Here is a 72,089-nt window from a genome sequence, read left to right as displayed (position 1 = left end):
TATGATATATATAAAATGCTAGTACACTGTACATCAAATACTTGTAATTTTACCATAAAATTGAATATAAACATAATAACTAGAAATATGTCTGACATTAAGTGCTCGCTAAATACTTCCTATCCTTAATTTCCGCTATGAAATCATCCTCTGCAACAGGTGTACGTATCACTTTCGCTCATTATCCTTGGGAATATTGCAAGGAGATGGTTTACGCCCTTGGTGCATTGTAATAAATACTTTCCTTTACTTCATCAGAACTTTAAACGTGAAATTACTTTGAAGTTCTTTGTTCCATAAAAGTGTGTTTATTGTCATATTGATATTGATTGATACGACAAACTTGTTTCGTTGTTAAAAATAATTGTCCGCTAGAACAACGTCCAGTCTCTACACGCGGTGACTTACCTGTGTCATGCTTGAACGCCTTTCTGGGGTACATTAGATCTAGAGCTCAAATACTCAAACTGATATTTTATAATGTGTTTTTCATTCTGTTTCTCTTACGCAAAGCTGTGCAATTTTATAAATATTAATTAGAACTGCAGCAAATGCGGTCTATGGTCACAGGGTTTAGTAAGCGATAGTGCAACGTACACCTAGGACCTAGGATGATGTGAAATAAATTAAATATGTGGCTGGTACTAAAAGTTATCCGTTTCGTCACTTTCTTTTATTGACTATAGAAACCTGAATTGCATTGTATTGTTCCGGAAGTTTCCAAAGTCGATCAGATGCTTAGATTATCGTGACCGATGCAAGGGTTTGTATGATACGTCGTTTGAAGTTACACAAAACAAATGCGTTTAGCACTGTGAAATGTCACTGTTGTTAATTTATAGTAGATTATCGCTGACAAGTATATCTAAATATATGTTTTTGAAAGTTTGGTGTCACTAAATCATGGCGAAATCAATTAAACGCTATAAGACACTGACTATCGCGTGCGCAGTTGGAATCTGCGCATAGCGGATGTACACAGATTCTACACCCGACAAGAACAATAATAGTACGAGTACACTCGCGCTAATAATTAAATAATTTCTTATTTTTAAAATGCATATAGCAAAACAAACTTTACTAAATAAACTAGTGTAAATACAAAATGTAGAGTAATAAATCATATATATAGTTGTGTCCTCTATACAAGACTGCACACTTTGCATCTAAAAGGAACTCCTACAGCATTGGCCATCTGTTCTCTCACGCAGTGGTTCTTTTTGTGAAAGACTGGCACAGGTTTGGCATTGTAACTGAAAAGATAAAATTGAAATTAGATAAATAGATGAACCACTGATAAGCTCATATTTGTTTGCTTTTTTATTTAATGTAAAGATAATCTTTTGTTAACACAGGACTTAAGATTTACATTGTGACCTCATTATAAGAAGTGAGAAAAGTGTTAAAAATACTGCAAGATAAATACAAACGGAAAGTCATATCAAACAAAGAAAAGGACCTACAATATTGTTCTGGTCTTCATTGGTGGTTTCAAATCCGTAACAAGGACACTGCTTTTCAATGTATACTGCAAAATGTACAAAAGAATCAGTTACAAAATTGTAAACCATCAGTATTGCAATTGTGTCTCTTTATGGATATTTGAGTATCAAAGTACAGACAGTTTCTAAAATCGAGTACCGTTAATGCAATTGAGTAAAACATTTCTGAATAACTTAGAATTGAAAATTAACTTTTACACTACAATGTATGTTTTTTTTATCTTATCTTCATAAAGTAGGAATGTACGTGCAATCTCCCTTCTCTTCGATTCCACATCAGTCCTGGAGATACCCAACAATGTTTCTCCTGTCAGATGTCTTTCTGCAAACAGAAATTTAGTAAATAAAAAATAGCAATAAATGCAGTAGGACTTGATTTTTACATCAAGTGGAAGATAAATGTAAAAATTCCCCAAGTAGTTTGCAGAGCATGTTGCACTTCTGACATCAGAAGGCTTTAAGTTACCAAGATTGCATTGAACAATTGAATATTTAACGAATCATAATTGAATCACATTGAAATTTTTAAAATAGGGAAAAATAGATGGAAACATAAAAATTAAATAGGTCAATTTTTTTTCTCCATAATTCATCATGATTGAGACTTATTTAACCCTGACTTACCATCAAACAGTACACTCCACAGTTGCAGCTGTCTTGTTGTTGAGCGTGATCTTTGGTCTCTAAATGCCAGGATGTTTTATACATCAGAGTTTTATTGAGATAATGTTTGTAAATGATATGAAAAATTACACATGAATATACATTTATGTACATTTTTTTAGTAATTCATGTGTCAAAATATACTGCAACTATGATAAATATACTGCAACTATGATAAATTATCTCAATGAATAAAATTTATACACAGTTTTGATAGTTAAATGTAAAGGTATTTTTTCAATTAAAAAAACGAGATTCCATTGCTACCTTTCAATCTATCTCATTAGTTATTACTGGTACTTGACAGTTATAATCATAGTCTACTAATCTACTAATTCTTATTCTTCAACAATGACGGACATTATTGTTTTGAAAATGGGTTACCTCCAGCTGTTAATTGCCCTTCTTAGCTGACACGAAGTTTCCCCTAGTGGGTTTTAAAAGAACACAGCTCCTCGTTTTGGTTCCACAATCTGATAAACAAATAATCACCTATATATGACATATCCACGTACCAATATCGGATGAAATGGGAAAAGATATTATTTACTTGTGTGAACATTTCATTAACACACAATAAATGTGTTTGCCCAAAACATTGTAAGGTTGATATACTTAATTATACGATAACAGGGTGTAAAATAATTCACTTGAAATGCAATATCCTCTACTTATTCTTCACATAATTTTTTATCTGTTTTTGTGATTAGGAACTGATTGATATGTCATGTTACTGTGAGTGTTACGTCATATCATTCAGACGAAATGATGTAGTTTTTTTGCTCACAAAGAAATGATGTCACAATCAATAGAAAGACAACTCTGTAATATTCGAAGATGAAATATCTTTCCTTGGGTACAATTTTTGTTCTTCAATAATTATTTTATGAACTGCTCACCACTAAATCCCAGTGGCCTCCTCGTTGATGGTAAGCTTCTACTATAAAGTCATACTCCATGACGCGGTACTGAAGAAACAAATCATATATTTAACCATATTTTCAGTGAAATATACTTGTTTTGATCAACACCTTATAAATTTTAAGATTAAACACTACAAATTTGTATTACAGTTTTATATTAGAACAAGGAGGGGGTGACTTCCATGATGAAAGCATAACGTAACTACAAAAATCTGATTGATACCTTATTGTGAAATTGGCAACAGACTGAAATTATGATTTAAAAATATGTGCAGAATTTCACCCAACGAAAATTTATAATGACACCATACCTTTTTACCAGTATTCACAACATGGGTATCATTGATAATGTTGGTCATTGTTGATACTGCTTCATGTTTGACTTTTATTCCTTTGTCCAGTTCCTTTTGTGCTAAACAGGCAAGGTAACTATCCATGACCTATATTAATAACAAAGGTTTAAAAATATTAAAAAAAACAAAATCCAACCTAACCATATTTAAAGTAGTAATTCTATTGAAAAAGCTGATATCAAAGTACCAAAATCAATGCATGTATGTCATTGTCCTTATTTGATAAAATTTATAATAATAATCATATGTTTTTCAAATAATACATCTATCATTTATAACATTTTCATACTTACCTGATCAGTTAACCACTTTCCTCTTTTCAAAGATTTGATATCCAAATCAGTAATATTAAATCCATATACTTTTGTTAGTATATAATTGGACTCCTTAGATTGCTCCCAAATGCGATCAACATGATTCAGAGCTGAAAATATCAACACAATATCTAAATACAATGTATGGTGGAAAAAGAACTTATCAAAGTGTTCCATTAAGACCTAACTTCTCATGTGGTTTCATAAGTCATCATTTGAAGCATTTAGCAATTATTGGAAGGAACATGTGCGATCTGCATCTTGAATCAAGTTCTGCCATTCACCGTGTGACATTTCTTTTACCATTTCTAAAGATTCAAATTGAAAAGCCATGACTGCGATATTAAAAAGTAAAAAAAAAACAAAGGAGGCAACATATCATAAGGTTTCATCCTATAATATAGATATGTATATAACTTATTAAATAAAGTGTTGTCTATCTTGTAAACAGCCCCAGATTTACCCCTCTTTTTATTCTGATTTGTTTTATAGTATTAAGTTAATTTTACGACAGCCTAAATCAATATAAGTTGATACCTGTTATACCCTCTTGAAGTTGTTTGTTCTCGACAATGCCATCAACAATGATGGTTGATGATGCATCAATGGTATTCGAAATGGTATTGGACTACACAGGTTTTTTTCCTCAACGGTTTAGTTTCAGTCTGCTAGGTTTTTCATTTTTCTGTGCAGCCACCTTGTTTTTGTTGAGGTGGTGGTGCCTCCTCACACAGACCGTGATCTTTATATAAATTGTTATTGATCTTGATGATCTCAATATCAAGGACATCAATTAGTGCATTCAAAGCGTCTTCATGCTGACACAGGTATGTCGCATTCTGCAGGAGAGACAACTTTTCTCTACATGTGATGGTAAGTGCTTTAAGTTTTATTGATGTTTTCTTTGCTAGAGGCAAATCACCAACATCCGTTTCTTCCCCACTTGTTGCATTGGATACGATGTCTGGGTCCTCAAGCAATTATTCTGGGATTGAACCTGAAGTCACAGGAATCTTCACTACCACATCATCAATGTTGAAGAAGGGTGAACTCCTGTAATGTTCAGCTACATCCTCCCATGAATACTGGCTATGTGCGAAGACCCCAAACATGTGTTTACAAGGCAACAATGTCCAGCTCCAAATGTGGCAGTTGCAGCTTGGCAGTCCATTACCACAATCCAAGTTTACAATGTAAAACTGTTTTTCAACAGCTGACTGACTAGACACCTGAAAACTTTGGCATGATTATGTAAACTGTATTCAAACACTTAATTAGTAGATATCAGAAACATATTGCCTACCTTGCAAACTTTGGCAAAATGAAGGACTTCCCTGTTTATGTCTAATTCAAATCATGTAAAAATTTAATTTTAATCAATACAAACCTATGCCCTTTATGTCTAATTCAATCAATACAAACATATGCCCTTAATTTGTCAACATGCATAGATATACCTTGTAGGAAATATACATGACATTGCGAATTTTGAAAACATTTCTCAAGATAAAAGAATACGAAATATAACTCAAAATTCATTTTGGCTGTCGGATGGCCATTTTGTTATATTAATTTGACTTAAAACTATATATGGGCACAACTATTGACCATGGGGCAAACCATATTTATTTATGTAATAATGATTATTATAAAAAAAACATATTACCATTTGAAAACCAATGGTTAAGTTTCTCTGATAATGAAAGGCTGAAAACTCCCCTGAAATGACAAATCACCCACATGCTTTACATCGTTTTAGCTTATAGTTTCAGCAAGCTCTATTTTGCTCAAGCAAAGTTGTTGGCCCTGCAGGTAGGGCGTTAGAATCATTGTACCTGCTGCACCTTTTGCATGATTGTAAAAGGCGACTAAATTTAGGATCTAGTTTTTTCTCTTCTTCCGAACTGTTTATTTGTTTGATTAATTAACGTCCTATTTACAGCCAGGGTTATGTAAGGACGGCCTCCCATGTATGCGGTTTGTTGCGTGTATGTGTGCGAGGTGCGTGTTTTGGGAGACTGTGGTATATTCGTGTTGTGTCTTCTTGAATAATGGAACTGTTGCCCTTTTTATAGTGCTATATCAATGTAGTATGCCGCCGAAGACACCAAGCGACACACCCCACCCGGTCACATACAGACAACGGGCGAACCAGTCGTCCCACTCCCGTTATGCTGAGCGCTAAGCAGGAGTAGAAACAACCACTTTTATAGACGTTGGTGTGTCTCGGCCAGGGGACAGAACCCAGAGCCTTCCTCACAGGGGCGAACGTCCAACTTCAGGCCAAAAGTGAGGCGGTGACAAGGAAGGTATTAGGAAACAAAGTCAGTCTCCCAAAACACACACCTCGCACAACTTACACGCAGCACACCACATACATGAGAGGCCGTCCTTACATGACCATAGCTGTTAATAGAACGTTAATTAATCAAACAAACAAACAAACAAATTGATGAAGGTTGTCGGTCTGTTTCGGAGGTATAAAGGCAGCTCAGAATCATATGCTTAAGCAGACTGTTGCCATTGCATTGTCTCTGATGTACCTAATTGATGTAAAAATAACTGAGAAATAAAAAAAAAATCATTCAAATAACGTTTTCCCTACTTTGATATAAACATGATAAAAAGCGGCATGAAAACAAATGCTATACAAAAAGCTTCAAGGTACCAAAAACTTATCAAGGTACTTTTTTGTTTTCTTCCTTCAATATGATGCATGATCACCATGTTAGAAGTATTTTGACTTTTGGTATAATTAGCGCATACACATATTATATAAACATATGCCAGTAAATAAAAAACAAGAGGCTCAGAGGGCCTGTATCGCTCACCTGGTTTGTAATGCCTAGTAATGTTCTGAATACAGGTTCATTGTTTCTTTTCTGAAGGAATTTGAATATTTACCTCTAATTCCCCTATTGGGCCCCACTCTTTCTGCTCCAGGAGGTCAAAGCCAAAATTTATACAAATTCTGTTTACCCCAAGGATGTTTCTGGGCCAAATTTGGTTGAAATCCAAGCAGAACTATATGACTAGTAGCGATTTATAGGATTTACCTCTATGTCCCCTATTGGGCCCCGCCCCTTTTGGCCCCGGGGGATCAGAGCCAAAATTTATACAAACTCTGTTCCTCCTCCCCAAGGATGTCTTTGGCCAAATTTGGTTACAATCCATGCAGAACTCTAGGACAAGTAGCAATTTATAGGATTTACCTCTATGTCCCTTATTGGGCCCCGCCCCTCCTGCCCCGGGGGGTCAGAGCCAAAATTTATACAAGTTCTGTTCCCCTTCCCCCAAGGATGTTTGCTGCTAAATTTGGTTACAATCCATGCAGAACTCTAGGACAAGTAGCGATTTATAGGATTTACCTCTATTTCCCCTATTGGGCCCCGCCCCTCCTGCCCCCGGGGGGTCAGAGCCAAAATTTATACAAGTTCTGTTCCCCTTCCCCCAAGGATGTTTGTGGCCAAATTTGGTTACAATCCATGCACAACTCTATGACTAGTAGCGATTTAAAGGAAATGTTGACGAACGGACGATGGACACCGCGCCAGGACATAAGCATAAAACATAAAAATCTGTCTTACTGAATAAATTTCATAACATTTTCAAATGTAGGTTAAAAATGAGCGCATAGTTAAAGATGCTCCACCGCCGACAGAGCATAAATGATATTCATCATTTGAACAATAATTGATGTTTAATCGTGTATATATATGCCTAATTAACACAAAAAATAATATGAAATAATTTATTTCGCCTTTGGTGCATGCGCAATCATTACTTCATTCCATGTAAGATATAGTGCCACGGAATTTTTTCGGGATGCAATTAATTATTTTTCATAGTTTTAACTTGAAGTAAAATTAGAAGCTCAAACTTTTTAATGGTGGTAATGATGTAAAGTAAGTAACTTTTGTACCCGAAGAAAAATACTAAATCGTCTGCTCTTGTTTTTGATAGTGAAAAATACCAGTTGTCAGCGGTGGAGCATCTTTAAGATATACAACAATTAAAGCTAATATACTAAAATGTTATTCATTTTGGATTTGAAATTGTTATATGATAGGATGTAAGCACTAAGCATACTAAAGGCATACTAAAAAGATACTGTGGCAAACAAATATATCAGCTGCTGATGATAATACAAAGCTCCAATACAATAACTTCATACACTTACTCGTCGCATGCACTGTACAACTAAACAAAACAAGAGGCCCATGAGCCTTAGCGGTCACCTGAGTTCGGATACAGAATGAAACAATGACACAAAAACACTATATATTGGCCCATCAGCAATCTGATTAAAATACAGATCCTTATTATCACTACGTTTGATAAAAGGATCTGATAAAATCCCATTAGGGGTCATGTCCAGGTGACCTTTGGAAATGGCCAATCAAATTGCTACTTGCAAAATTTTGATAGTGAATTTCAGGGACGAAATAGCTGAAAAAAACTGTCAGAATTATTTTGGTTTACATAGTCATCTCGCCCAAAGAGCACAATAAAGCTAATTGTATATGTCTACTAGGACGAAATATCGTTTTCAATGGATGTGACAAGGTGTAGAAAATGTATCTTATATAAAGACCACGTGGTCTAAAGGTCATCTGGACTTGACCCCCTATGGGATATTGTCAGATCCTTTATATAACGGAGTGGTTATAAGGATCGGTATTTTAATCAGATTGGCCCATCAGGCCCTTGAAACCAGTCAGTAATTTTATAACTGACTTTTCAATCTATGAAGAGTATCTGGTTTTTCTTATTTTAATCATTTTGACCCCTTTTGGCCCCGCCCATCTACCCCTGGAGGTTGGCCAGGACCAATATGGATATGATGCTAAAATGCTATCACAGGGTAATAATTCTAACCAAGTTTGACCTATTGAAAATTAAGCAAATAATGCTCATAAATGTGTTTTTCCAATATCAATTAAAGTAGATTTGACCCCTAATCAGGGGAAAGTCTGAGATGCCAGGGCCATGAAATTCACAATTTTTGTAAAGGGCCTTAAAAAGACCTTCGAATCTATGAAGAGTATTTGGTTCCATCAAATTTGTAAATTCAGAAGGAGACTTTTGAAATTTTAGCCATTTTGACCAATTTTGGCCCCACCCTCTGGCCCCTGGGGGTCGGCCAGGACCAATATGGATATGATGTTAAAATACTATCTCAGGCTAATAATTCTATCAAAGTTTGACTCATTTTCTATTACACATGACCAAATAATGCTCAAAAATGAGTTTTCCCTATATAAACTATAGTAAATTTGACCCCCTCCCAAGGGGGAAACGTGATACCCCAGGGTCATATAATTCACAATTTTTGTAAAGGATCTCAAGACCTTTCAATCTATGAAGAGTATTTGATTCTGCCATTTCTGGAATTTCAGAAGAAGATTTTTGAAGTTTTAGCCTCTTTGACCCCTTTTGGCCCCACCCCTCAGGCCCCTGGGGGTCAGTCGTGGAAAAATTGTTAATAAGATTCAATGGCCATCTCATACTGATAATTCTGACAACATTTGACTTATATCCTATTACAAATGACCAAATAATGCTCAAAAATGTCTTTTCCCTATATAAACTATAGCAAACTGGGGGTCTGGGACCATATAATTCACAATTTTGGTTGACCTTTGGCTGTGGAAGGTTTCTGCAAAATTTCAACAAATTTGGTTCAGTAGTTTTGGAGAAGAAGTCGAAAAAGTAAATTGTTTATCGCCATACGACATTTTACATAGTCTAATTAAAATCCTTATTATCTTCATTTTCAATTTGTTTTCTATTGCAATAAAATTCTAAATTTTGGTTCCTTTAAAAAATATGCATTTAACGCTTGTACAAAAATTAAATATGTAAAATAAAAAAAATAAAAAAAATTGTAAACTTCAATACCGATTAAGATAATCATTATTGCGACTTACTTTAACATCAGGGTTGGTAAGTATTCCTGGAGAAGTGTTGAACTCATCCCCGACAGATTATGGTTCTTTCTTCTCCAGGAACTGATATTTGAAGACTTTGTTTTGTCTCTCTAGGACATTATTTGTATTTACCAAGAGGCCTTTTCTATATATGTTTGCCCATACCTATCTCTTTTAAAATTAAAATTACAGAATAATAGCATTGATAAACTAAATAAATCATTAAGAAGAAGGACACATTGTCATGTTCTTCCATTATGTGAGGCTATTTCTATCTAAATTAGGGTGACAATATGTATCTGCTATATCAGTTGATAACTATTTTATGTCAACTGAAATTAAAAGTTTGGTAATACTATCAGGTCATGTTCATTTTTCATTCTGTTGAGTGATTAGGATTGAGATGGTTTCTGAGGTATCCAACAAAATGACTGTTAGCAAAGAAATTCCTTGGGGTGGGGTTGTTACCCCTAATTAAGGATTCAGAAAAATCTTATAAAGTTAAGCTCAGGGATATCCATGTCATTAAACTTACCTTTGCTTCAGTCATCCAAGTCTTTGTGAACCAGTTTCGAAGGCGACTGTTGCTGGACCAGTAAGACGAATTTTGCAGTTTATGTAACGCATCTTCATATTCTGACGTGGTGCATGCATGGGCACATCTCCTAAGCATTGACAGTATGGTGTCAAGACACTGGCTAACACCATTATCTGTTTTGCTGACCCATCTTTTCCAACTTTGTTAAAATGAAATGCATTTAATTACAGTACACAAATAACGATGGTCTTAGGGCGTCTCCTTGCTGCTAATTTGTATGTCGGGTACAGACTATTTACATAAAATCCGATGGTCTTAGAACGTCACCCTGAGGAACTATTCGAAAAAGAGACTATTATTAATATAATCCAGTTGTGACGTAACCGAAGGACCAGATTATTAACAACCAATACCGTAAGGTCTCGTGTGTTTGTAGTGAATGGTGAGCTTACAATTGTGGAAGGCTCCGGATTTCCGTGTTGTGGTTCTTACTGTGTAGTAGAGGCGAGGTTTCTGGCGAATATGTGTCCCGTATATAGCGGGAATGGTCTCTGTACTTTGCGTTGTGTTATTCTGTAATCTCAGATACTCATTCCTCAAAATGCACCTTTCCACCATGTTTTTTTAGGCGGGAGATGAGAGAAATGAAACCAAAAGGCAGAGATAACAGTCCCAGTATTTCAATTATAATAGAATTCAACGTGAAACTAACCAATGAATATAGCAAAAATTTCTGCCATAGTCAGTATTGATAACACTTCTAAAGCTTAACAACAAACCTAACGACAATAAATGATACTGAGTATTCTGGATTATGGACAATATGCGGACGAATAGGAGAAATAGTTATTAACTGTAGCAAAAGAGTCACCAAGGAAATAAAAATCACAAGTCTTTTTTATATATTTTTATACATGCAAAATGACCAACTTACTCATTTCGTAAAAAAAATAGTCTTTTTGTTTGGAAATATTCCTATATTTCTCCTCTACGTTACATATCACTACCAACTCTAGCTAGCTAGGCCTAATACACAGCATACATGGGAGGCCGTCCTTACATAACTCTGAATGTTAATATGACGTTAATTGAATCCTACATCCTACAACTAACGTGGTATAATATGTATCGCCTAGGAGAAATATACGAACTGTACGCAGTCCTGGTCCTTCTCACTAACACTATATTATATATAGTTCAACTAAACTCAGCTGTTTGTCCGATTATATTTACGTCCTATTAACAGCCAGATATGTAAGGGCGGCCTCCCACGTATATATTGTGTGTGCGAAGTGCAAGGTGCGTGTTTTGAGAAACTGCGGTATGTTCGGATTGTGTCTTCTTGTATAGTGGTACTGTTGTCCTTTTTATAGTGCTATATCACTGAAACATGCCGCCGAAGAAACACCCCACCCGGTCACATTATACTGACAACTGGCGAACCAGTCGTCCCACTCCCGTTATGCTAAGCGCAAAGCAGGAGAAGAAATTACCATTTTCGAGCAAGGCGGTGCCAATGGAGGGATTAGGAAAGATAAAGTCAGGTAGGTAGAAGAGAAAATAGAACATCCTATATTCAGCCGCCTTTTACGATCATGCAATAGTACAATTCTGTCTTCTAGCCATTACCAGTATATAAACTTATAATCCTATTTGTGAACCAATACTGGTTCTATCGAGCCATACGGCCCTATATACAAAGTGGCAGTTAACCCATGCTTACCTGACACAGGTGTACCTCGCGAGCTGTCCAGCTCTCTGCCTAGCGCATATGATTACACGTAATTATATATGCCGCTTCTCATCTATTAGCTATTTGGACTGAAATATCTCGAGCTATAAGCCTACCCGTAAACAAAGATTGCCGTTCAGAAGCGAAAATACAATCTAATCAAATAACAAGCGCCATTTATTCCGTAAATAACCACAGGGATTGAAATTATTCCTCACTTTACTTAAAAAAATGTTGGGCCCTGCCGGGTAGGGCGTTAGAATTGTACCTGCTGCCCCTATTGCATGATCGTAAAAGACGACTTAATTTAGGATCTTATCTTTTCTCTTCGTCCTAACTGACTTTATCTTTCCTAATGCCTCCCTTGGCACCGCCTCACTTTTGGCCTTGAGTTGAGCGTTCGCCCCTTTGAGGAAGGCTCTGGGTTCTGTCCCCTGGCCGAGACACACCAAAGTCTATAAAAGTGGTAGTTTCTGCTCCTGCTTAGCGCTCAGCATACAGTGTGAGGGACGACTGGTTCGCACATTGTCGGTATAATGTGACCGGGTGGGGTGTGATGCTTGGTGTCTTCGGCGGCATGCTTCAGTTATATAGCACTATAAAAAAGGCAACAGTTTCAATATACGAACATACCGCAGTCTCCCAAAACACGCACATATCACGTCACCACGCTACACACTTTATAAATTGAAGGCCGTCCTTACATGACCCTGGCTGTCTATAGGAGGTTGAAATAATCAAACAAACAAACAAGTAAACCTTTTTGTACGTCTGTTGCTTCCCTCAAGAATAAAATATCCGCCTTCACCTCCACTGGGATAGCCACTAATAGAGAATGCGCCGTGTTGCTCCATGAAAAACTTAATTTGATTAGGTGAAAGAATCTTACGTTTCAGATCTAAGTTGTCTATATTTCCTGATAAGATGTCATATTCAAGCCGTAGAACAAAGCAAAAAACTTTGTTCTTGCTGCGATCATAACTTCACTGTTATTTCGGCGAAAAGCACTTCTGAAAAAAACCAACGCAAATACATAAGTGAAGATGGCAAATACATAAGTGAAGATGGCACCTATCATGATAAGAAACCTTGGATCTTTAATTTCTCTACAACATTAGTAAAAACCACTGAGTGTCGGTAGTTCATCCATTTCCATGCACAACTTGACATTTGGATATACGAGTTCATCAGTAGACCCGTAAAGGAAAATTGATAAAATCTGCCAATCTGGTCTGTGGCTTTCTGGCAACAAAGTTGACCTTTTATGAAGCTGAAACCTAACATTTTGCCTAAATCTGATAGAGCTACATCCCAAAAGAGTTTAAAACAAGCTTTTGTTATGTTAATACCATAGTGTCCAAATCCTGGTTGTAAAAGAATATTTCACAATTCATCATGTTTTTCTATAAGCCGTGATCCTACAAGAAATTGCAATCCATCGCATCCTAGGATCGTCCATTTTCTGTTGCTGTTTCCAAGATTTCAAGATTCAAGATTTTTTATTCACTCATGACATATGTACATATGCAACAAGAGGTCAAAAGGAACAAAATAATAAAATAAAAATAAACGGGGAAATCATAGATTATTTTTATTTTATTATGAAATCATAGATGGACACAGTCATCAATAGACAAATTTAGATACATTGAAACTATCAATTCTATATATTGCCTTATATACATGTAGTTTAAAGATACTCTCTGAATAAAACTACTTACTTTACTTAATAGAGCTGTATTAGGGCCACTATATAATTTAATTTATCTTGTACGTACAACTTAGTATCTTGCACGTACAAGATAGTATCTTGTACGTACAACTTAGTATCTTGTACGTACAACTTAGTACCTTGTACGTACAAGATAGTATCAACTTAGTTTCTTGTACGTACAAGTTACAAGATAGTATTTTGTACGCACAAGTTAGTATCTTGTACGGACAACTTAGTATCTTGTACGGACAACTTAGTATCTTGTACGTACAACATAGTATCTTGTACGTGCAAGTTAGTATCTTGTACGTACACGTTAGTATCTTGTACGTACACGTTAGTATCTTGTACGTACAAGATAGTATCTTATACTATCTTGTTCGAACAACTTAGTATCTTGTACGTACAAGTTACTATCCTGTACGTACAAGATACTATCTTGTACAAGGTAGTATAATGTTGAAACTCTCGGTATTAAAGGCTGTGGCTGGTTTACTGTCACAATGGCATCGCATGAAGCTATACATATATTACGTACCCTTTGTCCAAAGGAAAAAAAATACCTTGCGACATGTTGTGGAGTTGTAATGCTGTGATAAGTTTCCGAACATATATATGTAAATGTTTATAACAGAGTATTAACTATGATCATCATTTGGACAGTAATTGATGTGTGTATATATGTGTAATACACACAAAAACACATATGAAATAATTTGTTTTGCTTTTGTTGTCTGTGCAATCAGTAACTCATTCGAATTAGGGCATAATGCCAAGGATTTTTTTTCGGAGGCAGTTAATTATTTTCAATACTACTATTCTGAAGTAAATAAATGCTCAAACATCTCCAATAATGGCACCAGTGTGAAGTATTTAACTTTTAATACTGAAGAAAATTACGAATTTGTTTGCTCCTCTTTTTAATAGATAAAACTTATCATTCATCGGAGATGTATCTTATCCATTTTATCAGTAAATGTATCTTATCTATAAAACAAGCGAAAGAAACTATAGTGTCAGTTTCAAAATAATGCAAGTGACTATACAGTTCCAACTTTTAATCCGGCAATTTCAAATTACGATTGTGAAAAAGATATTGTCCTCATTAATATATATTTATATTTTCAATATTGTCAAATAAGTTAATAAACCTGTGATAGTGCTTGAAGCAATGCAAAGTAGACCGACTATCTTTAATTACGAAAAATATCAGGCGGGTGACTCAATTCTGCGGTGATGAACAGCAGTTCAACTTAACTTGTATGTACAAGATACTAAGTTGTATGTACAAGATAGTAACTTGTACGTACAAGATAACTTGTATGTACAAGATACTAACTTGTACGTACAAGATACTATCTTCTACGTACAAGATACTAACTTGTACGTACAAGATAAATTAAATTATATAGTGGCCCTAATACGCCGCCGTAGTTATCACAATAAAGGCAATTATTTATTTGATTATCTAATTATTTGAATTTACATTTTAATTAGTTTTAAACTACCTATACTAAATTTACTTTAATGTTACTAATTCTGAATAAAATAAAAAAAAATCCTACTTATGTTTATTTACAACGAATCAGTCTTTTTTGGTGTCATACCAAAGTTCCGGTATATCTATTACTGTTTTCTTTACAATATCCAACATTATACCGTGGGCATTACCGAATGCAATGCTAGCCATAACTGTGTCCTTAGTCCATACAGGTCGTTCTCCTGGAAACTGTAGCAAATAGGAAGTGTCCTTTCCATCAAATGAAGTTTCTAGAACCTTTGCGTTGTTCCGTCTGTATACCTGATTGTGCTCTCTATGATATTCACATGATTTGTGTGATATTCGCATGATCTGTGTGATATTCACATGATCTGTGTGATATTCACATGATTTGTGTGATATTCACATGATTTGATATTTGTCAACTTTGTTTGTTCCTGTGTGATGTACTCAAGCATCAGTGTAGTGTTTGTTCCTGTGTGATGTACTCAAGCATCAGTGTAGGTCTTATTCTTAAATGAGAATTATTATTGTGCATTTATTGGAATCCATGCAGATTCTTCCTCTGTATCTGTATACCTCACTTTGCAGTAGAATGTACGGTGCTGCCTGGAGTAAGCGATTCTGGTGATGCAGTTTGCTTGTCTACTTTCTGATTTAATACTGGTTCTATTCTTTAGATCACAAAAATACTTGTCCCGAGATGGACGATAATATCCGTGTATTGGCGCAACTACTGCATTCTTTTTGTCGTCATCCTGTTTGCTGAAGAATTTGTGTTTGTTCAGAGGCCGATTCCTTATTCTTTTGATCATGGAATCCTTTTCTTAGGTCTTCAGGCACCATACTCTGAAAGACCCATGCGTTAGGTATAGTCCTTCTTTGTATTGCGCGTAATAATACAGTGTGTCCTTGGTACGTTTTGCAAATGTATTTTGGCAATTAACTTCTTCTCCTTGTCACGTGCTTTACTTTGTATATCTTGGCTTATTTGTATGTTATCCTGAATCTGAGTTCCTCCTTGAGTTGTCTTTTGAGTTTGTAAAACATTGTCTTGTTGTGGAGATTTTGCCATATCATTAGTCTGTTGATGTAGCTGTTGTCTCGGTGGGTTGTTGACTGGTTGGGTTTCATTTTCTTGTGATTCATCCTGCTCAGTAAGTTCTTCAGCACTAAGTTTTGTTTCCTCTGTATCGTCCTCATACTGCTCCGGAGGATAAATTGGCCTTCTTTTAGGATCATAATACGTTTTCAGTCTAACAGCATGTATTAGAGAACAGACATCTTTGTTATCACTGCATCTTCTTGAGTTTAACCGTGTCTTTTGGTCCTTTACGTATGATGTTATAGGGTCCTACCCATTTTCTGTGTAGTTTTGGTGCTGTTCCCACAAGGAATTGTGTGCAATATAACCTCACTTTGTCTCCTTCCATAAACTCTGTAGGTTTGACATATTTGTTATATTGCTTTTTGTACATATCTTGTGCAATCTGTATGTTCTCTTTTGCCAATTTTCTAGCAATGCTTTTTCAGATGTTGTGACAGATGAACCCGAAATTTTTTGGGATGAGGTCTGAATCGATTGGCATCCGCATCTCCTGTCCAAATAGCACGTAGTATGATGAATGCAATGTGGACTGTGTAGCTGGTGTCATTCGATATGACATCATGATGGCTGGTAAAACATCTGGCCATGTATCTTGCTTATCGTTGGTTGCTGAGGTTTTGGGTATTTTCCCCATTTCTTTAGTTTGGAGGTCCATCAGGATATGGCTGTTCAGTTTCGGGGAATGAGCGTAGTATCGCATAAGCCACTCCCTTCTGAAACCTCCGTGTTGGTCAACCCACTTGGTGAACTGTTTATTTGTCGATGATTAATGAAACGCCATAGCATTCCTCTTCATAATTTGTCCGTTATTGTCATTCAAACACATATTACAACTGTTAGAACTGTTACAGTATAAATTGGGGTGCTGGCCCATACTGTATTTTGGTCTAATTGCCAAGGGTCCTCTCACGCCAGCACCTCCATTCACTCTCGGGTTCCACTCTATATCATTATCCCATATGCTAAAATTAATTACTAAAATACTAAGTTAGACTTTGATTGGCAATACAATTAATTAGTGGGCGGAGTTACCCTAAAAATCCTACATTACAGTGATAATCTAACATGCCCTAACAGTAAATGCCTATGGTCAACATTGTACAATAGTTTTACTTATTACAAATAAACCTGGCTGAGCAAGCTTAGGTGCTTGTCACCTGTCGAATCCCTTTATATGCCAAGACTGGTCACTGGTCAACTCGAACTAATGAACACAGACCCTGTAAATAATAGTTATGCAAACCGCACTAATGAGACTGCCGCTCAGAAATGTTCCATTAGCCAATCGTTTGACTATCGGGTAGGAGAATGGCCCGCGCTATTTTAAACATTTATATCATTCACACCATACCACCTATTCATACATATATATATCATACACGATCCATCCCTGTTTAAAGATGTTCCACCGCCGACAAAGCATAAATGATATTCATCAGTTGAACAATAATTAGTGTTTGATCATGTATATATATGTCTAATTAACACAAAATATAATATAAAATAATCTATTTCGCCTTTGGTGCATGCGCAATCAGTACTTCCTTCCATATAGGATATAGTGACACGGATTGTTTTCGGGATGCAATTAATTATTTTTCATATTTTTAACTTAAAGTAAAATTAGAAGCTCAAACTTTTCAGTGGTGGTAATGGCGTAAAGTAAGTAACTTTTGTAACTGAAGAAAAATACGAAATCGTCTGCTCCTGTTTTTGATAGTGAAAAAATACCAGTTATCAGCGGTGGAGCATCTTTAAAGAAAAATCCTTACGGACGAAATCTATAAGAAATAAAAACAATAATGACTGACTAGTGAGCGCTTTCGCCCCATTCACACGTTTTTTGTTACCGAAGGGTTGTCAAAATGGCCCTGATGTTCATGCCTCAAGCTAATAAGGAGTTTAGTAGCCTCTATAGTCCAATTGAATTTTTCTTAACTGATAGATAGAAAGAAACACTGTCAAATTGCACATAAAAATATATCACATTGTACATGTATAATATATTTACTGTCGAAGCGGGATTACTTCGAAAGGCAGCGGTGTATTACTTCCTCTTTAAGTAGATAGCCTAGCTACCTGTGTATTTGTGAGTAATGAAGCGGCTGATTTATTCTGGGAGTGTAGCGCTTGTTTTATTGGTCGACGCATTTGATCAACACGCCTATACTACTATGTCAGTTTTCCCGCGCATAGTTTACATATCACACATGGACGATTTCATTGAAAGTATTGATCCTTGCCTTTTAACTTATAAGGAGTTGTTAATGCGTTCCGTAACCAGTATGGAGACACTATAAGTACCTTCAACCACGGGAGATGAATGAAATGCAAATACCAGATGTATACAAACGGCTAATAACTGATAGAGTGATCAGTTTGCAATCGCCGGAAACCAGATCCGTCATGAAAAAATACCAGTCCTTTCTGTTCCACGGTCCGGTCATTTGAGAAAAGTAAGAAAGAAAACGTTTTTTCATCCCCTCTGACTTAAGCGACGACGTCAACGTCAATGATCACAGTGACTAGCCAGCCCCGAGGAAAGTTTTCAATTCGTCAAAATTAGGAAACGAGTCGGTGATGAACGCTGATACATATGTGCCGGAGAAAAATTTAGGATTTGTTGAACAAATGATCGGAAAGCTGACGGCGACACAGAAAACGCTTGCAATAGAACTCACGCAGAAAAGGGAGGAATCGGACATGAAATAGAAGCCATCTGTGTTAACTTGTGTTCGTCCGTTCCGCCAAGTCCCAGCGCCTACAGATCAATGTAGACACAGGTATTTTTGTGTGTGTGGGTTTTTTTTTTATTGAATAACGATATCTATCTAAAAAGAAAGAACTGTATTTTTACACTTTTGGTATCTGCTAAAACCACGAGGTTCTTATATAATATAGAGTAACTGATAATTTATTATCTGAATAATACATACATAATGTAGGATTTTATAATAAGTTTAAAAAGTAATTAACAGATATATGTTCGCCTCATTATTGCTACATTTTATGTTCTAGTGGTTTTTTTTTGGTTAAGATTATTTAAGCCTAAAGCATGATTTTTCTTTGACGAACCATGCCATTTAAAGTTTTCTGATAATTCATAGAGCCTATAGAGATTTTTTGCCCGTTATAGTTTTTGCTCTGCCTTGTCCCCTGTGAGGAAGGCTCTGGGTTCTGTCCCCTGGCCGAGACACACCAAAGTATATAAAGGTGGTAGCTTCTGCTTACCGCTCAGCATACAGGGAGTGGGACGACAGGTTCGCCCGTTGTAAGTATAATATGACTTGGTGGGGTGTGTTGCTGGGTGCAAGTTTTGGGAGACTGCAGTATATTCATGTTGTGTCTTCTTGTATAGTGGAACTGTTGCCCTTTTGATAGTGCTATATCACTGAAGCATACTGCCGAAGACACCAAACAGCACACCCCACCCGGTAACATTATAGTGACAACGGGGGAACCAGTCGTTTGCTGAGTGCTAAGCAGGAGCAAAAACTACCGCTATTACAGACTTTGGTGTGTCTCGGCCAGGGAACAGAACCCAGAGCCTTCCTCGAACGTTCAACTCAAGGCCAAAAGTGAGGCGGTGGCAAGGGAGGCATTATGAAGCATGAAATCAGTTATGATTAAGAGAAAAGATAATATCCGAAATTAAGTCGCCTGTGACGATATCATGCAATAGAGGCTGCAGGTATCTAACACCCTACCTTCAGGGCCAGACATCTGGGAAATTGGCTCTTATGACTAAAATGCTCAACCTGAAATTTGCAAATGTCATTATATCACCCCAACCATCGATATATTCCGGAATGATCACCAGGCTGACCTGATACGGAACTTCACTGATCAAGATCGCGTACTCACGGTTATGTAAAAAGTCTTAACTAAGGTCTTGTTATTGTGTACTTTATACATAACTTCTGAATTTATTTCACCTTCACTTACTTGGTATAGTAAATAATTACAGTGTACACATTACGCTATTTTATATAATAAACATAAGAAAGGAGACCAGTGGCACAATTGATAATACGGAGGTCCCAGACTCGAGTAACAGTCAGGGTTGTGTAAGGACGGCCTCCCCATGTGTGTAGAGCGAGGTGCGTGTCTTAGGAGACTGCAGTATATTCGTATTGTGTCTTCTTGTATATTGGAAGTGTTGCCCTTTTTATAGTGCTTTATTACTGAAACGTGTCGCCGAAGATACTAAGCAACACACCTCACTCGGGCACATTATACTGACAATAAGCGAACACGTCGTCCCACTACAGTTATACTGAGCGCTAAGCAGGAGCACAAACTACATTGTAACACTTTTATAAACTTCGGAGTGACAGGGGCGAGCGTTCAACCAAAGGCCAAAAGTGAGGTGTAGGTCAGAGAAACTCATACTGCCGACACCTGTTACTATAGAGACTAGAGACTATGGTTATACTTGCAGAATAATTGAACTAAAGATTCCTTCATGGTACTGTACAAAGTACAGCAACATTACTGATTACAAGAGCGAGAGAAAAAAACTCAACAACATAGGGCCTCATTTTTAATAACGAAAGGAAAATGGAAGTTACAGAGTATTCAACTGTAGCGATATATACGTTAAACTAAAACCATCAAAAGTCCAACTAATAACAACAATATATTGACATTTAATTAACAAAATTTCGAATATTGAAAGTTCTTTGACGTGACGGAAACGTTTATTTCAATTGAATCAGAACATCCAAAGTCTAGGCATATTGTACATGTCCTTATTGGTGGTACTGAAATATGTTTCGGTTTACATTCTATTTTCGACGATGTTAAGTTCGATTAACTAGGATGCATTCGTTTAATTGCATTTCTAGATATCCTATCGGCATGTAGACGATAAAAGAAATAAAACAAAATCGTGGCTCTATGGTTAACATTATATCCTACTTAATGTTATGCGTTAAAAAGAATAAGACACCCTGCAGGACACGCATTACACGAACGTATCGTAGTGTGTTTTCGAATTCGCGACAGTCGCCATATTGGAAAGAATAGCAAGTTGTTAATATCAAAAACTGTAAATCAATATTGACGTCAATGCCAATATATATAAGTTAGAGGTTACTGCTTTATATAAACACCATGAATACCGTCATCATACTCGATGTTTCTTTTTGAAAGTTTTTTTAGAATGGCTTGTCAAATAGGTTATCTGTCTCAGCAGCATGCCGGAAGACAGTTACAAAATTAAAATGAACAGAAGCTGAACTTCACACATGCAATTTCAATATTTGAATTATTAAACTGCGGTCCTAGCTGGTAATACATATGTATTGACTTCCGGTTTTTCACGAGGAGGCAAGCAGACCGATTTTGTGAAGGAAATCGGTGGAATTCGTTGGTATTACTAGAACGATCTCGGTAAGTACTGATGGAAATTTATGCAATTAAATTACATTTAAATATTACTTTCTTAGTATTGACGATCAGGTGAGTATGAAGTTGGAATTTTTTGTCGATTAGCCAAGTAGCTAGTTCTGGCATTCGATGTGACATTGTCAACTTCCGGGTAGTTTTATACTTTAAAAACTTCATATTTTCCAAATTTTTGGGTTTTAAGAACTGTATTTTGTGTGTATTGAACCAATTGAATCGTGCATTTGTAATATTAAATGTTAAATGCAATTTTATAATCCCGACCCGTGTTTGAATACACGGAAGCCAGTAGTGAAAATCCAGATGTCGTCACCGTGAATATTAAGTTTAGTATCGAGTACATATATTAAATCGGCTCCCAAATCACAATATGCACAACCAGGGCTCCCTAGGGGGGAACCTACATGTGAAATTTTGAGAAAGATCCATTCAATACTTTCTGAGAAATAGCGATAACAAACTTTGAATATAACAAGAGATCCCAGAGGGATCTTGGCGCCCACCAAAGAAAGATCTATGTCTGACAATGGAAAGAGGGATCTTTTCCCTGCTTTTCAAACTTTTTCAAACACATGACATATAAAATTTGAGACAGATCGCTATAGTACTTTCTAAGAAATAGTGGTAACAAACTTCACAAATGAAATCTAAGATGGCGGCCGGTTAGCCATCTTGTTACCGATCAGTCCCGAAAGGCATTATGCATCAGTCCTAAAAGGTACTATGCACAACTAGGGTACAAGGGGAACCTACACATAAAATTTGAGAAAGATCCCTTCAGTACTTTCTGAGAAATAGCGGTAACAAACTTTAACAATCAAAATCCAATATGGCCGTCGGTCGGCCATCTTGTTTACCGATCGGACCCAATTAACAATATGCACAACTAGGGTCCTTGGGGAACCTTCATATGAAATTTGTAAACGATACCTTCAGTACTTTTTGAGAAATAGCGGTAACAAACTTTAACTATCAAAATCCAAGCCATCTTGTTGACCGATCGGTTCCAAAATGCAATATGCACAACTAGGGCCCTAGGGAAACCTATATATGAAATTTGAGAAAGATCCCTTCTGTACTTTTTGAGTAATAGCGGTAACAAACTTTAACTGTCAAAATCCAAGATGGCCACCTGTCGGCCATCTTGTTCACCGATCGGTCCCAAAATGTAATATGCACAACTAGGGTCCTATGGGAACCTGTATATGAAATTTGAGAAAGATCCCTTCTGCACTTTTTGAGAAATAGCGGTAACAAACTTTAACTATCAAAATCCAAGATGGCCACCTGTCGGCCATCTTGTTGACCGATCGGTCCCAAAATGCAATATGCACAACAAGGGTCCTAGGGGAACCTACATATGAAATTTGAGAATGATCCCTTCAGTACTTTCTGAGAAATAGCGGTAACAAACTTCAACTATCAAAATCCAAGATGGCCGCCTGTCGGCCATCTTGTTTACCGATCGGACCCAATTAACAATATGCACAACTAGGGTCCTTGGGGAACCTTCATATGAAATTTGAGAAACGATACCTTCAGTACTTTTTGAGAAATAGCGGTAACAAACTTTAACTATCAAAATCCAAGCCATCTTGTTGACCGATCGGTTCCAAAATGCAATATGCACAACTAGGGCCCTAGGAAAACCTATATATGAAATTTGAGAAAGATCCCTTCAGTACTTTTTGAGTAATAGCGGTAACAAACTTTAACTGTCAAAATCCAAGATGGCCACCTGTCGGCCATCTTGTTCACCGATTGGTCCCAAAATGTAATATGCACAACTAGGGTCCTAGGGGAACCTGTATATGAAATTTGAGAAAGATCCCTTCAGCACTTTTTGAGAAATAGCGGTAACAAACTTTAACTATCAAAATCCAAGATGGCCGCCTGTCGGCCATCTTTTTGACCGATCGGTCCCAAAATGCAATATGCACAACAAGGGCCCTAGGGGAACCTATATATGAAATTTGAGAAAAATCCCTGCAGTTCTTTTTGAGAAATAGTGGTAACAAACTTCAACTATCAAAATCCAAGATGGCTGCCTGTCGGCAATCTTGTTGACAGATTGGTCCCAAAATGCAATATTCACAACAAGAGTCCTAGGGAAACCTGTATATGAAATTTGAGAAAGATCCCTTCAGCACTTTTTGAGAAATAGCGGTAACAAACTTCAACTATCAAAATCCAAGATGGCCGCCTGTCGGCCATCTTGTTCACCGATTGGTCCCAAAATGCAATATGCACAACTAGAGTCCTAGGGGAACCTGTATATGGAATTTGAGAGAAATCCCTTCTGCACTTTTTGAGAAATAGCGGTAACAAACTTCAACTATCAAAATCCAAGATGGCCGACTGTCGGCCATCTTGTTGACCGATCGGTCCAAAAATGCAATATGCACAACTAGGGTCCTAGGGAAACCTACATATGAAATTTGAGAAAGATCCTTTCAGCACTTTCTGAGGAATAGCGGTAACAAGAATTATTAACGGACGTACAGACGAGGGTTACATAATGGGGTGGTCAGTTCGGACATTCATTATGGGGTTTCAATGCTGCTAAAATCGACATTGTGGGGAAGCATTAGGAATTCAGACAAGAGCTACATTTTGGGGTAGCCAACAACCCCACAATGTTATAAAGAATGCTACCCCACAATGAAATGGACATACCACCCCACTATGTAGTCCTTAGCATAAAATACCCCACAATGCTAGGACAACAACCCCACAATGTTATAAAGAATGCTGCCCCACAGTGAAATGGACATACCACCCCACTATGTAGCCCTTAGCATAAAATACCCCACAAGGCTACGGACAACAACCCCACAATATTATAAAGAATGCTGCCCCACAGTGAAATGGACATACCACCCCACTATGTAGTCCTTAGCACAAAATACCCCACGATGCCTTGGACAACACCCTCACAACGTTATGGACAAGACAACCCACAGGTTTATGTATATAAACAGACCCCACAATGTCAAACTTTGGTAACTTCCTCAAAATACCCCACAATGCCTTGGACAACAACCTCACAATGTTATGGACAAGACAACCCACATGTTTATGTATATAAACAGACCCCACAATGTCAAACTTTGGTAACTTCCTCAAAATACCCCACAATGCCTTGGACAACAACCTCACAACGTTATGGACAAGACAGCTCACAAACAGACCCCACAATGTCAAACTTTGGTAACTTCCTCAAAATACCCCACAATGCCTTGGACAACAACCTCAAATGTTATGGACAAGACAACCAACAAGTATAACAGACCCCACAATGTCAAACTTTGGTAGCTTCCTCAAAATACCCCACAATGCCTTGGACAACAACCTCACAATGTTATGGACAAGACAACCCACAAGTTTATGTAAATAAACAGACCCCACAATGTCAAACTTTGGTAACTTCCTCAAAATGCCCCACAATGCCTTGGACAACAACCTCACAACGTTATGGACAAGACAGCTCACAAACAGACCCCACAATGTCAAACTTTGGTAACTTCCTCAAAATACCCCACAATGCCTTGGACAACAACCTCACAATGTTATGGACAAGACAACCCACAAGTTTATGTATATAAACAGACCCCACAATGTCAAACTTTGGTAGTTTCCTTAAAATACCCCACAATGCCTTGGACAACAACCTCACAATGCAATGGATAAGACAACTCACAAGTTTATGTATAACCAGACCCCACAATGTCAAATTTTGGTAGGTTCCTTAAAATACCCCACAATGCCTTGGACAACAACCTCACAATGCAATGGATAAGACAGCTCACAAACAGACCCCACAATGTCAAACTTTGGTAACTTCCTCAAAATACCCCACAATGCCTTGGACAACAACCTCACAATGTTATGGACAAGACAACCCACAAGTTTATGTATATAAACAGACCCCACAATGTCAAACTTTGGTAGTTTCCTTAAAATACCCCACAATGCCTTGGACAACAACCTCACAATGCAATGGATAAGACAACTCACAAGTTTATGTATAACCAGACCCCACAATGTCAAATTTTGGTAGGTTCCTTAAAATACCCCACAATGCCTTGGACAACAACCTCACAATCCAATGGATAAGACAATTCACAAGTTTATGTATAACCAGACCCCACAATGTCAAATTTTGGTAGGTTCCTTAAACCCCCCACAATGCTTTGGACAATTACCCTGCTTAGTCCTTACTAAGTTTCATATTACACATATACCAAACCGATTCAAAGGTATGCTTAGTTATTTCCCCATTCCTTTGATGTATGCTTCTCCACTTCAGTGCTTTGTAAAAGCAGGTAACTGCAGCTTCAATGTAAATATAACCTCAAATTGGTATATATTTTGGTTATTTGGTACAAAACTTGACTGAAAAAATTTTAATCAATCAATTCATGGCCGCATCTGTATTACTTTACTAACGCCAGATATTATGGCTGCTCACCTTTCTGTCTCGTACGATTTTAATTTCCGTGATAATAACAAATTTTTTGTATCTGTGTTTTTTGTTTTGTTTTCATTTTTTCATTAAAAATCAAATAGGGAGGCGACAATATTTTGAGCATTTTGAGAAAATGGGTTGGTCAAAAAGCAAGATCCAAAAACAAATCTTCTGTGTTTCAATCATAAAAAAGATCAGAATTCATCATAACAGAAAAACCCAAAATTCGTAACACCAAGATATTCCAGTTTAGTGGAATGAGTAAAACCCATTTGTCATTGCCCAACAAGAAAACTGTCTTACAGTTGATGGGCTTAATTTCCAATACATAACAACATAAAGTCAGATGGTTAACATTTTAATTCTATCCAATATGTTTAGATTGACAAAAGTTGTTTTGAAAACTTATCTTACAATACATTGTTAGAATGCTGATGAATTTAATCAAGATATCTGGTATAACAAAAGTTCTAGGGACCTTAAAGGTCAACTGACTACTATGGAAATAGTCTTATAGGAAACCAATTTAGGTGGTATAATGGTAGCCATCTCGATTTAGGATCAACAAAAGATGTAACAACACTTTTTCAAGATCCTATCAGGATCATTTTAGTTTCAGCCAAATCGCATCTATAGTACTTGAAAAGAAGTTCAAAATGTGTTTTCAAGATGGCGACTGTGGCGACCATCTTGGATATCAGATAGACCCGAAAAATAACAACACTTGGTCGGGACCATATCAGGATCATTTATGCAACTTTCAGCTAGATTCCACGGTTAGAACTGGAGAAGAAGTTCAAAATGTGAAAAGTTAACACATGGTGGACAAAACAGATGACTGAAAAACAAGTATTACACGTAATCATGCTTTGCCACTCTTGCTTAGGTAAATTAAATGTTGGAAGTTTTTTTTGACAAATTGACAGTTAAAGTGGACTTTAACCCGAAAATATCCAGTATTTGTACGTACAATGTGAGTGACGCAAGAGTTTCTGGCAAAGTTTCAGTTCAATTGGATGTTAATTACCGTCGAAGACGAGATAAGTAGTAAAATACTAAAGCCCTTTTATTTGGGGTTATTTTACTTTACACACTTTCAAAATGAATTTACATGTATAAGTAAAAATCCTATATAACAGTAGAGGTAGTTTCACAACTTAAATGAACTTATAATGACATGATATGCATTGGATACCTTCCAATAATCAGTATTTAATGTCATTCAGACACATTCATAATGCCAGAAACTTTCATAACACATTGTAAAAAATACATTCAACTAAACTTGGTAGCCATTCGACCCAACAGACATAAAGTCTCCATGTTTGGTTATTGAGAAGTCATAACAGTCAAAGATTTGATCCCCTGAGTTTGATCATCATGTTGCTTAGTTTCTTTTTGATATTGTCCCTTTTGCGCAAATGAATTTGGCCTTTTTGCAATTTGCTTTTTCTCATCATGGACTCGATAAGCTTTTGTCCTGGCAGTTTATCATCTTTAAAATTTTGCTTGAACAAACTTTTTAGTTCCTGCTCTTCCTCACTAGTCCACTTCTGCCTCACTGACGGTTGATGTGCTTGCATCCTTCTCTTTTTGGGTATAGGCTCATATTCCTCCTCTTCCTCATCTATTTCGGTGATATCCGGTATGAAATCTTCATCCAATTCTGGAGTTTGTACCGGTGGTCGTTTCCTGTTCAAAGGCTGGTCTAATGTTCTAATGTTGATGGGGGAGTTACATCCACATCCGCCTGGACTTCCATAATTTCTGTTAAGAAATTAAAGATAAATTATTAATCATTATTAATTACACAATAACCCTAATCATTTTTCCAGTTTTTTCTGGAAATTCTTACCATCTAACTGTATTTCTTCTAAGCGTTTCCCACGGAATTGTCCCACCAGTCCAAGATCTTGAATGAGCAAAATTTTAGCCACTTCAATTCTCTCAAGCACATCTGATGTTTGTCTGTAATGTACAGTGTGTACATCCATGGTGTGACCTAAGTGGTCTATTATCCACTGTTTCTGTGATTCGTCAGTACTCATGGCCTAGAAAGATAAATGCCAAACTCAAAAAACTGTTAATAACCACAGTTTTTAATAATGAAGGCATTTAAGAAGATGAAAAGAAAATATATTAGGAAATAAAAAATTTTGAATGCTAAAATTTTTGGTTAAAAGTCTCTATTTAGTAAAACTGCTGCATTTTATGCATTTCAGTAATAATGGGAGAATGATGCTTTATTAAAGTAAAATACAGTTATCATATTAACAAGAAAATTTAAGACTCCTTGAATTATATCTATTCAAAAGTAAAAAGTTTTCATTTAATATCAAACAACACCCCATCATGCATACCTGTACCATTGTGGCCATATATTTTCTCATATTAGACGTTCTTATCAGGTCTGGTGATGACAAGCCTGCCCGTGGATCACGAGTCAGCTCAAGTATTGCATCATACGCTCGGAAGACACCAGCACCTACAATTCATAATTTCATTGTATTTTACTACCGTTATGAGGGTATAATAATGATGGTGCACCTGTAACTTAGGTAACCCCAGAGAAGCTGTGTTATGTTGAATTTTACACAGACTCCATTATCATTATACCTACATTATCACGTAACCAGGCTTGGCCATATCTATATATATATATATATATATACCATCCCATGCATGGTTACATAATTTTCAGTTGATCCATTAACATTAGCCCCTTCATAAACTCAACGATATACAAAGCTATTCTATAGCTATAGAGTTATACACTGATAATGATAAATCTTTGAACATATGGTTATAGTTGTATTCAAACAAAACACAATTCATACTCTAAAAGATGTCATCCATAATTTTTAAGATGTGATATCTGATAGAGTCCATATATTTCGGTAAATGCCACTACTCATATTTATGGTTCTATTTTATAAATTTCATTAAGAAGTAACATCTACTTAATTACCATTTTCTTCCACCCAAAGTAAATCATCATGCCAAATTCTGAATGTCTCTGGCTTCTTTCGGAGGGCCTCTGAAATTACATGAAAATACACATGTACTACTGAAGAAAATACATTTTGTGTGAATCCAAGCAGAATTGTTGGGAATAACCGTATGATTAAATGTATTTTAAGTTATCAAGTAGCTATATGTATATATAAAGTCTGAAAAAAAAATCATAAGCAATGATGTAACTATTATTTAAATTAATGACTGCAGCAAATGCAGTCTATGGTCACAGGGTTTAGTAAGCGATAGTGCAATTTACACCTAGGATGATGTGAAATAAATTAAATATGTGGCCTGTACTAAAAGGTATCCATTTCGTCACTTTCTTTTATTGACTTATATAAACCTGCATTGTATTGTTCCGGAAGTTTCCAAACTTGATCAGATGCTTAGAATATTGTGACCGATGCAAGAGTTTGTATGATACGCCGCTTGAAGTTTACACAAAACAAATGCGTTTAGCACTGTGTAATGTCATTGTTGTTAATTTATAGTAGATTATCGCTGACAAGTATATCTTAATATATGTTTTTGAAAGTTTGGTGTCACTTAATCATGGCGAAATCTATTAAACACTATAAGACACTGACTTGCGGCATCGTGTGCGCAGTTGAAATCTGCGCATAGCGGATGTACACAGACTCTTACACCCGACAAGGAAAATAATAGTACGAGTACACTCGCACTAAAAATCACTGAATGTTGAAATAAAAACTAAATCATAAACCTTAAGAGGTTTTTCGAAACTTGAAAGAGAAATTAAACAGTAAACATTTTGTTAACAGTTGAGTAAAATCCTCTGTATTTCTCTTAAAACGATAAAAACTGAACAGTTCTAATAAACAAGAGGCTCACGAATAAAAAAGCAGACTTGCCTCACTCTGGAATTTTTGCACATATTAAACTGTTGACATTTTCCACATATAATTTGACCTCAAATTACCTTACTCAAGATAAACCAATGAAGAATACAACATTAATATTCCATTTGTCTCAACATAATAACTGAATATTCATGCTAGCAAGTGATATTTAACATATTAATAAAACATAATAATTAGGTGTATATTGGGCATGGCAGAAAACTAAATCTGCTTTCATCAGCATTGATTAATTCCAGGTACCTGTTGTAAAACTGAGCAAAATTGATACAATAAAACAACAAAGGGTGTAAAATTTAGTATTTATAACAAAACAATCCTGTATAGCTGAGTCATGGTAATCAGGAAACTCAGGAGATTTTTGTAGTTGATAAAATGGGATTTTTAATCTTTACTAATATGCATTATTATCATATTTTGCAAATCAAAAGTTTGATCAATGGATTGGATAGGAAGTTTTCTGTTCAATAATTAACTTTGATGTATACAAAGGGGTACATCCATATAACACAATCAAATATGTGGTTCTTTTTTTTTAATATCCACTGGGCTTGCGTTTACATATTTTACACCCTTATTTAAAAAAAAACCAACAACTGTTCATGCAAGAAAACAAAAATCAACAAGTATTACTTTCTCCTTTGGCCTTCCAAATGTCGGCTCTAGGCCGAAAGCTTTCTAGCTTCTTAGCAAGAAATCTGATGAGGCAAAAAAAGTAACCAAGAAAAAAATTAAACACACATATTACAGCACATAGCAGAAGCCATATCGAAATCCAAAAAAATTGTTAAATAAATGTTATGTAAAATCTTCATATCATTATCTTAAATATTTAAGGAACGTTTATACCCAAAATTATCCAAAACCAAAAAGGAATAAATATCTATTGTAAATAAAATATAAACATGCAGTTGGAGGTTAATTAGTGACCATGCCAAAATTTTGACCTGGCCAGTGCATCATCAAAAGAATCTTATAAAATTGTGTTTATGTATGTTTCTCTTCAACTTGATGTTTTTAAAATTTGTAATCCAATTAGATGTGACTGATGACATAGTGTTGGGAATGGGTTGCATTTTCATGATCCAGTATCATCAAAAGAATCTTCCAAGCAAGTGACTGATGATCAACTAATGATCAACTAATGATCGATCATGAGCTGAAGTTTACATTACTCAGAGTATAGATTTCATTTTATTTACTTATCTATGAATTCGAAATTACCAATCTACTTTCTCTTTTGTTTACCGGTAAATCACTTTTATTTCCTGATATTGTAGCGGGATCATCTTTCACACATTTTCATCGGAAAATGAAGATGTATTAGTTATTGTCTAAGTGCTCTGTTTCATTTAAATTGTTTCCCCAATAAAACGCTAGCTTTAAGCTTCCTTGGCAAGAAACACCTGTCTTGACCTGTCGTGACCCACACAATTTGTATCATTATATATTGTAAATGTTAGTCAAACTGTAATCGATCATGATAAACTTAGATTGAATAATCTGGATAGAAACGACTAGACATTGAATAAGTTGATAAATCGGAACAACACTACAATTATATGTGACTGATAAATATTTTGCATATCAGTTTATTTTCTTTCATTTCATATTTAACATGTGCATAAGTGTAAGAGTTGAAATGAGGGTAATGATGCATATATGATAAATGTATACTTACACAGCATCGTCTGCCCTGCAGTATACCTCCGTTTTGCAGTACCCTCTACCCTCTGCAATAACAGTACCCTCTACCCTAACTGGCCACATGAAGGATGGTGGCATCCCGGGTAACTGGGCCGATGCATATGTTCCCTTTCTACTGGCCATATTTTAGTTAGTTCCTAAAATTAGCAAAACGGTACATGGAGATGTATTCTTCAAAGAAACAAATTAAATATTAAGTATCAAATTGTGACAAAATCTGCAAATTTTGACTATATATCGATGGCATGCCGACAACAATTACATTAACATTTGCACTCTTACAACAAGACTAATTTTTCGTTTTCAGTTCCAGAATTTCAATCAAGAAAGATCTGCATTCCATCTGTGAAATAGGTAGGACCAATTTCTATATAAAGCACACACTGTCAGCATAATAACGACGAGGACACACGCGATAATAAGAAGAGCAGTCAATATGAGCACGGAAAACACGTCCGCCATTTTGTTCCTTTTCGATGATAGCTTCCCGCACTTGTAAAAGCGCCAATTAAATGAAAAGATATAGCAAATCCAATTTCCACTTTCAATAAAATAATATTCACACTATCAATTCAATTCTTCCAATGAAATAATATTCAAACTATCAATTCAATTATCAAAATGATATTGCTTTTATTTACGCCGATTTTTTTGTTTGTTTGTTTGTTTGTTAACGTCCTATTAACAGCTATGGTCATGTAAGGACGGCCTCCCATGTATGCGGTGTCTTGCGTGTATGTTGTGCGAGGTGAGTGTACTGGGAGACTGCGGTATGTTCGTGTTGTGTCTTCTTGTATAGTGGAACTGTTGCCCTTTTTATAGTGCTATATCACTGAAGCATGCCGCTGAAGACACCAAGCAACACACCCCACCCGGTCACATTATACTGACAACGGGCGAACCAGTCGTCCCACTCCCTGTATGCTGAACGCTAAGCAGGAGCAGAAACTACCACTTTTATAGACTTTGGTGTGTCTCGGCCAGGGGACAGAACCCAGAGCCTTCCTCCGATCACGTGTCAGTTTCCCCGTATCCTTCAAAACGAAAGTAGGCTTACAATCTCGTAACAAGTAATCTCGCACTCCAAACCTTATCAATAACATCTAAATAAGGAATTTTGTTGTTTTGTACATCTGTTCAATTTCATTTAATATCATTCAATTAATGACCTGTTAGCCTACGTTGTTGTTTACTGAGTGTACAAAATGGCGACCAGACTGGGCTATCAATCTACCCCACATACAAGGACAAAGAGTTTGCTCCAGATAAATACACGAAATACAACATTTTCCCTCCAATATGTTAAAACTAAGGATGTTTACGAAAATTCTAATAACACTATTCCATCTATTTGTCACACGCTGTCAATACAAATAAGAAAACTTACCTTCTTTGACTGAAGGGGTGAACCATCCAAAATGGCGGACCGAATCAATGTCGAGAGATGACGAAATAACGTAAAGTCTCGTTGTATTCGGAAGGCCTCGGGAATCATCAAAGATATTTTATTCGGAAAATTATGCTCAATTCACGGTGTTGTCCGTCACCAACCACCTTGTCGGCGATGGACATTGTCCGTTATAATGGACAAAACATTCTGGGGTTGCTTTTTTTTATTTAACCAGCAACCCCACAGCGTCAAATTAGACCGAAATACAACTTTTGCTTGTGGGGTCGACCCCACATGTGAAAAATACCCCACAATGCACATTACCACAGAAGAAATACCCCACAATGTATGCTCTGTAAGAGCGGACGGACGGACGGATGGACGGACCACGGACAAAAAGCGATTTGAATAGCCCACCATCTGATGATGGTGGGCTAAAAATAGAATTACTTTACCCATTAAACTATGACCTTGAAAATAGCTCAATGACAAAATATCATTACTTTTAGATATACATGTAAATATTATATAAAAATGCAAACCCTGTATTAATTACAAAATTGTATATAAACTTTTATCATATATAGACGCTATGATGAATATCAAAACTTACAAATTTAAACATAATACACACTTACCAGATAACTTCTAGTTAATTCTAAAATAAAAATAGTCTAATAAGAAAAATCAACTGGTCTGTCAACTAGTCAGGAACGGAGTGCCAGGTGAGGATAAAACCTTACCCAGGTAAAACTAGGCACCTGTCCTGACCAATCAAAAAGACCGTCCATGGTCACATGTCATAACGACTCTCACACACATACTCACTCCTTCACCTGAAGAGTAATGACACAAAGACACAGATCCATTCAAAACCCTTTCACCATCACTCTACCTAGACACCACACATGTGTTAGTTCATGATAATAATATGATATATAATACAATATATAATTAAACCAAATATATATATCCTATTTCGTAATATCCTATTACATAATATCACATAAATTACATATCTATATATTTAATATGATATATAATTTTCAGAGGCTTTGTGTTGTTTGCACTTGTGATAATTTTATAAACACGCTTGTCACATGTTTTTCGTTTCTTGCTGTGTCTTCCGCCAGACATTCAAAACTCCAGTTCTCTTTTTCTGGTCCCCACTCCCTTTTTTAGCCCACCATCATCAGATGGTGGGCTATTCAAATCGCCCTGCGTCCGTGGTCCGTCGTCCGCCGTCCGTCCGTAAACAATGCTTGTTATCACTATTTCTTAAAAACCCTTGTTGTGCATATTGCATTTTTGGGACCGATCGGTGAACAAGATGGCCGACAGGTGGCCATCTTGGATTTTGATACTTAAAGTTTGTTATCGCTATTTCTTAGAAAGTACTATAGCGATCTGTCTCAAATTTTATATATAGTGTGTTTGAAAAGCAGGGAAAAGATCCCTCTTTCCATTGTCAGACCCAGATCATTCTTTGGTGGGCGCCAAGATCCCTCTGGGATCTCTTTTTGTATTTATCTTTTCATGAATTTCTATTTAATTCATGATGGCATAATATTCATTTGGCAAATCATTGTTTTAATCTCAGGTAGGGCGTTAGAATTGTACCTGCTGCCCCTATTGCATGATCGTAAAAGGCGACTAAATTTAGGATCTTATCTTTTCCTTTCTTCCTAACTGACTTTATCTTTCCTAATGCCTTCCTTGGCACCGCCTCACTTTTGGCCTTGCGTTGAGCGTTCGCCCGTGAGGAAGGCTCTGGGTTTTGTCCCCTGGCCGAGACACACCAAAGTCTATAAAAGTGGTAGTTTCTGCTCCTGCTTAGCGCTCAGCAAACGGGGAGTGGGACGACTGGTTCGCCCGTTGTCAGTATAATGTGACCGGGTGGGGTGTGTTGCTTGGTGTCTTCGGCGGCATGCTTCAGTGATATAGCACTATAAAAAGGGCAATAGTTCCACTATACAAGAAGACATAACATTAATTTACCGCAGTCTCCCAAAACACGCATCTCGCACAACATACACGCAACACACCGCATACATGGGAGGCCGTTCTTACATGATCATAGCTGTTAATAGGACGTTTATTAATCAAACAAACAAACAAACAAACAAAATGAATAGCCGAACTCTGGAGAAACTCCCAAAAGAATTTGCCAATACTCCACACTATAGCTGTGGGGTGAATGTGCGTTAGGTTTTGAATATTCTATGTTTTAATGTGTAAATTGTAATTTATAAAGTCCAAACGTGAGAAAGTATCCATGGAATTGTATTTAGTGGAATTTATAGTTTAAGGGATAATTTAGTAGGTAACTGAGTAATTTAATATATTTTGTTCTTAATGATGCAAATTTATATTGGTTAAAGATGCTCCACCGCTGACAAATGGAGCAGACGATTTAGTATTTTTATTCAGTTACAAAAGTTTCTTACTTGAGACCATTACCACCATTGAAAAGTTTGAGCTTCTAATTTTACTTCACGTTAAAAACATAAAAAATAATAAATTGCATCTCGAAAAAATTCCGTGTCACTATATCCTATATGGAATGAAGTACTGATTGCACATGAACCAAAGACGAGGAAATAAATTATTTTATATTATTTTTTGTGTTAATTATATATATATATACACGATTAAACACCAATTATTGTTCAAATAATGAATATCATTTATGCTCTGTCGGCGGTGGAGCATCTTTAAAGTCGTACTATTTATTTATTATACGTATATACTCTGATTTTATAAAATAGCGTGTCTGTAGGTGTTATGTCCCTTTAACTATGAAATGTGTGTAAGTGTGCGGAATGCAAGATTTTATGTTTTCATTCAATTTTTTCAATAGGAAAAACATGTTGAATCATACTGCTCACTATTCGTATTTCTCTCGGCCAAGTTAGACACTACATACACATTACTCCGAACTCATGTGAACAAGCTTTCATTTAGATTCAAGCGGTTATCAGTTTCTAGCTTTTTGTATTCATATCGTCTAATGGACCTAGGGACATGTTTCAGAGGTAACGATGCATACATGACTGGAAACTGAGACTAAAAACTATGGCTACGCATCTTTATTAGCGGCTCGATGTAATGGATGTAACTTTCATTTCTTCTGCAAACCAGTCTTCGTTTAAAAGTAGGGAATACAAAACGCTTTGACGTAAATGTTCGAGCTGTTTTGGGAAGTATGGCTACAGGAAACGGTTCTGCTCATCTAAATGAAATGATGGCTTTGAATGCGACTGGATTCAGAAAGAACACGTTTACAAACATAGCACACGAAGTTAGCAAGTGTTGGAAAAGTGTCCTTGATGATGAAATACTATAAATGCCCTGCAGGTAGGGCGTTAGAATTGTACCTGCTGCTCCTATTGCATGACCGTGAATGGCGACTTAATTTAAGATAATATATTTTCTCTTCTTCCTAACTGACTTTATCCTTCCAAATGCCTCCCTTGGCACCGCCTCACTTTTGGCCTTGAGTGTGTAAAATAATTCACTTGAAATGCAATATCCTCTACTTATTCTTCACATAATTTTTTATCTGTTTTTGTGATTAGGAACTGATTTTTATGTCATGTTACTGAGAGTGTTACGTCATATTATTCATACAAAATGATGTAGTTTTTGCTCACAAAGAAATGATGTCACAATCAATAGAGAGACAACTCTATTCGAAGATGAAATATCTTTCCTTGGGTACAAATTGTTTTTTTCAATAATTATGTTATGAACTGCTCACCACTGAATCCCAGTGGCCTCCTCGTTGATGGTAAGCTTCTACAGTACCTGAACCGTTTAACGTTCCCAGCCTAACGCAAACGCAACACAAAAAAATCGTCCGTTAGCTAACGCTAACGATTGCTAACGCTAACGATTAACGATAAACGATTTACGCAATACCGGCTAACGATTAACGCAAAACGATCGGCTATGATAAACCGGATATACCTTTGTTATAATCACGGACACGGCTTGACGGTAAATAAATTACGGATCTTGACGTTCTGAAATACAAACGCAAGTACAAGAAAAACTGGAGTATGTTCGGGATTAAAGTTTCTGTATATCATATAAACATTTGCCTATGAAAACTATATGGACACGATTAAGTCAACGACAACAGTACTCAATGCAAAGTTTCCACTTTACATGTTTTGAAATACAAACGAAAGTACAAGAAAAACTGAAGTATGTTCGGGATTAGAGTTTCTGTATATCATACATGTATATGGACACGATGAAGTCAAAGACGACAGTACTCGATGCAAAGTTTCCATGAACAAAATGTACGTTTACAAAATGAATTACATGTGCAACTGTATGTATAGTGAAAGAATGGTATTATTCTAAAGTGTCATTTTACCCGATATTTCAGAAATAACAAATTGTTACAACATCGCTTTACTGATAATAACACAATGAAGACAAACACGACTGTACTCGATACGAAGTTTCCACTTCACACGTACGTTTACAAATTACGTGTACAGCCGTATGTATTAAAAGAGAATTGTTTTATTCTAAGTGTCATATTTGTCCGACATTTTAAGAAATAATAAACAATTTTTTACAACAACACTTTATTGATAATATTACCGTCACAATGTCATAACATTAGTGAAGCGATCAGTCGTATACTGGTACTTTAAACACTATCATGATATTGAAATGACGAATAAAACATTTTCACACGAACACATTTAAAATGCAGTAAATCAAATTTTCATCTAATATGTTTGATTTCTATGTTTCATAACTCAACAATTGTAATAATTAACATCTTATATTGTTTCCCGCATCAATCACAAGTTTCTGGGTTTTTGTAGATTGTCGAAAGGCTCTTCCGTTTACCACGGAAAATTGCATTCTCGGAATATTTGTTTTCATAACGGATTACACGCTGTATATTACTAGGGTGTGCATTCATAAAAGCTCATTGCTTACAATTGACTAGGCATCGATTTTAGGGTCGTACATGTACATTTACAAATGCACGTACATACGCCACAGCTACTGTAATAAAGATTGAACATTTGAATTCGTGTTTCACTATTTGCAGTTCTCTCATTTTATAGTTTATGCACATAATAAAGATATAAAGAATGAAAATATTTCACTTCCAGTTATTTATATTAAAATTAAGTCAATTATGCAAAATCATTGATGACAACGACGATGAAGACAGTGATGCACATGCATACATGTATGTACATTGAAGATTATATACAGTAAAATTGTACTGCGACAATTTTCTGCGTATATTTGTAACTGGTGTAAGAAATATAGTTATTTGATCACATTTCACATCAAGCAACTCTTCAATTTACAGTTTAAACTAATTAATTATTCATACAATGTATAAGTGCAAGTTAATTCTTTCCTACGTAATCTATACTATAGGAAGCATATTGCACACATCAAAACTTTGAAATACGACAGTACATATATGGACGTGAAATGTACTGTCACAGTGTATGGGGCACAGGTAAGTTGGGTATAAAGTTAATCTCCCTCCCAAGAAGGTGTTAATTACAGGTGAACTCCGCCCGTGGCCAGCTACAGGGGGTCGACACAAGGTAACACCAGTCGTGACCTATATACCTGTACAGGTAAAATACCCGTGCGCGTCACGCTGGGAATTGAAGAGATTCCAGTTACAAATAACAACGAACACGTGTGATTAGGTGCCCGTGACTGTCCAGTTTTTATTGATATGAGCTGATTTGACACGCGTACAGTACGTGTGAAGGCTTACAATGTAACGTACCCCTGCACAGTTCGAATTATCTACACGTGTTCTACATGAAGTTGTAGGATTGCAAACAATTACATCATTTTATTCCATTTTCATATAAATAAAAGTACTAATAAATTGCATTTAAAAATATGTACATGTAAATGCCAAATCTCACCTATTCCTCGTATTCAAACTCGTCATATTAACAGAGATTATATAAATCTCTGATATTAATGATTTTTAAATTTGACGAATTTATTTACAAATCTTCCGAGTCTTTTTTTGCGTTCTTCGTACATTGATAATATTTAACATAACAAGAACAATATTATGCAACGTGTCTGTAATAACATTTTTATATTTTTATTATCTGTTTTAGCTATTTTCTTGTGTAATCTATCAGTCGTCGTGGATACACGAAGCGGTAAACGTAATATCTTAGTAGATAAAAATGAACATTATATCCGAATCGTCAAAGCATATCACCGGCATTTAGTTCTATTTTTAGTGGTTTACGTTAGCGGAAGTGGGTCCTGCTCACGATTAACGCAAACGATTTCTAACGCAAACGATTGAAAACGCAACTAACGATTAACGATTGCTAACGCAAACGATAATGATTAACGATAAACGATTGCTAACGCTAACGATTGCTAACGGAAATAACGCAAACGCAAACGAAACGCAAATTTGGGAACGTTAAACGGTTCAGGTACTGTACTATAAAGTCATACTCCATGACGCGGTACTGAAGAAACAAATCATATATTTAACCATATTTTCAGTGAAATATACTTGTTTTGATCAACACCTTATAAATTTTAAGATTAAACACTAAAAATTTGTATTAGTTTTATATTAGAACAAGGAGGGGGTGACTTCTATGATGAAAGCATAGCGTAACTGCAAAAATCTGATTGATACCTTATTGTGAAATTGGCAACAGACTGAAATTATAATTTAAAAATATGGGCAGAATTTCATCCAACGAAAATTTATAATGGCACCATACCTTTTTACCAGTATTCACAACATGGGTATCATTTATAATGTTGGTCATTGTTGATACTACTTCATGTTTGACTTTTATTCCTTTTTCCAAGTTCCTTTTGTGCTAAACAGTCAAGGTTACTAACCATGACCTATATTAATAACAAAGGTTTAAAAAATATTTTAAAATATCCAACATAGCCATATCTAAAGTAGTAATTCTATTGAAAAAGCTGATATCAAAGTACCAAAATCAATGCATGTATATCTTTTTGTTTGATTGTTTGTTTGATTAATTAACGTCCTATTAACAGCTATGGTCATGTAAGCACGGCCTCCCATGTATGCGGTGTGTTGCGTGTATGTTGTGCGAGGCGAGTGTTTCGGGAGACTGCGGTATATTCATGTTGTCTTCTTGTATAGTGGAACTTTTGCCCTTTTTATAGTGCTATATCACTGAAGCATGCCGCCGAAGACACCAAGCAACACACCCCACCCGGTCACATTATACTGACAACGGGCGAACCAGTCGTCCCACTCCCTTTTTGCTGAGCGCTAAGCAGGAGCAGAAACTACCACTTTTACAGACTTTGGTGTGTCTCGGCCAGGGAACAAACCCAGAGCCTTCCTCACAGGGGCGAACGCTCAACTCAATTTGGAATTACCTATACATATCATAAAAATCATGTTCAAATAATATAAACCGAATAAATACGAATATGTATTGCATTTCAAGAAAATGACAGTACATGTATGAGGCGGTGCCAAGGGAGGCATTAGGAAGGATAAAGTCAGTTAGGAAGATTAGAAAAGATAAGATCCTAAATTTAGTCGCCTTTTACGATCATGCAATAGGGGCAGCAGGTACAATTCTAACGCCCTACCTGCAGGGCCAGCATGTATATCATTGTCCTTATTTGATAAAATTTATAATAATAATCATATGTTTGTTTGTTTGATTAATTAACGTCCTATTACAATGTAACAGCTATGGTCATGTAAGGACGGCCTCCCATGTATGCGGTGTGTTGCGTGTATGTTGTGCGAGGTGTGTGTTTCGGGAGACTGCGGTGTATTCATGTTGTGTCTTCTTGTATAGTGGAACTTTTGCCCTTTTTATAGTGCTATATCACTGAAGCATGCCGCCGAAGACACCAAGCAACATACCCCACCCGGTCACATTATACTGACAAAGGGCGATGATTACAAACACATAGACTAAAATGTAGTATGTAGTACTATGTACATCTGTCTTTGATTTGAGTTCTAAACAAAAAAGTGGTACCTATTGGGAAGTTGTGACTTTGGCGGGGGGTTGAAATACAGAAGAAATAGCTACACATGGAAAAAAGAAAGATATACAGTACCATATGGATTCAAAGATGCTCCAAAATCAATGAGACTAAATAACCAAAAAAAGCCATGATAAACCCCAAATATGCAATGAACCGATCAATGATAAAGCACCCTTCCTATTCCAGTTATCTGTAGCTATTTCTTCTATATTTCAACCCCCCACTCAAGTTACAACTTCCCAACCTCATGATTTTCTGTCTTTTTAGCCCCCCCCCCCCCCCCCCCCCCAACACACACATTCCTGATTGATTGTCATGTTATTTCAGGTTCCTATTCAGGTATTATTCCTTAAAACCAAAAAGGGTATACACACTGTGTACTCTCAAAGGTAGGGAACCACTTCATTCAAAAATGGAATTTACAATTTCATCTTAATTTTGAAATTTTCAATTTAATTATTAATTACTGGACTATTAAAACAGTATAGAACCCCTCGGCTACAGACAAAGTACTGTGGTACACATTTCTCTTAATTAATTACTTTTCTTCCAACTCAATCATCTTTTTCTCCAGAGCACAAAAAAAACAGGAAACAACAGAAAAGGAAAGTAACATACATGTAGGCCTATATGTTTTTCTGGAAATATATATGATGTGTTAATTCTCACAGCATAGGCCTACATGAATGTGAATAATTAAATATTATCAATGTTTGAGAGAATTTCCTAGTTGTAATTCTATAGCAGCTACATGGAATGTACGTTTACATATATACATTGTACAATACATATACATTATAAAAGTTTCTTTCCTTCCAGCTGGACATTCATGTCATCTCTCTCCAGAACTCAAATATTGTTTACAAAAAAAAAAACCAGAGACATAGATAATTTAATTAAATCTCTGCAAAAAACTACACGAATAATTGAACACATATATTGTACTTGTAAAATATCTATGTATGAGCTAATTTATTTTCACATCTTTGACAGCTACATGCATGGAAGTTGTATGGAGCGTTTTCGTGTGGTTTTAAATGGGAAATTATGTTACGATTATTTGTATTTAACCAGAGATTTAAATATCATTACTATTGAAATCTCTGATTTAACCTTCATGATTCGTTTGATGTAAAATACGACGAATGCGATGCTGCAATAATTGCCTCTTGTCGGGGCCCCATCTCTGCATCGGCCGAATATTTGTGTCGATTTCCATGTATAAAGATGCTTTTATCGAAAAATGATTACAAAGCATTGTCATTAATGTAAGAATACTTCATTTGCATCAAATGTATCATCTCAAAACAACAATTTACATACCGCATTAGTGGTTTATCACACGAAACGAAACCGACACGACCGAGAAACACATGTCCATGTTGACATTTCCACGCAGCCTCGTTTTCAAAGAGTTTGGCAATTTATATTTAGAACTGTGCTAAATTTACACGGGGCTTCCCCAAAATTTCAATGGTCAAAACTGGACACCGTAAGCAGAACTTGACCATCATTATGGTATACAATGACTTTTGGAAGGCCAAAGAACGCATTTAGACTGGTTTCCTTTGCCCGACTATTCACTTTAAAGGTAGGTTTCGCCCAACCAAATATTTTTTTTTGTCAAATCCGATAAGCGGAAAACATTTTAAAAAATACATCAATTTAATTTCTAAATGCGTATGATATTGAACAAATGTATCTTGAATACAAAATTGAAGGAAATCCTTGATTTATCACGATGTCAGGCTGACAGGATAACATTCAAATGAAGCTGCGATGGATTGTGTTGTCGAAGCTTGGCTCATGCGCATTGTTTCGCACTGAACATAAACAAAATGGGTGAATATAAGCCTGTGAAGAAAAAAATGTATCTGAATCGGCAACAAAGAGGAGGAAATTAGAATGGAATCGGTAGCACCCTAGGATATCTCTAGGGAATGAAATTCAGAGATGGCATGTAGCAATAGAAGAAACAGAAGCCACATCTCAAGCGGAACTCGCCCGATTCTATTGGGACTCATGTTGCACATGGTGAGTTAAATTTCAAAACATATGCTAGAGCACATACAGCAGCAGACTAACAACATAAATGTTTGATGTACTAAGCTAGCGAGCGTATGTAAGTAACTTGAAGTGTTCTATATATATTATGTATAAACAATCCATCGCACTTCGACTTGTTGTCTTTTTTTTCTTTTTTTTTGACTAAACATGCCGTGACAAGACTGTCACTTCTAACCGACATTTTGTTGCACGCTTCCGTTTGTTGATGCGGCCTCGTGTTGGTAAAAAAAATTACGCCATGTTCCATGTAAAGCTTGACTTCGCTCTATTTTTAGAGGAGTATTTTCCTGGTCAAGCTAGGCAATGACCACCCATATTCTTCGTTGTATGCATCGAAAATGAACTGAAGATTATATCTATGTACAGGATAAATTTCAATTTCGTATTCTTTATATACAGTATTTCATTGGGCGAGACCTACCTTTAATATTGACTATTGCTAAAATTGTTTTGAAGTTTTGACAACGTTGGGTACGACAGAGTGACCCTCTGTGTCCGTATATTCTTCATGTAGAACGCCTTAGATCGGCTTTAAAAATCAACCAAAGTGGTATTACCATAAACAATTTTTTAGTAAACCATTACTTACACTTACACTTACATCACAACCAACACTTATAACCTAGTTTCTCTTTAAACAAGATTAAACATGTTTAAAGCTTTTACATGTCTTTCAAATAAATCCTGAAAAAAGTTATATGGATTGAGACAAGATAGGTTATGTGCCAAAAAAAAACACATTCACTGATGGAAAGCCAGATAAAATAAAGAGAAATATTATTATCTATTGCTTACAATTGCATGGATGATGTATAATACATTATATTTCAGAAACTTTTTTTATTTTTGAAATTGAATTGTAAAACAAGAAGTCCAGATTTTTATAGAGTCATTTTCTTATATTTACGTATATGTATTGTTTAGAAGGATAGGGCACGAGTCACTAAAAATGGCATGCTTTGTTCAATTGTGTTTTTTGATATTTAATATTTACTTAACACAATGTATCATATTCACTATGTGTTGTTGATCCAAAGATTTAATTTGACAATTTCCACAGTGATCATGTCAGCATATCGAACCGACTATCACTTCGGCATAGAAACATCCTTTTTGGGGGATGTGGATGTGGCGCAGTGGTAGAAGGCGCAGGTATGTTTGGCTAGGTGATTGGGTGCCGTAGATCGTGAGTTCGAGGCCCGAATAGGGCACGAGTCAATAAATTGTCAAGCTTTGTTAAATGGTGTTTCTTTGATATTTATTGTTTAGAAGGAAACATTGAAAAATTAGTGGTTTTTATATCAGAGTACTATATCTTAGACTTTAAGTTGTCTATGCAATTGAACTTATATTTAGGTTTTTAACTTGTGTTGCAGTGAGTCGCTAGGTAATTTTGTACAAACTACATGTTAAGCTTTGCTTGCCTATTGTATAAAGTTATGATTGGAATGAGTCTTATCAATAGTATTGCATTACCAAGGATAATCAAGTCGGCATTGGTTTTTTTCTGCATGAACATGATTTAGTAAAAATGTTACTGTTTATTCTACTGTTCATCCTCGGATATACCGCAGTCTTCCAAAACACGCAATATGCATTGCATAGACGTTACATACATGGGAGGCCTCCCTTACATGACCATAGCTGTTAAAGTTTTATGTGCCGTATTTTGCATATTCACGAATCAAAATGAGTCTTTAGTATGTTATTTATTAACAAAAGTTACCAACATTTTGGGAATTGCAGCAGTTTCAATGCATAGGTTTTTAATTTACAAGTACAAATAAGAACTGGAAATGATTTTAATGCCAACATTATTATATTCACTTATATAGTATATAGTTTTCGGCCAGTTACAGCGTACATCACTTTAACAGGACTTAAATTTATTAAACAAACAAACAATCCTCGGAATGTTGTGTATGTGATCATGACGTAACGGTAAATAACATTAAGTAGGTCTCATATGTTTTGGCTACTCCTTGTACTGAAGCGTGCATGCTCTTTCATTTTTTTTATTACACGTACTTTAAGAGGTGATTTAGTATTGCCTTTTTGAACTGTTATGGAACCTAGAAATTAGTGAAGAGTTAAGAATTTGGAGCAGATCGTTTTCAGTGTCAGAAACATATCTTTCTGGTGTCGATTGGATATATTCTGAGAGAGAATGGAGAAATGATTTAATTATTAGAGTAAATGTCTATATATATATATTTAAAAGTTGTTATTTTTGTTGAGCAAATTCCAATTTTTGTGTCGGAAATGAAGTGCGTTTTAAGAACAAATCATTTAAATTATGAACAACTATTCCATGCATTACTACTTAAAGAACGTCTTTTTGAATCTCTATTTATATAGATATTTGAACAATAATCTACTTCCCGACGAATAATCATCAACCATTGTAACCAAGTTCAAGTTCGGGATATGTGCGTCAATTTTATCAAAATCACCTAACGGCTAATCGTACAGCTAGATGTAACGCTGAATAAATACCAATTTTGAGTTGACAGTTTATTGTAGGAATACGAAAACATGCAATCCGATGACGTCACACATCCGATTTTAGGTGTGGTTTGTCCTGCATCTGCATACAGCGAACGAAGAACAGCAGTATGACGTCATTCGATTAATAATGACGATAAGAACAATTTGTGACGTGACACTGAGAATAAGAAGTTCGAGTCCAAGGTGAAAATCTCGCCTAATTAGTAGTCCGGAACGTCAACTGGAATATCAATTTTATTATCCCACACCAAACATTTATAAAACGGCCTGGGAGTGGAATAACGCGACGTATTGTGTTCCCTTTTACCTATCGTCGAGTTGTTTTTAATCGGTTTTCATCGTTCTGACGTATCAAAATTATATATCCCGGTTATCACAATTATATGTTCCGGTTATCACAATTATATATTCCGGTTCAGGTTCGTTTAGTCTATACAGGAAAAAAATCCTGAGTACACACACGCAACTAAGGCAGTTATTGTGACGTTTTCTCATCATAGTCCTCACCCAGTAAAGGTTTGACCTAAGAAGTCAGATCCGATGCATTATGGCATGCTTGTTTTCCGTTTGGGTTTATGTGCCAAGCTGCTACGTCACGGTAAACACGGCGGTGTTTCTCCGGATTGTTTAGTCTTTCACAAATACTACAAAATGCAGCGTTCCATTCAAAAAACATATCTTCTGTTTCGTAATATTGCTTCCATTTAAAATATTCCAAATAAGCGGTCTTGTTGTTAGCTAACGTCTTCATATGTTGAGCAAGTTCTTTCACAGATTTGTAGTCGTTTGTGTTAAGGTAGGAATGAGGGGGGTGAAATATGGTTGTGTTACTGCCATCTCGTATTACTGGCACTATTGGATGCTGCATGACACGATGTTGAGATTTTTCTGTCGTGTAATCCCAACAAAGGGCATTTTCAAATGAAAGAAAAAACTTATACTTTGGAAGAACTGAAACGAAGCAATCTGGTTCAAGACTCCCTGATATATTAAAGCATGCACGATAGCGAAGATCGTTGTCACATTCCTTCAATTTAGTTCCGCATGATCCAAATATGTCAACTTGGATACCATGAGACTGTAAAAGTTTGATAAATTCATGTCTCTTGCTACGTGCTTTACAGTTACTTATAAACGCCACAGCCATCTTGTTCTTCTTAGCATAAATTTCATCCAAATCTTTCTGGTTGTATTTGGGTTTACTGCTTTTTCTAAAGTAGCCATGTTCGAGTGTAAAGTCAGCATCGCGGCGATATGACATGGTCCAGTTCACTTTATTCTTCAGGGCGTAAAAACACTTCTTTTGGAAATAGTAAGTTGGACTTTCAAATTCAGTAAATATCCAAACTTGACCTGGAGTTTTCTTTGGAGGGCAGTATCGCATGGCCCTTGGCTTAAAGATAACGGCATCTACTTTGTCCATGGATATGTTTTTGTTTTTAGTTACAATACAATCGGATACCGGACAGTTTTCAAATTTCTTTCCTGTTCCCCACGTATCAACTATCCAATCATCAAACACGGGGAAGAATTCTGGATTGTAGAAATAAATGTTCTTCTTTTTCCGAATTGCACGTTACACGGCTCATTTGATGTACATCAAATGATTAAATTACCTGTTCTATTCTGTATAGTTTTACTATGAGATAGTCCAGGGGTGTAGAGATCGTAAGTGATCGGAACCCCTGGAGTATCGAGGATGAGACGGGGTTATCTGCGTTAGTACCAATTTTATCCGCTAGGCTGCGCTCATAAATACTAGTTGTATATTCGTAGCGAAACCTTGCGGAGGATAGAAAAACTACGATAGGCAACCCAGTCTACCTTTGAAGGGATGTCTTGTTTACAGGTACCAAATATACCAATTTTGGACGAAGGCTTAATATTTAAACGTTTCAAATAGTTATTGTCTTGTTGATAGATAGAGGATCTGTCATTCGTTTACCTTCATATTAAATTTATTATAATATATTATTATATTTTCAAATGAAAAATTCGAAACAAGTATCATAAATCGAATATGAGATCAGCTTTAAGAATTTTTTGTCGATGTAAATCTAGACAAAACCACAGTGAGCTTATTGACAAGAAAAAACAGTATAAGAAAGTCGAAGCTAGACTAAAGAGAGGGTACAAACGACATCAAGGTAATTTAATGAATTTCCTCAGGAAAAATAATCCGGAAAGGTTTCATAAAATGTTTAAGAAAAAAAGTAGGCAAAACAATGGCAAAATAACAAGACAAGCTTTTTATGATCATTTTAGAAACTTGCAGCTGACGAGTGTAGATGCAAATGAAGAGGCGGCAGAGTTCTTACTAGAATATGACGTAGATAATGGAACGGTATCGTACGAAGAGCTAGACAATGATATAACTGAAAGAGAAGTAAAAATGGCAATAAATAAACTCAAACGTAATAAGGCTTATGGACTTGATGGTTTGTACAATGAACTTTTTATAACAGCAAAAGATTTTCTTATTCCATGTCTTAGGACCATATTTAACCAAGTATTTGATTCGGGACAATTGCGATCCTATTTGGAGTATTGGTACATGTATCCCTGTTTTTAAAAAGGGAGATAAAGAAAATCCTTATAATTATCGAGGAATTACGTTAGTCAGTTGTCTTGGTAAAATATTCACTTCTGTGTTAAATGAAAGGCTCGTTACAGTTGATCAAAATTATAATAAATTAACCGACGCACAATTTGGTTTCCGGAAAGGTCTGTCAACGGTAGATGCCATTTTCGCTCTGCAATGTCAGATAGATAGGGCACTAAGAAAACGAAAACGATTATACTGTTGTTTTGTCGATTATAAAAAGGAATTTGATTTTGTAATTAGATATAATATTTAACTTATTTAACTTATAAAGGAGGTAGTATAAGGCAAAATGTTGAGAATTATAAGAAGCATATATGATTATGTAAGATGTTTTGTAAAATACAATGGTACCTCCTCAGATTTCTACAAGGTCAACTGTGGATTGTTCCAAGGAGAAATTTTGTCACCGATATTATTTACATTGTTTGTCAATGACTTAGAAATTAATTTTATTAATGATAATTGCACTTTATTAGAGATTCGAACCATTAATAGTTTTCCACTCATGTACATGTATGCAGATGATATGGTGTTGTTATCCGAGTCGCCAGATGATCTCCAAGTCATGTTGAATTCCTTACAGGATTATACTACAAAATGGGGGCTTACTGTTAATGTGCAGAAAACAAAAATAATTGTTTTTAGAAATGATGGAACTATTAGAAATAATGAGAAATGGTATTACAATAATGAGCCAATTGAGGTCGTAAATAAATTCAATTATCTGGGGCCTATGTTAAACTATAACGGAAAAAAAATTAAAACTAAAAGGCATATCTCAGAACAAGGTAAAAAAAGCTTTGTTCGCTGTTATGAATGTATGCAAAAACAACTTTTTTAATATTGAAACCAGTTTGGCAGTTTTTGATTCTTATGTTAGAAGTGTTTTGAATTATGGAGGTGAAATATTGGGATTCCATAAAGCTCCTGACATTGAAAAGGTACACAACAGCTTCTTAAAAAGAGTACTTGGTGTGAAGAACAACACTACTAATGCTATGGTATACACATGTATATTTAACTCGGAAGAGTTTCTTTATCTATTATCAGGAAAATTAGAATATTTAATTACTGGATGAAACTAAAAAAATCTAACAATTGCATTTTAAAGGAATGTCTTATAGAAATGGAAGAAAATAATCATAGTTGGATTTTACAGTTGAGATTGGAATTAAATAATTTGGGTCTGGGCTATATATATGATTTTGAATCTTTTTTTAAATCTAATTCTGATCTATTTAAATTATTTAAGTTAGAAGATCTTTTATACAGGAATGTGTACGTTTGATAAATGATTCATATAAAGGAAAATTATACAAATATCTCATTACAACTTATTTTTGTCAACCTTATCTAAATAAATCTTCAGACTTTAAAGTTAAGAGAAACATATCTAAATTTCGGTTATCTGCCCATGATTTGAATATAGAGAGGGGAAGATATAAGAATATACCTAGGAATCAGAGAATATGTTCATTTTGTAATGATGATATTGAAGATGAATTCCATTTTGTTATTAAATGTAAGGTGTATGAAGATTTAAGATTAAAATTTTTTAACCATATTATATAATAAAAATCCTAGCATGTTTAAGTTATGTCAATTATTAAATACACAAAATGTAAAGGACTTAAATAATTTAGGTAAATATATTTCTTATTCTTTAGAAAGAAGAAATTTGCTGTCAGGTGAAGACCATTTTTTTTACTCTCTCTCTCTCTCTCTCTCTCTCTCTCTCTCTCTCTCTCTCTCTCTCTCTCTCTCTCTCTCTCTCTTTCTGCTATAGATTCTGCTATAGATACTACAATAGATATAGAATTTAATGGTGTTTTTTTAATTAAACTTTTATGGGTGGGTGTGAATGTTTGTGAAAGTGTATATGGTTTTGTAATGAGAACAATGCCCTTATGTATTATTATGCATGTAATTGTTTATATGTTGCGATAAGTTGTAAAACTTAAGCAAAATAAAGAATCTGAATCTGCAAGTCACATACCGACATGGTGTCTTCCCACTCAGCCAACATATCCGATTTTAACATTAGGAGGAGGAACAATAGAGAACAATGGGGGCTAATTATAGGTAAGTTATAGTCTGTTTTAGAAAATGTATTTACCAGAATGTCTAATTTGATTAACGACAACGGCCCTGCAGGTAGGGCGTTAGAATTGTACCTGATTTAGGATCTTATCTTTTCTCTTCTTCCTAAATGTCTTTATCTTTCCTAATGCCTCCCTTGGCACCGCCTCACTTTTGGCCTTGAGTTGAGCGTTCGCCCCTGTGAGGTAGGCTCTGGGTTCTGTCCCCTGGCCGAGACACACCAAAGTCTATAAAAGTGGTAGTTTCTGCTCCTGCTTAGCGCTCAGCATACAGGGAGTGGGACGACTGGTTCGCCCGTTGTCAGTATAATGTGACCGGGTGGGGTGTGTTGCTTGGTGTCTTCGGCGGCATGCTTCAGTGATATAGCACTATAAAAAGGGCAACAGTTCCACTATACAAGAAGACACAACATGAATATACCGCAGTCTCCCACAGCACGCACCCCGCACGGCATACACGCAACACACCGCATACATGGGAGGCCGTCCTTACATGACCATAGCTGTTAATAGGACGTTAATCAATCAAACACAACAACGGTTTAAACACACCATGTTCAATTCCGGATCACTCTTACTTACAATGTTCTATCGATATTCTGGAAATGGATCATAATCACCGCTTTGAAACATCTATTGAGTCCAAACGCACAGCTCCGATGTTCAACGCAAATAAAATACCTGGAGATTTTTTTAAATCCGTCGATTATATAGACGCAATTAATAAAACTAAAGACCGCATTGGGCAGGAATTCGCTTGTAATAGCGACATAAATACAGCTTATGACGCATTTGAAAAATTTCTACATACAGAAATGGAGGGAGCAGGTATGTCATCGCGTATGCATTTACGCAACACTCGTATAATAGTTACAAACGCAAGTCGTTATATAAACCTTACTGGAACGATATGTTACAGGAGAATTGGGATGCATTATGTGATAAAGAAAAAACTTGGCTGAAGTAAAAAGGTTAACCTATAATACGTCGTCGCTATAAGGAGGAGTATTGTATCGCTCGGCGACTATTCGACAAACTTCATCGCAGGTGTAAACGTAATTATCAATTACAGAAACAACGCGAATTAGAGGAATCACTTGTTAAACACGATTCTAGGGAATTTTGGCGTGATATTGGTAAAATTGGAATTGGAGAACAACGCAAGCAAAGAATTACATGGGAAGTAATTGATGGTGATGGTCATATTGTTACCGAAACTAAGGCAGTGTTAAATAGATGGAAAATAGACTACAGTGACCTATATTCTACATGCTCTACTAGCGACAATAGCTTTGATGAGGTTCACCTAAAGCGTATTCGAGAGGAAACAAATTCCGCAATTATAATATATAAACGCTTAAAATTCCGCTGTGTACAGGCTATACAGTATTCTTGTAACAGAAACATAGTTATATATAATTACATAATGTATATTTTCATTTCAGTAATACGTTACCATAACTTTAGTATGCAAATACGCTACCTACACCCATCTTTGTAGCCCCAACAAACATAAGATTTGAGAATCCCGTCTCCCTACCGTACCTCATCTCGTACTCGACGAGAGTAACATAGAGTGGTCTCCCTTACTCTTTCCTTTATGGCGCTACACAGCTCGGACGGCAATTGCATTGTGTCTATTTTGTTTCGCTGTTAGGTCCATTTATTTGACGTTTTAGTCAAATTTTTTCACACATTCAGTTGTGTGTTTACCCATCTGCCCTGTGTTGTTATCTTTTTGTACTGTCATTCGTTTTTTGTGCCTTTTTCGGCCGTTTGTTCCACGTGCTTGCCGGTGTTCCGTGCGATCCGTCATTACTGGTGACGTCTCGCTGTTTCCGGTTTGTTTACGTTTGTTTTTTGGTCGGTTTTTCGTCGCTGAGGCTTCGTTGCCGTTTTTATTAGGTAAGATTTGTGTCACCTAACACTGTTTTTTACGTGTTTAGTGTGTGTTGCTTATATTTTACGTTTTTGACGTATTTTTCTTACCTTGTTTACGTAATTGTCGTTGTAATGCCTGGTATGTCCCGCTCGGGTCAGCGTCAGGGGTCTGCTCATGGGTGTTCCCATTTCTATGAGGAACGGGACCCACATGATGCATGTCCCCTATGTCGCCCTTGTCATGAGTCCTCTCCTTGTGAACTTTGTCCAGTTGGAGAGGCTCTTGGCCAGGCCAGCATTACACCAAGGCGATCTTCGTCCTCCCGTAAGAGGGATTCGTCCTCATCTTACGGGAGGAGAAGGAAGCAGGCTTCTAGTTCTGTTTCTGTTCCTGTCTCGGTAGTTCCTGTCTCTACAGGTTCTTCTCGAGATCAGGGGGTGGTCCCTCCTGTCCAGGATGTTCCTGGAGTAGGGGAGGGGCAGCCTGACCCTGACGTTTCTCGGTCTAGGGTCGAATTGGCTGGGAATGCTCGTAAGCTTCCATGCTTGCCTTCGGGTAGGGACTACCAGCCGCCGGTCTCTGACGTTGTCAGCGGCTCCGGCATTCCAGGTGGTGTTGCTGTTGGGGGCGGTCTTGATGCCGGACCTATTCGTCCGAGTTTGGGTTCAGGGACTACAGACTTCCTTTCTGGTTTGTCCGTTTCTACTGGGATTAGTGATGCGCAGCTCTCTAATCCCGGCATCAATTCTGGTCCAACTTTCCCTCCCGTCCAGTTACCTGGTCCCGGTCCTATTAGGTCCGCTCCTGAGTGTGCTGGCTCGGTTTTCCCAGGGGGTCATCCTCAGGGTCCTGGGTTTGTTGGTCAGGTGTCCGATTTTCGGCCTCCTTTTCCCCCTGGCTTAGGGTATACGGGTGCCTGCGGGCAACCATCCTTGGGCCGCCCAAACCAGCCTGCGGATGGTTTTGGGTTTCAGCAGCATCCCGGCAGTTATGGGCCTAGCCCATACATGTCCGGGTTTCCACTTGGAGGGAGTGGTGGTCCAACCTCGTCCTTTGGTCAGGTTGGCCAGCCCCAGTCTCAGGCAGGCCAGTTTGGCCAGTTCTGGGGTCACTCCCAACCCACGGGACCTTTTCCGTATTTTCAGGGATACGGTTTTAACCCCATGGCTATTCCTTCTTGGAACCCTTGGGGTTTGGTCTCTCCCTCGCGGAGACCTGTCAGCTGTTCGGTTGCTCCCCCCAACCTACTGCTGCTTCGGGGGCCGTTACGGCCGGTCCTAGAAAGGTTCGCCGGACCTTTAGGACTTCTGCTTCTCGTGCAGTCCCGTTTGTCTCCGAGTCCAAGGGTCGAGCTTCGTCCGTTAGGTCGAAGCCCTCAGCTTCTGTGGTTAGGAGTTCGGCTCCTAAACGCCACTTGTTGGAGCCTGCTCAGGAGAGTTTTCCTGAGTCTGTCTCTTTTGCTGGCCCTTTTCTCCCCGTTAGGACCTCGGGTCCAGGCAACGAGGAGGATATGGACTGTGAGGTCGTGGGTTCGGCAGAGGATGATGATGTTGTTCATCTCTCCCCTGGCTGCTCCGATATTGACCAATCTGGTTTGTCGGATGCAGATCCTCAGGTTGAGGATTTCCAGGAGGAGGGTGACCTCGAGGCTGCTGAGGTGGATGCCCAGCAGGTTTTGTCTGGGATGCGGGCCCTTAGGGCCGATGTATCTCGGATTCTCGGGGCGGAGGTTTGCCCACCACCTTCCGCATCATCCATCCCGGAGTCCACCACCCTTTTGGGTTCTTTGGTGGCTCCACGGGCATCTGCTCAGTCAGATCACTCACTGCCAGAAGGCACTATTGTGTCTTCAGCTCTGGCCACTGCCCAGTCTCGAGTTATGGAGAAGAATTCTTCTTCATCTCGCACGCCTGGGTTTGCCGGGTTGCAGCTCAGTGTTGGTGATTTATCAGAGGTTCAGGCCTCTGATTATGCCATTCACGATGGACTGCTGTCCTCTCAGCCAGCTAAGCTGTAGTCTAGAGAATTGGCAGCTTGGCCCGGCAAGTCAGTGGACCAGGTGGTGTTCGGCTCCAAGGAGCACCACAAGATGGAGAGGCTGCTGCGCCTTTCCATTCAAATTCTGTCTTATATAGACTTTCTGACGGTTAGTCTATATAGGGTATCCGATGTGCCTGAGGGTCGGATATCTGAGACAGAGCAGGCCGACATTCAGGACAGAGTTACCTCTGCCCTGAACAGGGCATTGAGAGCCCTTGGCGTCTTTACAGGTGTCATTGCTCGCCAATGTCTTGTTGGCTAGGCGTTTTTCTGTGTTGAAAAACCGCCCGGTCGAAGAACCTTACCGGTCCCGATTGTTGACTGCCCCCTTCTCTGGGTCCACTCTTTTTGGAGGGACTCTTCCTTCTGTTCAGAAGGATTTGAAGGAGGACTCGGTCGCTTCTGCCCTTCTTTTGAAGAGATTGCAGACCGTGAAGGCCAGTACCTCGTCAGGGGTCCGTGCCTCCCAAGAAGAAGGCTAGAACTTCAGCTCCTCAGTCTACTGCACAGCCGAAGTCGAAGCCTTACTTCAAGGGCAACAAGGGGAAGGGTAAGAAGGGCAAGAACCCTCCTGGGGGTAAGAAGAAGAGTTCCTGACTCTTTTTCCCCTCCTTGGCCATTCCAGACGAGGGGTCTGTTCTGGAGGACTCCGCTCCTCCAGTTTTAGATTCCGGTCCTTCTCCCGCAGGATTCAGTTTCGGGTTAGGAAGCGATTCTCCCGCCTGGGAGGGTCTCGATCTTCCTCGTCCCGATCTTCCTGTAGGAGGTCGTCTGTCCTTCTTCCTCCCAGAGTGGAAGGAAATCACAGAGGACACATGGGCCTTGTCTGTGGTCAAGGAGGGGTTGGGCATTCCCCTCTTGCGGGATCCGCCCTTGGCATCAAGACCTATCTTCTTCCCTCCTCCGGGGGATCCAGAAAAGACACTTGCCATCCAGGAGGAAGTAAGGACCATGCTTTTAAAGGGCGCGGTCGAGGAGGTGCCTATGGTGGAATGCACTCCGGGCTTTTATTCCAGAATGTTTCTGGTTCGGAAAAAGTCCGGAGCTTGGCGTCCCATCATAGATCTAAGTGCCTTCAACAGGCACGTAGATTCTCCTCACTTCAAGATGGAGACTCCACGGAGCATCATAGCTTCGGTGAGAGAGGGGATGTGGGCTACTTCAGTAGATCTGAAGGATGCCTACTTCCACATTCCCATCAAGAAGTCGGCACGGAAATTCCTCCGTTTCACTTGCAACGGGAAGGTTTTTCAGTTCCGGGCCATGCCTTTCGGGCTCACGACAGCTCCTTTGGTTTTCACCAAGCTGCTGCAGGTTGTCGTGGGGTTTCTGCACTCCAGGGGAATAGATGTTCACATCTATTTCGACGATTCCCTCATGATCCACCTAGTGCGGGAATCTTTGGTGCAGAACACCCGTCTGGTCCTGAAACTTTTGCTCAAAGTCGGCTTCATTCCTTCCAGAGAGAAGTCCGAGGTCTCCCCTTCTCGAGACTTTGTCTTCCTGGGAAACCGTTTCAACACGGTTCAGGGCATTGCCCTTCCACCTTTGGAGAAGTTCGAGAAGGCCAGAGATCTTGCTCTGACCTTCATCAGTTGGTCACACGTCCAGGTGCGTTGGTTTCTCAGTTTTCTGGGTTATCTCAACTCCCTGGCAGATGTAGTCCCCCTTGGGAGACTTCACATCAGACCTCTCCAGATGTTTCTCCTCGCGAACTGGGTTCCTGCCAGCAGGGAATGGGAGGCTTGGCTTCCTCTCAACAAGTCCGTGAAGGAGTTTGCACGGTGGTGGACTCTCAAAGACAATGTTCTACAGGGGGTTCCGTTGTCCAAGCCAGCTCCCACCATGACCTTGTTCACGGACGCGTCCATGACAGGTTGGGGGGCTTACCTCGATGGCCATTGCCGGTCGGGGGAATGGTCTGGGGATCAGCTCTCCGAGCACATCAATGTGCTGGAGATGAGGGCTGTTCTGTTGGCTTTGCAGGCTTTTCGAAAGATTCTGCATTCCAAGGTGGTTTGTGTGGCTACGGACAACTCTACGGTTGTCGCGTATCTGGAGAGACAGGGGGGACAAGGTCCCGCGTCCTTTGTGCCCTCGCTATCCGTGTTCTTCTTCTCTGTCAGGAAATGCAGTTGACTATTCTAGTCAAGCATCTTCCAGGCAGGTTGAATGTTCTGGCGGATACTCTCTCCAGGCGCCGCCAGCCGGTTCTGACAGAATGGCAACTAAATCCCTCGATCTTCGAGGGCATTTGTCAGGTGTGGGACAGGCCTCATATAGACCTTTTCGCCACTTCCCTGAACAACCAGCTGCCAACCTTTGTCTCTCCGGTGCCAGACCAATTGGCTTGGGCTGTGGACGCGCTATCTCTGGATTGGGAGGGGATGCAGGCTTATGCATTCCCTCCATTCAACCTGGTGGGCAGGGTTCTACAGAAGTTTCGGACGCATCATTGCTCCCTCCTTCTGATAGCGCCCCTGTGGCCGAGACAACCATGGTTTCCGGAGCTCTTGTCGTTTCTGGTGGATGTTCCTCTGGTTCTTCCACTCAGATCCAATTTCCTGCGCCAGCCTCGGTCACGGACGATGCATTCACGTCCCGAGATCCTCCACCTTCACGCGTGGAAGCTATCTCAGGAGGCCTCGCTCAGGCAGGCTTTTCTTCGGACGTGTCAGCCCGCATCGCCCGATCAATTAGGTATTCCTCTTCTGCCGTCTACCAGTCACGCTGGAAGATCTTCTGTGATTGGTGTATCGGCAGGAAGATTGATCCGATCAAGGCTTCTGTCCAGCTGATTGCAGATTTCCTTCTCTATTTATTTAGGGAACGGAATCTCGCCTCTGGTACTATTGCGGGATACCGCACGGCTATTGCCAGTGTACTTTCTTTTCATGATAGACGAGAGGTAGGTTCTTCCACCTCGTTGTCTGCTTTGATTAGGGGCATCAGTTTGGACAGGCCTAGGGTACGGCAGTTAGCTCCACAGTGGAACCTAGCTCTTGTGTTAGAGTCACTGAAGGGGGCTCCTTATGAGCCTTTGGGGTCTGTCTCCCTAAAGTTTTTAACTTTTAAGACTGTCTTCCTGCTTGCCCTCGCCTCAGGCCGTAGGAGGAGTGATATCCATGCTTTGTCTGTTCACTCTTCGTGCCTTCGTTGGGCCAGAGATAGCTCTGCCGTTACCCTTCTCACTGATCCTGCCTTTTTGGCAAAGAATCAGGTTCCTGGTTTTTCGCCCGATCCCATTAGGATTCCTTCCTTGACAGTCTCTGTTTAGTCTGAGGAGAATGATCAGTTGCTGTGCCCCTGTCGAGCACTTAGGTTTTACCTTGATAAAACTAGGGAGGGCGAGGTACTCGATCTCGTCTATCTCTTGCCCATTAAACAGGGTCAGCAGGATATCTCCTCCCAATCCATTTCCAGATGGATATGTCAGGTGATCAAGATTGCTTATGAGCTATCTAATGATCTATCTCGGGCGAAATGTAAGGTGAGGGCTCATGAGGTTAGAGCCCTTGCAGCTTCTTTGGCTCTCCTAAATGGGTCCTCATTCCAGGACACCATGTCTGCTGCCTTTTGGCGTGGTCAGTCTACTTTCACTGACTTTTACCTCCGGTCCCTGTCCTCTCATTCTGAGGGACTGTTTTCCTTGGGTCCAGTTGTGGCGGCTCAGTCTGTGACTGTTCCTCCGCCCTAGACATGGTATTTATTTTTGGTTTTAAATGTATGCGGGCAGGCATCACGATGGTACTCCTCTTTTCTCGGGGAGGTATTCCATTTTTCATCCCTTTCCTTCGGGGGGTTCCTGGAACCCCTTTTTATTCTCCCTACTGGGGCTTGTCTCCTGGATTTGACGTTTGATTGGGCTGCCTGGCTTCGGACTCTCCACTACGGTAAGACGAATTCGCATACTAAAGTTATGGTAACGTATTACTGAAATGAAATTGAGGTTTTTCAATGTAAAACCAATTTTCATGATGTAATACTTACCATAACTTTATGGAGTCCCACCCTTCTGTTTCCTCCCCTTTCCTCCTCAGCCATTTTGCCCCTGTGGCTCCATAAAGGGTTTTTGAGGAAGGGAGACCACTCTATGTTACTCTCGTCGAGTACGAGATGAGGTACGGTAGGGAGACGGGATTCTCAAATCTTATGTTTGTTGGGGCTACAAAGATGGGTGTAGGTAGCGTATTTGCATACTAAAGTTATGGTAAGTATTACATCATGAAAATTGGTTTTACATTGAAAAACCTCAAGTTTCTAGTTGTACAATTGTACATGTAAGCAAGAGACCATTTTGTATTATACTATAAAATTATATGGGTCAAGGAAGTAATATCAATGGTTGTTTTCCAGATAACACTAGACCTTATGTTTGTAGGATACACATTACTTGTAAAAGTAAATATTGGACAAATAAGTGTGGACAGAATATTGTTGAATTGTTGAGGTGATTTGCCCCTTTGTCAAGACAAAAAAGAACAAAAAAATACATATAAAGGACGGTCACTAATGTTCACAAAAACAAACAATGCACACATATAGAACATAAAGATAAACTATAGGGACAATGGCGTAACGTATTTTCTGCGCGATGATCCCTTAGGTCAATCGCTATAGAATTATATTAGTAATCTTTAATCTTTAATACGAAAATACAAGTATGTTGGGAAAAAAATACATCTACAGTTCTGTAAAAGAATTCTTGGTCTACGAAATAATACATCTTATTTCATGATTTACTGAGAAACCGGCAGGTATCCTATTACTGTTAATATTAAACTAAGAATGATAAAATTTTGGTATACTCTTTTATCCGATGAAAGAATTGATGTATACTTTCCATGTAGCTGGTCAGATTGAGGTTAAATGGATGATGTTAAATGTTTTAGACAGTGTTAGATTAAGTTTTGTTTGGATACATCAGAGAAACTGTTTACCTAATATTAAATATCTACATTCAATAATTACTCAAAACTTCCACGACCAATTTCTACAAACATGTTTAACCAATTAGAAAACACGCCAAGAGGACGGACAAACTTTTTATTTAAATATCATTTTGCTTCGAAGGGTATCTTGTGCGACTAAATGTAAAAGACAGGAAAACAATATGCAAATTTAGAACCTCAAATATAAAATTTCCGGTTGAAACTGGAAGATGGGCTGGGATACAACGTCAAGATAGAGTATGTCCACTTTGTAGCGCTGGTACTGGATACGAGTTACATTTTTTATTTGTGTGCAACAATCATAATGTAGCCCAGTTGCGTAGTAAATATATCAATTACTACCACAGAAATCCTAATTTCTACAAAATGAAAGGAATGTTCTCAATATTTTATAAAAAAAACCTATCCTTAAATGTCAGTTTATTCATCAAAAAAAATAGTCAAGTTATTATAACACACATTTATCACCCAGCATTGTGAGTATGTAGTAGGTAAGTTTATTATATTTATAATTACAATTATGAAATGTTAAAATATATGTATTTTCCATATTTCCTTTACAAATGATGTTACATTTTGCCTGTCATGCATTAATTCTGTTAAAAATGTCTGACCTCTTGTTACACACTATTTGGTGTGTCTGGGTGAATCAATAAAAAAATGAAATCTTTAATTAGCACATGTTAGTTTGTAAGTTGTGTCATGAGTCATTTATTACAGGACGGCTATTACATATCGTGATATTTTTTGAGCAAAAAAAATATTTGAAGTATTATTTCGTTTCAGAAAAACCCAATCATATAAGCTGTCTTTATTTTCACCTGTAAAGTCACCTGAGATTTACCAGTATTTCAGTATCATAAGTAACTTTGGTGGGTTTGGGAAAATAATTCCTTCAATATATTCCTTAAAATATACATTTGTACATGTAATGTAGAAAATTATTAACTTAACGTAATCAGTGCTTTAATATACATGGATATATACATTGTAAATGCTAAGAATTAATAAGAAGCTACATGCGGATTATAAAAGACAACGCATTTTGGGTTCCAGGTGATATATTTTTTTTTCAAACCATATCTCAATTTTATCAGAAATTTTAATGTAACAGTAATCTGTATTGACATAGGAGTTCTCCAGGGCTTCAATTTTAGCCAACTTTCATTTTTTTAGTTTTTTTTTATCGCATAGACATATATCTCTAAGTACATGCACATTGTATATGGTTGGAAAATGAGCTGAGAAGAAAGAGATCATAAAAGTTTAAATTAAGTTACTCGAAAATTGAGACCTGTTGATTAAGGTTTACCCAGTCGTACAATTGATACATTTTTAAATTTTGGAAACCATATATGACATAATATATGCACTTACTCTTTTGAAGGTAATTAATAATAAAGTCGATTAAAATCTTACTTTTTTATCAAAATATAAGTTTTTTGTGTGAAGGTGCGGCTAAAATACCGCCAAACTTATGGTAAATATAAACACAACCTTTGACTAGAACAACTTACTTAAAATCTATTAATAAAATGCATCATATTGAATGTAAAATCATGAAAATAATACTGATCGGTTCCATAATACATAAAATTAAAGTGAACCAAAAACTAAATGGAGCTGATAAGAAAAGAAGGGCTTGTGGAGGGAGGGTTTTTGTTAAAATGAGAACAATTGAGCCATTACTCTGGAGCGTTTTTGGCTGTGATGATTTTTAAAGATGGCGTCTCTATAAGGGGTTAGCTGTGGGGCCGCTGTGGGGCTACCCAAAGGTAAAGTGCCCACGGGGTCACCAGTCAGCTAAAATTTCGAAATCGACAAACGGACGGACCGAAACTCGGGATTAATGATTAAACTATCAAATAAATATTATAAAGAGGGGCGAATAATTGTGCAAAAAATTGTCTATAAATATAGACGTTTATTTTTGCCCTGCTCATTCTTATACAGCTCTAAACTACTACTTGGACTACATCGTCTTCCCTGCAGCATAGCTCTGTTCACACAAAATGATCAATGCAACAAGGTAATGGCGTTCATGGCTCACTCCAGCCGGGGTGGCCGGATTTATCAATAATAAAGTCGATTAAAATCTTACTTTTTTATCAAAATATAAGTTTTATGTGTGAAGGTGTGGCTAAAATACCGCCACAAGAGAACCTGCCTTAACGAAGAAATTAAGGCAGGTTATCGCTACCTGTTGGCATTGGGACTCCTTTTAGGAAAAAGACTATAACCACTGTCACAACAAACTACCCTACAGGTAAATCCAAAATGTTGGCGTTCAGAGATACACCCTTTCTATAAGCGGTTGAAGTATACCGTGTTATATATCAGAGTATTCGATCCCCGTATGTCAATTTTAACGGTACAGGTGAGTTGATGAAGCATGTCGATCACCGTTCCCAGAGGCGATAGTAATGTTTGTGACAAAAATGATGTAGAAAATAAAATGCATTTTGTACTACTGTGTCCTGCTTATTCTGAGTTACGTAATAAGTTTATAAAAGCTTATTACCACAAACACCCAAGTGTATATGAATTAATTTATTATTTTCATCTAAAAATATAAAGCTTAAATTTGTGGAGATAAATTGCCAATCGTAATGTTAACTGACAATCATTGTTTTTGATATGCCATAAACAGTTCTCTAGGATTGATTTGGAGACTGCCGTATGACATCATATTCGTATATCAATGGTGAGCAATACACTACTATATATGTCACGATATAATATGGGTTTGTTCTTACGTACAAACTAATCCAACAACTGTAGCCAGCTGACAGTTTAATACATAAAAACGGAGACAGATAACCCTGAAATAAAAAGAACAATACCTGACAATACATAGGGACACATAAATGTACCGACTACTATATCTTCTATATTTAGACTGTAAGGTATAAAATATAAACATTTAATTATTACAAATTGTATTTTAATTACCGAGTTACATATATTTAAAAATAACACTTAATTTACAGTCACTTGACTCTATGCATTGCCCTAACCTCACCGACCATGTGCGGTCCTTTGTTATACATATTATAAAGGTTTATGGACAAGTTATTTAAAGAAGTTCTAACAGAAAAAAAAACTATAGTATAAAGTATACTAATTATATTGCATAATGAAGAATAAGTTGATTACTTTATTTCTAGTTATATATTAAATAAACATACCTTTCAGCACTGTGGCCGTAAAGCACACCGGCTTCCAGCTATAGGTGGTCAATATATGTCCGGTGCCTATTTTCCATGTAACTCGCCAATCCATTCGCTCACCTCTCATACGTCATCATAACAACTTACATACATGTACACACAGATTGTCATGTACATGACATTACATGACACAGGGACATGCAAATTCAGACAAAACACAGCGCAGACAGTTTGTAGACAGTGAATTTTAACACCGTGACATAAAATAACAAATGTTATCAAGTATATCCAGTTATAGATATTGTGGAATTCATTTCTAGAAATATTCAAATGAGGTTTAAAGGGGCAATTAATCTAAGAGAACATTAAAATTTGTACATATATCGGGGAAAAAACAGTTCTAATGGAAATTAGATCAGTCGGTTTTATTGTGAAATGCTAGAGAAGCCCATGGTGGTGGAATGCGTGTGAAACTTTGAAACTCGCTCGCTGTCCGCCATTACACATTGTGATCGAACATCTTGTATGCCGAACCCTGTCCCTTGCTCGTAGAGCAATGCAACTTTTGTCTAGAACTGCTGAAGTCGCTTTGACAGTAGTGGTTTCCCTTATTAGGTGAATTGTCTTGCATAAAAATCATTTTATTACCTCCTCAGTGGTTATGTAGTTCATTTGTTTAACGTGCGTGACCTTGGCTCGGGTATGGGTACAGAGTACATACTGTACCTGCTTGATCGTATTGATCAACGATTTGTAATTAGAACGGTATCAATTAAAATACTTAACAATGACGTAGAATTTGTCAATATATTGTGTTAAACACTGTAGTGTAACTAGTACGGCAACGATGTTTTGATCCGTTTCCGGTATCGCTTCGGCGACATGAAGACCACGGTACTGTGCTTTGTATCATTAATTTGCTGGTGTTACGGATGATACCATGATGCATGGTATGTAGTGATTGCTGAGTAGTATGATAAGTTTCAACCAAACCAAAAAATATATTATTAACTGTTTTCTTATATTTCAAAAAATGCATTTGAATATCACACATGACAGAAAACACAGCTATTTTTTTCGTTCAGCTTCGATTTAACGACTTATATTGAGGTATAGTTTTACTGTGATTCAATATTGGAAATCTTTAGACTTTCCCGTTTCCATTGGTATATAATTTGTTTACAATAATGTTGAAAATACTTATAAAATTCAACAATTTGTGTTCGATATCAGACTAGTGTCGTAACGGTTTTGAATTTCAATAGTGTACGGTTGAGACACAAGTTAAAAACAAAAGTGAGTGTATGGTTTGTTTTCTTTCTTTCAGAAAAATGACATGAAAAATGGACCAATTTGTGTACTATTTTTAGAATTAATTTCATTAGACAATATTTAACGTGTATGCGGTAAGACGACTTAGGAAAGCTTCAAGTAAAGTAAGTTTCAAATACTGGTAATGCTATCTTAATTTTGTAGTAGACTAGAAATGGGTATACTAGTTTATCCCGTAATGCGCTTGATATACAGTAACATTTTTGCATACATCGGCTATAGTAATTAAAAAGCATATCAAATAGCACGCACATGGCTTATAAATACTTGGTGCGCATTAACACACCATAATAGAAATATATATCATGTGACTGTGTTTTAACATATATCCGCACCATATGGTAGATATGCTAGAACAACCAATTTATGTCACACACAAATGCATGTCAAAATATGACAACGAATGATTGATTAATTGCACTAGTGATACACGGGCAAAGTCACTAGTCGTTCCAGTTATAAAGAAAAAAATGCTTAAGTTTAATAAAAAAACGCGTTCGGATACGTCTGTATAAGTAAGAATATTATTTGATAAACAGTTGATGATTTTGGGGGAAATACTTGGTTCGATTTCTTCTTGTGTGTTGTCATGAACAACCGATTAAACAATGACAGTATATCTAACTACCGATAAACCAGATATACAAAGATATGTATACTTTTTCAGTTTTAAGAATACTTTAACGTTATTCAACGAATTCACACATTGACTTAAACTCAGTTTTTTGTGACCTCTTGAACTCTGAAGAAATTAGTACACCAAAATCTACATGTAATTGCCAATGTTAATAATATTGAGAATTTTCATACATTGGGTTTAATAGCCAGACATAGGTTCTGTACATGTGTACAGTGATAATATAAATATCGGTTATTAACGGGCACGAAATTCAATCTGACGTAATTTCAAAAACGATGAAGAGACATTAAGAAACCAAGACGTTACGCCCACAAGAGTATGATAATTAGCTAAAGTTTGTATCAATGTACACCCAACACAGTGCCCATGGACCATTTTATACGATTTTAAACAGACAAAGTATCGCTCTTTCCAACGGTAGTAATCTGTTTCTTAAGACTGCCTAGAAAGTTTTCAAAAGTAAAAACTCCTTAATTCCACATCAAAGGATTGGAGAGACCTGTAGGCATTGTAATGATGGGCATAAAAACGGTATACGAAATCATGTACATATCAGATGCAGGTACACACATCTCACTCGTATAATGAAAAGGTGCCTAATTAGTAATAATATTATGTATGCATTGGTCAGTGTGACCGAGTGGACAGCGGCAACCTATCATTTGAAAGGTGAACTGGACAAATGTAATTAATGTCACAGCTAGGGATCTGATAATTATTTACAGTTTATATATTTATGTGTACCTTAATTACAATGTAATCGTGGACCCACAAGAGTACCCATAGACCATTTTAGATGTTTTATGGGTCTAGATAAAAACAATCGGTAAACATCCTATTCTACATTTTTGTACTACGCGTGTTTAATGTAGAATAGGATTTTAACTGATTTTTTATTTAGGTCACTAAAACGTCTAAAAATGGTCTATGGGCACTCAGGTGGGTCTATAATTATATAAACTCTAACTAATGGTTAATACGTTACGGTTAGATTCTATTACGCATGGAGATGCCATCATATAAGTAATACCAAACCGTTGCAATCTCAAACTCCAAACCGTACACTTTTTCGCAATATCATCGATCAAAACCGTTGCGCAAAGACTGACACAACGATGTAAACAATGGGTCAAACACTCTTTATTCTTCATCAAATTTAGCAAAGTGCATATCAGATTGATACATATGAACCTAATAATTTATTTCTCAGTCATATTTTGTGAATATCTTGAATAGTAATCAAGATTCAGATGAAAACCTAAAGGTTTTGCTAGGAACTCGCATTAAGCTGTATGTAAGTGTCACAATTGTATGATAAATAGGAGTACTTTGCGTGAAATCACGATCTTAATACAAGGTAGGATATCTAATTAACACTTGAGCTGAATATCGGTCTGTAACATCATGCACAATGTCTTTAAACTCTACAAATTGGAACCTACCTACTCAGTACTCGTATATCGAAGCGATACCGGAAACGGATCAAAACATCGTTGCCGTACTAGTTGCACTACAGTGGTTAAATGTTTCATAAGAATGTAGAACAATACATTTATGCCATAATTTGCTTCTTGGTTATGTAAAAGAATTAGCCTGAGTGAATTGTCCCTTTAAAGGGGAAAAATAGGTTTGCAGATAACCCCTGTATATCGGCCATCGTTTCTAAGGCAATGGCAGTCATTTTTGTTCATGACAATAAGTCAATAGTATTTGTATACCTGATAGCTGAGTATGAATATGACATTCTTGTCATACCGGTTTTCATTTCAACTCAAGCCCGAGAACTATAAATTAACATGGCACTCACCTGACAAAGTGGTATTGGCTTGAAAACTGTCAGTACTTATCAGGTAATCCTCAATATATCCAAGATGGCCACATCAACCATGTAAAACACTCTACTTTCACTACGTAGTATGCAAAATGGACAAGTTTAAATTCATCGTGTTGACTATAAAATCACCTTGATCAGTCATGCGTCATCCGATCACGATACTTATTCTTTTAAAATCTTTTTTTTAATGAACATATTTTCCGACACGGCTTAAACTTTTAAAATGTTAATGTAAATGCAACACAGTGCAGGCTGATCACGTGGATAACCGACAATGGGTTTTAAGTCCCAAAAGTTATTACCTCGACTAATGTACACATTTTAGATTGAACCCAGTGGCGTCAAAAAAGTGTAGAATGTAAACTATCTTTTCCTGTGATTTTAGTACAAATGTTTTAAATGAAAATATAAGCAATACACTGTTGGGTTACATAGTTGATATGAAGGCAATCTTGTTGGAAAACAAATATTCATGGCGCCATAACGGACGCCATTATAACGTCATTTTACTCATTTTGATACTGTACACATATTGAAAACTTAATTGAGAAAATAGCTGAACCATTTGTTTTGATAATGTTTACCTCATTTCTCAGTGATGACACCAAAGATGCATCTTTTATTTATAATCACTCTTCGTAATATGTAACTATTTCTGTTATTTTCTCTGAAACATAACTTTGAAATTGGTAAAGGTAGTGGGCCTACAAAAATCGTGTACTTAAGTCGAGGTAATGACTTTTGGGACTAAAACCCATCGCCGGTTATCCACTGGTTTTTTTCTAACGAACTTCAAACGCTCATAACTTCATAACCCGAAGCTGTTCAACATGTGCGTTTCGTTATTTAGACAGATCGCGATATTGAACGTTTTTTTCTCACTATATGTTATCAGAGATCATGTCTAGGTCAAGAGTTCGCTAGGGGATCAAATGAGGTCAAACAAAGGTCAAAAATGAACTTAACCATAGATATGTTTTGAAGAGCATGCTCTCAGATGCACATAATGACTTATTTTAAGATCGTATTATTGAAATATTCTGAATACCACAGCCGCCATCTTGAAAACACGTTTTGAACTTCTTCTCAAGTTCTACCGGTGAGATTTGACTGGAACTTGCATGAAATTATCCTGACATGGTCGCAACAAAGTGTTGTTACATCTCTGGGTGGTCACAAATCGAAGATGGCTACCATGACACTATATCTAATTAATTTCCTATACGATTATTGCCAAGGTAGACCGATGACCGTTAAGGCCCTTGGGCCTCTTGTTAAAGTGTTATTTATGTGCATATTGATTTCATCGTTATGCGTTCTAACTTTCAACTTTTTCAGCGCTGTTTGTTCGTCTATGTGTTTGTCTGTCTGTCATGTGTTCGGGTGTTTGTCTGTCTGAGTTAATAAAATTATATCTGGAAGTATGTTCGTGGCATATGCAGTGTGTCCTGTCTGTAAGGACGTGTGCACAGTTCGTTTGAAAGACGAATGGAAGGAAGGACACGGTGATACCATGTTGAACCAGATACATTGTGTATATATAATCATTATATTCGTTCTTTCTTTCTTTTTTGTTCATTTGCTCTTTTCGTTCGATAGTTATTGTTTTCTTCCTTTTTTCGTGCGTTCATTCGCTCATTACAGATTGTTCGAATTTATGCAAAGAGGAAACGTATTAAAGCGATCGTCTGATCGATAACATGAGTATTTCCTGGATGGATATCTATTTTGTACGATACCGTTCAAGGTCAAGGTCACAGATGTAAAAAAATACTTTTTGGAACGACCTTTAAACGTTCATAACTTCATTACCGTATGCTGTACGTCGTCCACGTTTAAGTATTCAGGTAGATCCTGACATAGCGCGTGTTTTTCTCATTACATGTTATCAGAGATTAGGTCAAGGTAAAGAGTTCGCTACGCGGTCAAACAAAGGTCAAAAATGAAATTTACCACAGAAACGTTTTAAAAATTGAGTATGAAAGAGTGTGCTCTCAGAAATATATAACGACAAGTTTCAAGGTCATCTCAATTAAAATGGCGGATATGGCGGATATATAGCGCTTTGAAAAACGATGATTTTGTCGTTTTCCCTGCCAAAAATGTAAAAGGTTTCAGCGCCTTTAATACTTAACATAACATACATGCTTGAATTTTTTCACTAACATGGTTACTTGCTGGATGGAAATCCCGTGTTTTGATCGCGATCAAATCTAGATTCTAATTATTATTTGTCTTTTTTTTCTTATTTCCACAAATCCTACGAACGTAACCTACGAAGCTCAAATTTGGACATGTTATTTACGTACATGAGATCTTGAAATGTACATTCGATTTTTTACAAAAATGTTCAAGGTCAAGGTCACAGACGTAAAAAAGTACTTTTTTCGAAAAAACTTTAAACGTTCATAACTTCATTACCGTACGCTGTACGTTATCATCGTTCAGTCATTAAGGTAGATCGTCACATAGCGCGTTTTTTGTTTATTACATGTTATCATACATGTAGATTATGTCAAGGTCAAGGAAAATTGTCTCAGAAAAGATTTGAAAGTGGCTATGAAAGGGCATGCTCTTAGAAATAGATAATGAGAAGGTCATTTGATTCAAAATGGCGGAGATATAGCCCTTTGAAAATGGCAATTTTGTCGTTTTCCCGCCAAAAATGTACAAGGTACCTATCAAGTAGAGGCTAGAGACCTGATATTGGGCCTGTGGCATGCTGAGATGAAGGGCTAAGGTTTCTTCAAATGAATGACCTATTCATGTGGGTCAAATAGACTGAAAATATGAATGACATTAATCTTCATTCAAGAATGACATTAATCTTCATTCAAGGTCGCGGGGGTCAAATAGGCTAAAACCTTTAAACGAATTCTTAATAACCAAGATCCCTAGAGACCTGATATTGGACCTGCAGCACGCTTGGATGATGGGCTACCATGGTTGGTCAAATAAATTATCTTGACCTCAATTCAATGTCACATGGGTCAAATAGACTGAAACATATTGCAACGACTTTTTCTTAATAACCAAACGGCCTAGAGACCTGATATTTGGCCTGTAGCATGCTGGGATAAAAGGAATACCACGTTTGTTCAACTGAATGACCTTGACCTTCATTGAATGGCACAGGGGTCAAATAGGCTATTTTTTGTTTTTGTATGAAATCATAGCTTAAAGTATGTTCGTTTGATATACAGTGTGTATCCTGTGTGTCCGTATGTATATATCTATAGACAGCTAATGCTCATGGACAGCTGATATATATATAACGTCAGTTATAGTAACCGCTGGAGTATCGAGGATGCGTACGCACATAAAGGTCGTTCACTATCGTATACGTAGCTAAACAGCCTTCGAATATAATACAAGCTACATATTGTGTGAAATATTACAATAACTCTATCGCAGATCGCACAGTTGGGCTCGCGCTGTTTTAAGTAGGTAATGCGATCATAATATCACCGTAATCGACGTTATTTATCAAAAGTTGGAGTTTTTGTCACTCACATTTCACACATCACCGTGACACACCGTGGACGGATACTGAACCATGTATTGCTGTGAGAAGGCAGCAAAATCATAAATTTCCATTTAAAACAAAACACTTTTCTCTAGCTGTTTTCTTTCTTGTTTATTCTGCATCCAAGCTCTTTCTAATTTTAATCACTCATAGATAAAATTGTGTAACATTCCTTGAATATAGCCCTAATTCAACAATTGGATTGCATGGCCACGACATCATCCGTTTAATACATATTCTCTTATACATTGTATTTCACACCTGATAGTTGGAACCCACATATGAATATGTGTACTGGTATATACATGTAGTAATAATACCATCTATCCGGGATTGAATGACGTTTGGTACAGATTTGTATGCATTATATTTAAAATGTGTGATTTTATCTTGTTTAAACCAAGATATACACCTTGTAATGGCAATGTTCAATGACGGGTTAAGTTTTACGGTTACATGTACTGAACATGTAGTACATTTATACAATGTATGAAAGTTTTGAGTCATAATACCAGATATACATTACTCTGGAAATTGTCTGATTGTCTGTAAATGTCATGTAATTAAAAAAGTAAAGTACGATGTACATGTACAGTACGTTGTGTGTGTTTTATCACAGAGTTTGACGTTCTGTCAATAGTAATTGCATATCGGTCAGTTGTTGTTTACTGACAAGTTGATCTAATGCAGTCTAAAATTGTGTGGGGGAGCTGAATTTCTGTACTATAGATAAATAAAGTCATACAATACTATTTTACGGATATTTCGTAACCTGGTAGGTTGATATATTTATTCTAGGCTACATAATATCAACTGTTACGAATGACGCACTATTCAAACATTCATGTGCTTGTGATGTACCTGTTTTACCATTGTCATGTTGATGTCATTGTCCGTGGCGCAAAACAGGCAAAATGTTGTGCCTACACGGTAAACACACGACTGGTGTCAAGCTAGCGTCTGGCTAACCCGCAATAACTCAAGTTTTAGTTTCGACCTATTCGTACTTCCGGTTTATTCTAGGATAATCTTTTCTGGTTTCCTATAGCGTTTAATCGAAGTGGAGATGTAAAAGGTAAACAAATAATATTACTTGAAAAATGATATTTTGGTTATAATTTTAATGAGGTTGAATAGTAAACACTTTTAAGTGACTTCAGTATACATTCTGTAAGCCAGAGTTACTTTATTTCACTGAGGCTAAATGATCCTATTTCGAATTTTCGTGAAATGCAACTTCTCTGTTTCCTACTGGCCAACTGAGTACTCATAAAGATACTTTTAAATTATTATCACATTTCGGTTTATTTTAAATTATTATCACATTTCGGTTTATTTTCAAAGGCAAGTATCATTTTGACTAACTTTTGCATTGAAATAGACAATAGCACAGTCTGCATTGTACATATATATATACTTGGAGGATGAACACAGAATAGGTGTGGTAAAGTGAAGATAATTCAATGATTAATTAAGTAAACATTCACTTAAGAATATAAAAGTAAATGTTTTATAATTTTTAATGAAATCATCAATTTTATGCCACTTTTACATAAAATAATTTCAAAGGCATACTTTAAATTTCAATGCACCATGCTACATGTACATGTATTCATAAATGTATTAATAACTTATTCACTTGTTATATTGAGACTTTTACTGTATATATCATTTATTGAGTGAATCATGATCCTTGCTTTTTGATAGACTGATCCTGTCATGGTTAGTAGTGTAGTCAGAAGTGATGTGTGACAATTGGAGACAGTATTTTTGGTGGTCATGAAAATCAGGTTTGGTGCGATATATCGAAATGTGTACAAATGATACTCAAATGATGCAAAATATTATGCACAGATCTAGCTTAATTAGTAAAACAGAAATTTTGCTCGGTTGAATTTTGTTGTAACCTTCCTGTCTTTTCGCAAATCTTCCACATCAATATATATATACATTTGTTTTAATGAAAAGAAAAACAAAGGTAACCTTAAAAGAAAACAACTGACTTATCTTGAGGTTTTATCTGTATGTTATCATTTTATTTGTATCAATATATTTATATATCATTGTATATGGAAAAGAGAATATTTAGAGTCAGTGAAAATTTCAATGAATAGCATATGCCTTATGTTTGGAGTAAAATTTAAAGGAATTTATAATACTAGCAATATTTCTATTTTCGTAATAATTGTAGAAAAAAAATAATCATTAAAATTTTTTCTCAATTCAAATCATATCAATTTTCA

The 72,089-nt window shown here is 37.0% G+C and overlaps 2 protein-coding genes and 1 pseudogene across 2 annotated transcripts; all 3 read right to left on the bottom strand.

Annotated features, from left to right (window-relative positions):
- Positions 1-1,696: 1,696 nt before the first annotated feature.
- On the bottom strand, positions 1,697-16,978 carry LOC138334592 (uncharacterized; annotated as a pseudogene).
- A 9,522-nt stretch (positions 16,979-26,500) lies between these two features.
- Positions 26,501-33,494, bottom strand: LOC138335407 (uncharacterized). Its single transcript, XM_069284477.1, has 7 exons — positions 33,146-33,494; positions 31,733-31,895; positions 30,685-30,749; positions 29,124-29,192; positions 28,516-28,640; positions 28,011-28,206; positions 26,501-27,922 (listed from the first exon to the last, which is right to left on the bottom strand). The coding sequence occupies exons 2-7, from the start codon at positions 31,879-31,881 to the stop codon at positions 27,864-27,866; spliced, it is 663 nt and encodes a 220-aa protein (XP_069140578.1). The 5' UTR covers positions 31,882-31,895; positions 33,146-33,494; the 3' UTR covers positions 26,501-27,863.
- A 12,795-nt stretch (positions 33,495-46,289) lies between these two features.
- LOC138334591 (alpha-(1,3)-fucosyltransferase C-like) lies at positions 46,290-47,336 on the bottom strand (the record flags this gene model as incomplete). Its single annotated transcript, XM_069283240.1, has 1 exon — positions 46,290-47,336. A coding segment is annotated over one exon (1,047 nt), but the record flags the coding sequence as incomplete, so codon positions are not given.
- Between the last annotated feature and the right edge of the window lie 24,753 nt (positions 47,337-72,089).

This window comes from Argopecten irradians, chromosome 11 (genome assembly GCF_041381155.1).
Source record: "Argopecten irradians isolate NY chromosome 11, Ai_NY, whole genome shotgun sequence".
Lineage (NCBI taxonomy): Eukaryota > Metazoa > Mollusca > Bivalvia > Pectinida > Pectinidae > Argopecten > Argopecten irradians.
The sequence above is the reverse complement of the archived record's forward strand: the minus strand, read 5'-3'. Positions and strand labels throughout refer to the sequence as shown.

Excerpts from the sequence above, each read along its gene's own strand:
- LOC138335407 (XM_069284477.1), bottom strand. The coding sequence starts at position 31,881 with ATGGCCAGTAGAAAGGGAACATATGCATCGGCCCAGTTACCCGGGATG. Across the intron at positions 28,207-28,515 it reads ATATGGCCACAATGGTACAG|GCCATGAGTACTGACGAATC; the intron begins GTATGCATGATG and ends TTATCTTTCTAG. Across the intron at positions 27,923-28,010 it reads AGAAGAAATACAGTTAGATG|AAATTATGGAAGTCCAGGCG; the intron begins GTAAGAATTTCC and ends ATTTCTTAACAG.